Genomic DNA, 50527 nt, shown 5'->3' with positions numbered 1-50527 from the left:
GGGTAAGTTGCGGTGTTAGACACATTTTTCCAAACCATAAATGTGTTAAATTGTCAAATAAAATTCAAAATCCCAACTTCAGAAAACCGTTTGAAGAACGATCTGAACTTCAACCAGGTCAACTCGCGTATGTGACCCAAGGTCCATTTTAGTTACGAAACGAACGCTCCGAAACTGTGAATCCACGCAAATACATTTCATTGTCAGAATACGCTCATGACTTTACTTGACTTGAAGTGATAATGACTTGGTAGGTCTGTTTTACCGATATTTGTACCCCTCAGTGATGGGCAACCCAACATACTGCGGCGTTTACTTGGAAACACCCTGTACACCCCCAAATGAACAATTTCCACAAAGATTCGCTTGGTTATTTATTAATGCGGGGTAGACTTACCTAGCAACTGGATTATGTGGTTCACAAGTTTTATTCCGTACTCTTCGGAGTAAAAGAAAATACACTTTCACGTATAAGAGTACGTGCTCCTTTTTGTATTGTCGTAGAAACAATTCCTCAAGTACGAAACGCAGGCAATGAAAGACACATAAACAATGATTGCATTATAGTTAATTTTGTCACACTAAAATCACCCTCGCAAAGTTTCCATGCTGATAATAAATTTTGAAAACGAAAGGAAAAGTAAAAAGTTTAGTATAGCAATGGAAGTAAACAACCCAGGTAGCGTTTGGTACGTAATTTTAACAAAATTACTCAACCAATGCATACATTTGCAACTTTTTGGTTCTCTAAAAGATTCTCCTGCATTTCCCTCCACTTCTTACTACACGTAATTCTTATGCGGGGAACTGGCTTAGCATAATATTTAAGCATAATTGCCATAGCGTTTTAATATTTGTATGATCTTTTGAGAGGAGTTTTGAATGTTGCGTGTATAATTGCAATCCTTCCTACATCCGTTGATGACAGTTACTTTACTTTCTAATTAATCAGTCGAGCCCTGACACAACTATCCCTATTACTTTTCATCGATTCCTATTTTATCCTTTTTAATATTTGCGTAAAATAATCTACCCATAACCCATTGCTCTACCTTCTAGTTTGACCAACACGTAAATTAAATCCCTGGGTACCATACGAATAAAAAAGTGTTTAAATCCAAGGTGCTACATTTGGATCCATAGATTTAATTACATACTGCAATCCTTCAGTATTTTTATTGTAAAATATGACGAAAGATTCTAAAATTTATTCATCTGCTGTGGTAGAAAATATAGTAGGAACTTCGTCATGTCTTTAAAAATTAAAAAAACGTCAATCCATATCAGATTTTAGCCTAAAATCAACTGCAGTTCTGGACATATAATGAACATTTGTGATTAAACGTTGTTGATTCGCAATTTCACATTGACATAGTTTCGAAGTAGCAGAAACAGCAATTGGTAAAACGCAACCGAACAGAAGAGATTCAACATGAAATTGGTATCGAAAGTAAGTCATCGGGATATATTACCGTCAGAAAGTGAACCAAGCCGCAACTGCATATATCGGCATCCCTTTTTCAATTAGCCACCAATCGGCTCGGGAATCAAATTTCAGTAAATCAAAGGGTGAGCTTAAAAAACGAAACTTGACCAATCAGCGCACGAATAAAATTGATAATGTATATACCAGCTTTGACGTAATGCAAACCTTATATTACTATATCCATACATATACTGTTATACAGATTCACTCTGAGAACCTTTTTGATGATTGTTTTTACGACAACGCGGGTTAACATTTTGTGATTGTGATACTATTAGACATATTTTCAAGTCAGATAATGGATGATTCTGAAATTCAGTTTATTCGGTACGATATTAGTGCCGAATTATCAATAGATCTTGCATTCTATACAATGTCAGAACAAAACATTGCCGTAATCAATTTAATACCGTGTAGAAATATCCGTGCATTCTTTGAGTGATGTACAAGAAAATACATTGTTTAGCTAATGATAATATTAATAATAGTAATAAAAATATTGATAATATCAACACATAATTATTAAGAATCATATATGCAATCGTGATTGTAAAGTATTACACATTGTTAGACCCATTCGCAGAATACAGGTACGGAAAACCTGTTACGTTGAGTTTATTATACACGCTGTGGACCAATATTAGTAATCATTTTCTTCTTTCGTGAGGGAAACATTTCTTCGCGTGAACTCGGCGAGTAAAGAGTATTTTGATTAATTGGGCTGTTAGCGTATTCTCGAAAACATAAGAAAGAAGAGATACCGAAGATCAAGCAAACTTGAAAAAATCTGTGAAACAATAGTAGAACGGGATGGAAGTTAGATAATGGTTTACAAGTACATACGTTTTTTACAATAATTCATCTAGAAATAATTGTTTTTATTTCTTTCTCCATGTAAGATCTACAAGTGAAAAATCAAATTCATCAAGTAAGTACAGCAACGGATAAGTCATTACACTGAACCCAAGTTTACCTGGATTCTCAGTATCCCATGAATTATCATTTTTTAAATATTTATCATATTATTTCAGTGTTATAAATAGCGATATTATTACGATTATTATTAGTCATAATTGTTTTTTTTTCGCTATTAAAACGTTACATTTCTCATTTGTCAACGGCCTTACTATATATTATGTATAATCAATATAAGAATGTTATATCTAATATAATTTAGTATGCATTTAATTATAATTTATATATTTATCCACTATAATAACGTTTTATTATAACATGTGAATTCATTTGAACGCTGTATAGGGGAATAATAATAAGGGGTAAGAAAATTCCAGCGCGCTTATTAATGTCGCATATAGTTACTTTCGAAACTATCGTAACTCCCTTAAATTATGTTTTATTTATAACAGGATAAGATTTTTTTTTCTTATTTCCTTCTTCAAATATAATTCTCAATGTTCTAAGGTCAGATAAACATTTAATTTTTACGTTAGAAATTATTATACAAATAAATTCTGTGCTATAATACCTAAAGTGAAAGAGATGTATATATATATATATATATATGACATAATATATGTATATACAATCGATAAGAAATATTTCCGATCCGAACCTTTGCACGCCACAGAAAAATTTGCAATTTATGGTCTCCGCAAATATTCTGTAATAACAGAAGTGCACATATTACTAAATATTTAAATTCCATTCCAATGTGCCTAAATTTCAGAGTTTTTCTATACTTGATATTGTTTTGAGATAATCTTTTGGAATTGAAGATAGATTTTGCAGATCTGATATATTTGTGTACAAAATTGTATTCCAAATAAAAATCATTATGCTTATGAATTTCCTAGACTGACAATCATTAGTCTTTTTCCATATTGAGTTACTATTGACGAATTAATTTGTATAATTTTCGTTTTATATTAGGTAGCAAACATATAAAATTGGATTAAGGCTCTGTTTAATGTGAGAAATTGAAATAGAAAAAACAGATACGTTGGGAAAATGTAACAAAGTAAAAAAAAAAAACACACACAACATGCATACAATACTCTCACAATATTAAAGTCTAAATTATAAATATTCACACACTGATCACTTTAGTGAAATTCAACCTAGCACTAACAAAAAGAGTTTTAAAAAATGTATCATTTTACTAAAGGCAAAGTGCCTGCGTGTACATATTGAAACCCAAATTTTAATAACATACAGCAGAAATTAATTGAACAAATATGAACACTGACATATTATTTAGAAATATGTCAATACTTTAATTAAGCAAATTTGTCGGTGCCTTTGTTATATTATGATTTTATGATCAACGATGAGACCAAGAATCGAACCCAGCTGCGACAGATTCATGCTCACTTCCACATACGAGCCAAAACACTCATCTTGAACAACTTTTTCAAATTATTTGTTTCGCGTATTCAATTGTTAATAACTGCTGAGCCAGAAAACGTTGCTAAGCTTTTTTATTATGCGTGGTCACTTTGAAAAAAAAAACAGAAATCTAGTATTCGGCTGATGTTCAACTTGTTAATTCTGTTTTATTATCACCGATATTTCGACGTAGATAAAAGGCTAGTAATCAAATTCTAAAATTGGGGACTGATTCTGTGTTTCAACATTGGCTCACATTGTTTCTAACCAAAATCTTTGGTATCCAGCACCAAGGACTTGAACCAATATTTATCGATCGACTAGATAATTAAAATACATCGGGGCAGACGCCTCCTTGAATAACTTTTCCAAAGTAGTAAAGGTGAGAATATTTTTTTTTAGGATATCTCGTGAAGAGTAGATATTGATATTAATTTTCTCGAGCAACAAATATTGGGCACAATCCTTATCTAGCACTCATTTCCGATACTACTGCAACATAGTATCGTTCAATGATGACAATTCAAAATTATTATTAGTCTGAAAATGACATTACTTAATCATAATAGTATCAAATTCTTACATCATCTGGTGTTTATCAGAGTAATCTAATAATATTGCTACATTGCTCAGTGAAATTATATTATTCTTATAATATCCTGATAGTGAACTTTCGTAGCTATTGGAACATCCAAGATTTAATATTGTCATTCGATGTGTCAAAGATTGATGACCACTGTGTAAGTTTCGAAGCAGATACGATTATATTACTGAGTAGTTTGGATTTAGTGCCAAATAATTTGACTGAAATTTGATCAATTAACATGGTTACTTGTATGTATGAATGAATCTGCGGGCAAATTTTTTACTGCAGTCGTATTAAAGAAGTTATTGTTGCCAAGTAGAAAGTATTGTAGTTAGGCTTATATACAATTTGAAAAGCGAAAGAGAAACAAAAAAACCAAACAATACACAATCAACGTGTTAAATATTTTCAAAACCGCCTCGGACAGATACATACATGTATATCTTCGCGGAGTAAAAACAAAAGTTATACATTTGTGTGATATTAGTTTTATTCCTATCAGTTAAGTTGTTCCGATTGGTAAGAAAATATTTGCACGTAATTATTTAGTCAATTTGTTTATTAATCAAAGTCTGAGACTATGCTTTCGAATTTTGTACGAAAAAATTTTCTTTTCATGTGGGCCTCTTTCCTTTTACGTCAATTCTCTGGCATAACTCGACATTGAGTGATTTCATTGGTTGAATCTAACGGAATAGGCCAATGAGAAAATTGACGTACAAAAAGCGGCCGTAATCTCTGGCTAGTTGAATTTCAACAATTCATAAAAGTCATGAGGAATTTTTTTCTTATTACTGTCGTCAGTAATATCGTTTTAATCGAAAGTAAAATTTTTTGTTTTTTATCACGGAAATCTGAGGCTTCCTTAAACTATGCAACTTTTCCATCCTCAATTTTCAGAACCTGAGCAAAGATAAAATTATACTTTTGCTTGTTGGAAGTTGAGATTCATTCTTCAGCTGTTTGTTATTTGAGAATTTAGTCCAGAAAATCTTTTTGTACCTATGTATTTGTCTGCCAGTTGACATTATTCACTGAATATGATATATAATTGCCTTGTAATCAACAATTTGAGACATTCAAATAACCAGATATAAAAGGAGAGAGAAAAAGAAAGAGAGAGAAAGACATAGAGAGGGAGATAGTGAGAAAGAGTAAAAGGAAGATGTAAATACGTATATGATATACCTATATACAATAATTTTGTCACGAAACACGTTCTTTTTTTTTTTGTTTTGTTTTGTTCGTACAAGCTCTGTAGCCAAAATTTTGTCATGATATTTAAATACTGATTATGACGTATTACATTCATAAGAATGTTCAAGATAAGAATATTGAAACATTTTCTTCGCTGTACGCACGTTTATGCATACTAAAAACATTATCAGTCAAACTCATTTTACAGCCTTCGAGGTGCTAGTTATACATACGTACATTTTCCAACGGAAATAGTTTGCCAATTTTGAGTACAGTTAAACTTTGTATCGTGTATAATTATAAGTATAAGACGTTCAGTAAATTGGATATTTTACACATGAACGATTGATTTCGACAAGTCAATATTTAATTTTTAAATCCTGTTTAAAGTTCGAAGTATAGTTGTTCTTTAAACATTTCTGCTGTCACGAAACTGCGCGTAACGACGATTGAAGTTGTAACATGGTCGCTGTCTATACGCTTGCAACTTTGGACAAGTAAAATTTCCAGCATTCGTCAGTTACCAATAAGTCAGTAATTCCAATTTCAATCCCCAAGTAAAACAACTACAAGGATAACGTCTGATGTTGAATTCGAATAGATACTGAAAATTGAGATTTTAGTCCGCAAGATTGACTTCAATGTGCATATATGTGTTTGCCTGAGCTTCACTCGCGGAACCTTATATACAGAAAAAAAAATGCAAATAAATAATAATATCTTTTTTTATCGCCTCGAGCGAAAATATTTAATTTACCAAAACACGGTGATAAACAAATTTTCACGTAATATAGTCTGGCCCAGAAATAAAATTGTCGGAAATGTATTCCTATGCAGGTAGTAAGTAGTAGTGCAAGCATAAAGATTGACGATAAATAAAACTCGACTATAAATAAGCAATCAGAGTCATTCGAGGATTTACTACTACAATAATTCAACAAAATTGGAGATTGGAGATTTGTATTCACTAAACTATATTGCGACACGAGAGTTTACCAGTGTGATTCCAACAATAGTCGAAACACTGTAAATATATATCAGGCTTAATACTTTTTTTTCCTCTACTTCAATTTTTGCTCTCACAAAAGCTTTATCCAGCAGTTAATAACGGCATTAAGTAGATAATATAATAGCATCGTGAAAATACAATTGATGCAATAATTTAATAAACGACGACAACTCACACACCTTTTAATAAAGCAAGTATATGTATATGCAGACGGAAGAAATGATAAATAAATTAGCTTAAAATTATTCTCTTATTGTTAGTATTATAGTATACGATGATCATTATAAGATAATATGAAATTCATCCATTGAATATAATCTACACCACTGAATTTCGGTATGTTTTTTTTCTCTATATATTTTTGTTGTTAAACGTATGCACTAATAGAATCAATTTATAATGTACACCTAGCTTCGTTTTATCACTGCTTATTCCTTCTAATGTATATCATATATAAACTCATGACTGCGTTCAGTTACTTTTATAATCTATTCCAAGCCATTCGAATTTTATGTAATATACCTCGCGAGATTATAGATATTTTGATCTTAAATATTGTATTAATAATAACTATTACCGACGGGTTATCCAGTAATTTTACATATTAATTGACCGTCCTTAATAATACTATTTGTTCTTCAAAAAATTTTCCTGCGGTACTCACGCACGCACGCACGCATGTATGCGTATATATATATGAATCGATGTAGGTATTCTTTGATGCGTCACAGAAGAAGAACAATCAAAGGATACCTACATTAATGCATTGGATTAGTATATTTTAATAATAAGATTATTGATTACGCTGCAGAAACTAAAAATAAAATGAAAAATTTGTCAGACCATTTGGTGGCTGCAGAATCTTGTACAACCTGTTATTCAATATATATTTGTATACAAATGTATACAATTAAACTTAACTTAAACGGACGAAAAGTTCACATCGTGTTTTTTGGTACATTAAAACACGAAGACTGGATAGAAAACATTTTCCACTGAATTGCGAATTTTTCAAGCTTCAAACAAATTGGATACAAAATCGTTGCGCTTTACATTTTCTTTAAGAATTCGAGAAGTTCCAAGTAACACGATAACCCAAATCCTGAATGACAATTCAACTTTATCCCATTTCGACTTACTCCAAGGTAAATATCAAATTTCATAATAACAGATATACTAAGATACGTAATTTTTTTTTTTGCATATCTCTGAATTTCTATTCTCTAATAGTATATATTCTTGCCGTCACGAATACCGAAAGTATTATTTTACACCTTGTAAATGGTTTTAGTATTTTTCCTGCCCAAAAGAGTCGATTTAGCTATGTTGCTCTAATAAACATAATTTTACTTCGTTAGCTATTTTGTTGTTCTGATAACATGGTCAACAATAAATTTTTCTGAAACAATTCTACCAACCTTTTCGATTACTGCTTTATAAGCAATAGAATGTACAGATATGCTATTTTGTTCCTTGCTCAGTGAAAAAAAAAGACACAGTAAATAAAAAGCATGTTCGAATCTTGTATTGTGTTGAATAGCTTGGAATAGTTCGTGGAACGTTCAGATTCAAAATCGAAGTCGTAAATCATGACTTGAAAGCAAGGCGAAGAAAAAAAAATAAATAGAAATTTTTATGATATTGAAAATCACGTTATTTCAAGGCATCTAAAAACTCAGCAAGACTGAAATTTTTCATTACGCGCAGTAAGTGTTAACAGTTTAATTTGGTAACTCTCACATTATTTAAGAAAAGCTCCCGATTTCAGATGGAAGAATGTATTATATATGTATACAAATTGTATCGCTAAAATATATATGTATATAAATCTTTCTATGAGAAACTGAGACAGGACTCCATATGAATTGGCAGTAGGATAAAGCTATTATTATTTTAAGTTGAGTACAGGTTCAGAAAGTTGATAAATCACTAGAAGATTTCGGTCGAACAGTTTAAAAATCGCCGATTTTTAATGTATCAAAATACTCCGTAAGATTTCGTGATAATCGGAATCATGAAGTCTCCGTCTGTTTATGTTCCAATGTGTTCGTAAACATGTCTAGGTCATGACTAAGAAATTCAGCTCCGGTAAAAATATTTTACAACAACTAACAAGGGCGGGCAACGAACAACATTTTACTTGCCTTCGTTTTTATTAATATATTTATGAATCGTACGATGAGGATCCATGGTCGTGAGCTGGGCTGGGAGGTGTAGACGGATTTGAACTATTGTTAGAAGCTATAGAATGGCGTGGACTTCCACCGGAAGTGTGTTCCTGAAAAATGTTAAATTTTACTTTCCACTAATTCACACTCCATGAAAGATGAGTAAAGAAAAAAATCAACTTCGAAACAAGCAGAATCTAATTTTAATTGAAAGTGTTCATCAAAATCACGAAATAATCAGGGTAATTATACGATTTTACTAAGAATTATATTTATCTGATTACAGTGGTGTCGCACGACCATTTTTCATTACACATAAAAACGGCTTTATAGCGGTCATGGTTACCACATAAGGAATCCATTCTAAATCAGCTAGTCACTTTTCGATCCCAAAGTCAACTACTTTTATGACATTTGCAGCACCTAATTCAATTTCATTTTATTATCCATTCTGTTTTGTGGAATTTGTGGAGCCATTAAATCTTCAGTACACTTTAGCAGAATACGTCAGTAATAAAGTGAGCGAATAAAATCAAAATATTTCTCTAAGGAAAACAACAAAAAAAATATATGCTTTTGCAGCTCCAGCCTGATCTCACTTTGAGCACCTTGCAAAAATACTTACAAAAATTCTTTCGTGTAAAAAACTGCAAGTTTAGATGAAAACGTTAATTTCGAGATGAAAGTTGGACAATGTCGAAAAAACGGTTTTTTTTCCATGGTTTGTCGGGATTTAGCCTAAAATGGATTCCATAATCGGGAAGATAATACATTTTGAAAATCAATGTTTTCACTGTTAAAAAGTTGATCAATGCATATCTCCGAAACCGTAAGCAATAGAGGTCTGAAACTTGCAGAATTTTTGCATCTCAGAACATACTACAAGACATAAGAATTGCAGAAAAATCGAAATTTCGGCCCCGGGTCGTTTGGCGATAATTGGTGAACTTTCCCATGTATAAGTCTAAAAGACGTATGTACAAAATTACGTTGTTTCTTGAGTTGAATAATTTTTAAGTACTTATTAGGAATTTTTTCACAAACAACGAACTTATTAACCAAAAATCGATACTTTCGATTGATTTTACTGCAAGATCTTTGCACATTGTGTATTTATCAAATTATTATATTTGTTAACTACGAAGATCACTTTCAAAATACAAAAATAGAAGATATTGGATTTATAAAGAAAAACTTAGATATCGATACCTCATTGTAAATCACTGCAAAATCAATCAAAATCTAGTAAAGTCGTTCAATTTCACTCTACAGTGGTTCATTTTATGCTGAAAACCATTTTCGAAAAAATCACGGAGATTTTTTTTTTCAGTAGTAATTTCAATATTACCATTTGTTGATCATAATAATACGTGCAATGTCATGATTTTTCATATCATGTTATACATGAGTATTTCAGTGAATTTGTAGAAAATAGTTTTCTGAATAAAATGAATTATGTTAAAGTGAAATCGAATGAATATATTCGATTCTAAATGACTTTGACGCGATTTGAAATGAATTCATATCTAAAGCTACTGTTGATAATTTCATTATTTTCTATTATCTTAATTTTAAACGAATCTTCGTGGTTCACGAATGTTATAATTTGATAAATACTCAATGTACGACTATTTCGTAATAGTATTGATAAAGAAAATAACGATTTATAGCTACCCAAACTTCTTGACCGTATTTTAACGAACCGAACGCTGCAAGTTTCTCCCTTTCTTCATGTGCGGATGATGGGAAAAACAGAGCGTGATACAGATTACAAGCAATATAAAGAAATACTCACTTTATCGTGTAATGATGCGATACTGCCGAGTGACAACGGTGTGTGTGACCGAAGATGCAGTGACTCTGAATCAACTTGATCTACTGGAGTGCGTGGTAATGATGGAGGAGTCGCTGTTGGTCTGGGAGGCGCCGGACCTCTCCGAGAAGATGTAGAACCTGGTATATTGATATAAAATGTGTAAGTCGTGTTTATAATGGAATAAACAACTTGCCCTAATTAGGTTGAATAAGGATTGAATATAAGACGAATGAAGTTTTCGATGTTACCGTTATGCGGAGAATATCCAGAATTTCTAGTCATGTGTGAACTGAGACGTCGCGTGTCTGATGGTGGATGTCTTGGTGGTAGCGGCGCTGGTTTGTTTGGTGCTGATATAGCTGCACCATACAACTATAACATCAATGAGATACGTTTCAACGTTACAGAAAAAATTTTTAAGTTGTAGGAAAACTTTCAATCATTTTTCATATTTAGGTATACAAATTGAAATATTTATTGATAACTAAACTTTTAATGTTGACAAACCCTACGTGCTTATGATTTTGGGCTCATTCAAATACATATCGGAATTATTTTCATTATATTAAAAATTGATTATTCTACAAGCATGTCAAAAAAAAACAACATATTCTGATGAGAATAATGAAATATGCAGAAATTACCCGTTGTTGGCTGCCATGGAGATGTGTTCCTGATGGTGTTCCAGTATACTGTTGTTGATCAGCTGTTTCTAGTGTAGTTGGTAAGTCTAATAATCGTTGAATCTATAATAAAAAATCAAAAATCAATTCACGATTATAAAAGCAGTGTAAAAAACTGACACGAATAGAATCAATCTGTTTTAGCTTGAAGTATATTATACCTGTGAATTGTAAATTCACTTATAAAGTTACATCAAGGTGAAATTGAAAAATTATAGCATTACATTTTTGCGAAAATATAACGGTTTTCAAAGAAATTCGCATATTGAAAATATGAGAAATCTCGAAACGTTCCAACACAGACCATAATTGAATGAACTGTTCTAAAAGTTTTATTCAATTTCACTTTATGAACCATCACCTTGAATAACGATACAAAGTACATTTTTTCAGTTACTCAGGATATGCAAAAGCGTACAATTTTAGCATTATTATATGATAGATTTGCAAAGAACTATAAATATCTATTTGTAAACTCCATCTATTGAACATTTCTTAATATCACTAATCTTTAACTGGCATGATAAGTGGATTAAATATTTCTTATTGGCATTTCAACTAACACCAGTTCACACACCACAAAATATTCTTAAATTATTTCTATGCCTAATTTCTCAAGCTTTATAAGTACTCTATAAAATATTGTCAAATGATCTCAAAAATATTGCTTTTGTATAATATTTTTGAAATAATGTACATGTCTCTGAATTTACGAAAATATTTCTGCAAGCTGTTACTAAGTATTATTAGTCATATTTTTAAGAAGCCTTTGTAAATTTTATAAAACATTTTCAATTGATGCTAAATAATATTTTCGAAAATATGTTCAAAATATTTTCAACTATTTTAACGTGCCGTACGGCAAAATCTTACCTGTATGCCATTTCCTGGTCCCATGTGGCTAATATGATTAAAATTAGTTGGAGCAGAAATCATTTTAGATCGCCGATCAGTAGGACGAGCAGCTCTGTTGCCCTCACGAAGAGAAAATCTTCTTCTTGGTCTGGTCATCTGTCTACCACTAGCATCTACCGTTGCCAAATTTAGCAATTCCCCTATAATGGAAATTTCCGATTGATTAAAAGTTTCTAAACTATTGATTCAATGCTTTTTCTACAGGTTTGTAAAAGGGAGACAAATGATTGTATAACTTTGCCCAACTAACATACTAAAGAATTAAATTCGCATTTGATAAAAATTCTCTATCAATCAGATTTTTAGTAATTTTGAGAAGACTTACGTTGATGTAAATTACTCAAATAAATAACGTGTGGCATGTCGTTGATTGTACAAGAACTTAAGGATCCTGATGCATTCAGCGGACGTGCTCTCTTTACATTCAATGTCTGCAGCCAATCTCCAGTCGTACAGTCAAACGCATCGACGTGAGTTTCGCTATATACCAGAAGATATCCTTCACAGTAACCTATGAAACATACAAAATTTGGGCATTTCATTTGAAGTTGAAGTTTTTACCGCATCATTGAATAATTTACTTACGGTTCAGTCGTAAATAATTTTCGAAACCAGTAGAAAGTAAATTTATTTATTCATACTGATGTGCAATCGGTAATTGACATATTCCGTATAAAATGTTAATTAGTTGTCCGCTTATACAAATAATCTAAATGAATACTTAACGACAAATACTCACTGACTGCAATAGGGACAGCGGGATACATTATTTCTCGATCTCGACTCTTTCTTCCTTGGCTATCAACGTAAACGGCGAGAGTATGAAAAACGAGTAAAAACTCGCCGCGTGGAAGTTCTATACAACGCAATGCATCCACAGCGCTATAGGTCAAAAAACCTAATAGCGTATTCTCATTATGGACCAGTGCTGAAATAGAATATATAAATGTTTGTCTGTGAAACTGTGACGAAATTGATACGAAATACATAATTGTGGATGAAGAGAAGTTTATAAATTATCTACAAACTTCCAGAAAAATTCAAGTGGAATCCACTGGACATGTTCAAAATAATATTTAAGCTTACAAATTGGGTGCTGGTCTCCGAGAATGTTGTAGATGGAGAAGCCGGATGGATAACCAACACAGAGGCGGCCTTCCGTGAGGACTTGGAGTGTCTGAGCGTGACAGGGTAACATAACTTCACGAATTCGCTTATGCCGTGTTTTGGTACGTGTTATTTCGTAAATTATTACTTGAGAAGAATTCTGCAATGACATGAAAAAATTTTTAACAAAACATTCTTCATAGAAATCACTGACAACACATCGGTGTTGAGATTTTTCAAATCAGGTCAATATAAAGAACTATCGCTCCGTAGACTATCAATGTGTTTCTCGTGAATATCTGTAAATGAAACGTTTTTTTATGTTTGATAGAAAATTTTTCATTGATGAATTACAGCCGTTTGATTAGCCAAGCCGGTAGTATCTGATGCCTTAGAAGAAAATGTGGACAGGGCTGGCATATCGTTATTGGACCATCATGTACTCGGCAACTGTTCTGAAGGATCAGTTGCTATTGGATTGGCCAATTTGAAACGACTGTAATTCGCCAACGAAAAATTTTCTATTAAAAATGAAAAACTTGGATTTTATAGAGAAATATATTGATAGCCTATGGGGTGACGATAGTCTTCGGTGATCGTGTATATGTTTTTTCCATTTTACTCAAATAAGATCTAACCATTAGTTTTTGCCAAATTGAAATCCTCTCACAGAATAAGATTTTCGCTCAAGTCTAAAATATGCCTCATACCATTTGAATTGTTTCTATTTAAATAACCTGTAAAAAAACATACTCGTTCAATTTTTTTGCCAGGGTTTAGCAAAATAATCGCATAATATGGTTCAAGAATTAGACATACTAAAGTAAATGCAATAACATATTGATTCTTGTAAACCTTGAAAGATCAGCTACGGCGCGCCATTTTGGTTTGAGAAAGGAGAGAAAAGTCCTGATTTCAATAATACCTGGTTTCTGGTTGCTCCAACGTAAAACAAAGCTATCATGGCTCTTGAAGAGAATTTTAATTAATTAATTATCTACATAATTATATCTACATAATACCGTACACATGCCCATTTTTGAAAATTCTACAAGGAAACAAAATCGAGGGTGTTTTTACACGTTATTTAAATGGGGAAAAGACCACATTCTTTGACATATTTTTTGTACTTGAGCTTCCATCCTATACTTCGGGAGGATTTTTCGTACAGCCAAAAATCATGTTTAGATCTGCCTTCAGAAAAAAAAATCTATATGTAACTGCCATAATTTGAAATAATCCAATGAATATATTTATAATATACAAAGAAATTGCATAATTAGAAACAAAATCCGCCAATTTCGTGGTAGGAATTGATGTAAAATGATTTATATTCGATTTTTTAATCCTTTGCGGAACAGTGGCACTCAGAGGGTGCGTTCCAAAACCTAACTGTGATGAACTCTGGCCAACTCTACGCGTTCCAAAACCACAACCCTGAATGTTCGTCATGAGCTTTGAGCGTTCCGAAACTTGCGAGTTGCCAACTAGGAGTTAACTTGAGTAAATCCTGTCTAAAGCAGAGTTAGATAAAGTTAGGTTCGGAATAGTTGTACCAAAATTTAAATTCAACGGTAGTTTAGTGTGGGTAAGCTTTGATTGTTGCACATGATTGCAGAACAAATTGCTCAGGAAGTAAAAAAGTGTTTCATTTGAAGAAAAATTAACAACCTGGTCGAGCTCATTGCTGCAGGTTCACCACCAAATCGTACACTTCCGCTGCAATTTTTTCCCCAACATAACACCAATTTTTCATTTAAGTATTTGCACTTTTCCTTCACTCAGGGCTACGTTCAGTGTTCCAATACCCTAGCTGTCTCAAGAATCAGCTGATTGTACTGAACTCTAAGCTTAAGTTTTGGAACGCACCCAGTGAGTGCCACTACGTTTTATGTGGTTTTTTTTTATTTTTTCTGCAAATGGAGGAATAACTGTTGCACTTTTGAGCTTTTGAGATTTCAAGATAATTATTATCGTTTATATGTGTCGGTTTTTTTTTTTTTACAAAAATATTAATTTTGTAATCGTTAGAAACAATTGAAGTGTAAACAATGAAATTGGACCATGATCACAAAAAATTTTATATTGTCCGAAGATTTTTTTTTATATTTGTCAATATTAAACAAATATTTTTTTCATAATGGTTTTACGTAATGTTTTGGATTTTGATGAAATTTGGTATACGAGGATTTATGAAATCACTGATCACAAATCTGTCATCAGAAGTCCGATTTTATGGCTGCCAACTGTCCAAATTATCATTTTCATTTGAATTTAGATTTGAAATCGAATCTGCTGAACGGATTTCGATGAAATATGAGGTATTTTTTGGTAAGCCACTGGTATAGCAACCAAGGTGTACTGGAACAATATTGTGTGTCACATAAACTATACGTTGATTCATTTTGGTACCTATATCAGCAACTTGCGATTTTGCACTCAAATTAGGCCAAACATGGCAATTTGGACAGTTGGCAGCCATGGAATCGGAATTCTGATGACGGATTCGTGATCAGCGACCCGAGCAACCCCCTGTACCAAATTTCATTGAAATCCGTTCGGTAGATTTAATGTGCCCCTGAAAGGACTAAATCTGGCAAAACTTGAATCATTTTTCTACCGCGTGAACAAATTTTTCACTGAAAATTCGTGTATACGTGAATTATGCAATTTCTCTATTGTTTTCAAGTATAATACCTCTATTGTTTTCAAGTATAATACCACTATTGTATAAAATTACCTGTCTTTTAATAGCAACGCATAAACAATAAGTAAGTGGATTGCGATGCATAATTCCAGTTGTCAAAGTTATGCAACCCTTAGTTTCTGCTACTTTAATCCATTCAACTTCATCTCCATCCAATGCTCGTACAGGTACAAGTCTGACGTGTCTTTGCTTCCCACTAAGGACAACAATCAACTGTTCTTCTGTCACGTATTCTAGGAGATATATCTTCTTTCCTTCACCAACTCTCGCTATTTCTGCAGACAAGAAGTATTTATCATCAAAATTACCGTTATTGTCATTATTCATGTACAGATGAGGAATTATTCTGTGAATTGGCATGTTACTCACCACTACGATCTAAATCTAAACAAAATAGGCCCTCCTCAGTGCCAATGACTAGACGGTCAGGATCTATTATCGTACCCGACATAACGTTCTTTATGAGAGCCAAAGTGTTGTCCAACAACTCCTTGACCCGGAATATCTGGGATATCAAAATAAATTAATTAGGGTCCACCAAATTGAGTTACAGAAGGCTAAACAAAATGATATAGGTTACCACCTTGCTCATTATAGGAATTTGCAGAACAGAAAATTTATCTTTTTCCATGGCAAAAAAGTGATAAAAATCTTTCGTTTTTATCACAAACTTTTCAGAGGGTGAAATAAGCAAGCTGAACACCCATCAACTTTAAGTTTACAGTGAAATATCAAATGACCTAGAAATCATAACTAGAGAAAGAGAGACTATTCATTTCACAATCCAAGATAGTTTGAGAATTACCGTAGTATTTGGAAGATTGTTACGCTTCAAGATTCGATGAAGCTCACTTAATGCCACAACCCATTTAGTCTTTTCACTCTCCGTATCAGCCAGCATCAAAGTGATGTTTCTTAGACCAGGCGGTTCCATCAAAGACGTTGTTATCTGAAGCACAAGATGAATCACGTTTGTTTTGTAATTGCATAAAATTAATATAAAAAATTTGGTCAAGAATACTCACTCTAAATATACACGGAATGTCTTTTTTAGTTGCATGTATCACATCAGAATCACGCACGGAGCTGACACTGAACTCCTCGTCTCTCATATCCAACACTTGGGACACATATACAGATGGCAGGGCATTGCGATCTGGCGAAATGTCGTAGAGGAATAATTTAAAATCACAGACCACTACGAACTGTCGTATCCATCCTTTCTTTACACCACCCATTTTTGGCACTTTTACGTAACCCTCGTAGGCAGTTCCAATTCCTCTGGTGGGGTCGATGCCCAGTGGTCGTTTTGCTACGAAGTCAAGAAATATTCTTTTAATGCAGCTTTACTGGTTGCGACTAATGGTTACTAAAGTCTCTTGAATAATTGATACCAATATGGAATTGGCTGAATGACTTACTTTGATCGGGAGGCACAGGGCAAATCGAAGGAACCTTGTCACAGCAAGACATGTGACAGGCAAAACCACAAACTTCGCATACGACACCTTGCCTGGTCAGACCAACCATCAGTGACGTGCAATGATTGCATTTTGTTGGAGCAGAAAATGTACGAACTAAAAACTGATGGGATTTTGGTTTTGGTTGTAAGCTAAGCTGCCCGTGGGATAGAGATGATTTGTTCAATAGCTCATGAGATAATGGAGATGTGGGATCCTGTAATTAAATAAATGATCTATAAATTATGTTATGGAGTATTTGGTTAACAACAAAATACGAAATGTCCAACGTTTGTTCTTACTACAGATACCACGATCAGACTTGTAATGCCAAATATACTTCAATAACGTCGGTTGGCCAAAAATTGATAATTTCTATCAATATTGTTATGAGACAATCGAACATTGAATATTTATCAAATTTGGAATATTCGGAAGCTACGACGATCTCTTTAAACATAAAAATTAGAAAATATTGAAATCCTAAACAAAACTTTATTTTTAAATATCGATATTTTTTTTTTCAAATAGCTGTAAAAATGCTGTAAAATCTGATAGATTCTTTCAATCTCACTCTAAGATTGCTTATTTCATTCAGCAGACTATTGTCTACAAATTCACTGTAATATTTTTTTTTTCAGCAGCTGTTATTGCTAAATACTTGATTTTATGGCATTACACCGACATTGATTATGATCAACAAATGGTAATATTGAATTATCTAGCAATAAAAGAAAAATGAATCTCAGTGACTTTGAAGAAAATAATATTCTGAAAAAAATTAGCCATCGTAGAGTAAAACGGGTCAACTCTGCTAGGTTGTGAACCATTTCGAAGCGATTTGGAATGAAGCAGCGATATTAAATTGTAATCTATTGTTTATAATTCAAGTACCGTCTATTTAGTTTTAAAGAGATATCTGTAGCTTGTGGATATAATAATTTGAAAAAATTATCTCGTAATAAAATTAATAACAAGTATAGATTTTTGACCAACCAAGAACCTATATTACCGCACAGAGTTAAATTGAATATGAGATACTCTGGAAAATAAGTGCATAAGCAGAAATTGTAGTATGTGCAAGACGCAGTAATGGGATTAATTCTTGGCAGTATAACAAAGTTTCTTGATAAGCGGAAAAATTGTTGTTAAAATTCTCGCGGTTTAGAAGAAAAATTAAAAATTTCATGTTAGATGGATGGGGGACCTTAATTTTTCTCAACAATTTTTTATATCTCACTTTACTGTTATGACTGTTATTAATATGTTTCAATATTGATCAAAGCATGAAAAATATCAAGACTAACTACTCTGACAACTAAATATCTACAACCTCAAATTCATCAAGCAGGCCACTTCTTCAGTTAGATCCTCAGTCTATGTCTTTATATAGTCAAACGTTACTTGTAACACAGGTTTTAGTTACGTAAAACGTAACATACATATTATACTAGTATAACATCTCGAATTTTCTGGATATATTCTATATCGGTGAAATGTTTATACCAATTAAATTATGTGCCTACTTTCATTTCAATCTCAAAGATTTCAAAATATGTGTACTCCAAAATATCTACTCTATCACAGCAAAAAATAAAAGCATATTATTCGGTGAAAGTATTGAAAAAAAAACTTTTCTTTAACAGCCTCTGAGAATCAACCTCAACCCTTTGAGTCATAGTGTTAAGTGTTCCTAACCCCTATCTTATAGCTATTTTTTGTATATTTAGAGAACTTTTTGACAGATTTTTTTGTGGTTTTTTGCTATTTCTGATAATATACTAATAAATTTGCAATACCCGAGCGTAATTGTTGCAATATAATCCAAATTATTATAGAGAAACGAATTAATTGAAAAAAATTGTGGAAATTGAAGGAATAATTCATATCCAAGAAAGTTACCCCTCTACACATATACATGTTTTACATAAATTATACGTTTTTCGGGTCACTGATTACGAAACTGAAATTGAATTTTAAAAATTCAATATGGCTGATCCAATATGGCAGTCGAAAATTTAAAATTCAGTGAAACCTGGAGAAAAAACACTGTTCAGAGGTTTTTAGGGTCACTGATTACGAATCTGAAATCAAATTTTCAAAATTTAGTATGGTGAATTCAATCAGCAACCCTGAAAACTCCTGCAGTTTTTTCACAGTATTCAATAAAATTGAAATTTTCGTCCACCATATTGGATTCACCATCTTGAATTTTCAAAATCTGATTTCAGATTTGTAATCAGTGACTCCAAAAATTAGAGAATATCTTGTTACAAAAGTTGACTCAGCACAATAATGTGGCCAAATTAGTTTCAAATGGATTTTTTATTCGAAAAGATTAGATTTCTTTTATACAAAGAAATACACGTGATCATATTTTTTTCAAGGTTCCATTCAAAAGGGTGATCAAATTGAACGACATGTTTCTCATGAAGGGTAAAAAAAAAAAATTGCAGGGTTTTCATATCTTAGTACGCACTATAACATATCGAAACTAGACAATCGGCTAAAAATTTCGATTCAAATGTATAATAGTTTCAACTTTTTCTTATTCTTCACCAGCAAAGTGAATACAAACTTATTAGTTGAACGCTCTATAAGGATTATGAAATTGTAATATTTAGAGAACTTGACCAAAAAAGTGGCATACTTGACAAGTTTTGGTTCGATAAGGCTGTCAGTAAATATATGAAAATACTCACAATGCTCTGTTCGGACAAATTGCTTTTGCTGCTTGTAATGCTAGGTGCGCGGTTATCCTCTATGTCACCTTCAACACTGTCCACACTACCGTGACGTGTGCTTTCCACTGTTCCCTTGAGGAAATGCTCCAGGTACGACATTTGAGACGTGGGACGTTCTAGGACTGCAATTTACAATAAAATCAAAAGTCAATATCACCGTTTTTGTAATAATTAAAAATTCTTTTCACGTTTCTAGTAGTAAATTCAAGTGTGACTTTAAATAGCGATGAAAATGATCAAAAGTAATTGTAATGATGCATCATATTGTAATGTGCTCATGAATTGCACTGTGTAAATGAAGAAAGAATAAAATGTAACAAGACATTGATCAGTTTCGTATTCGATTGATAAAATAATATATCAAGAACGGAAATTATTTAAAAAAAAAAAAAAAAACGATGAATTATTTTGCGTTTGAGTAACACATGAGAAACACTTGTTATTCAATATAATTATTTAATTGCAAGTAATCTCAAGCTTAGATCACGGTACCAAATATTTAAGACCAAAGTGTTTCACATATTAATCACTAAAACTATTAATACGATTCAGTTCCAAAAAAACTTGTTCAATTTCAATACTTTTCTCTGTATATACTGTATGATTCTAGTAGAATTGATTAATTTTAAATAATTTGTGATGTTCAAAAAATGTTTAAATAATTTGAAATAGAGCACAAGTTGCACTGGTATGATAAAATTTCACAAAAATCTATTCATGCAGAAAAGTATTGATTTTTACACGCTTTAAATCCATAAAGCGTTGACACACACGAGCATGTTATTTCCAATTTCGTAATTTTAGCATCAAGATTACAATACGTATTTAGTTTTGAAATTTTAATGGCCAAAGTACAACGTTTATGAGGTAAGTGATAAAGAGATTAAAAGATCAGTCTTCTTTTTTTTTTTTTTTTGTGGACGACGAAGAAGTTAAAAATCATTCAATGGGGCACATCATTCATGAATTGTCTGGAAAAACAATGATCAAGAACAATTTCAAAACAGTAATGCAGCCTCCACCTGTAAAAGTACAGAACAACTTTTCATTCACATTTTTACTTTCATCTTTCCTTTGCAATAACATCGTAAGTAGCAACGAAGAACAAATGGGAGGATTCCGCCAATTTTTTTCATAAACTTATCAACTAATATTGAACAAAAATTAATCCGAACAACATGTAACAGGACAACCACCCACAGATAGGATTAACAATGGTTAGAAGAAAACCTCGAGGCACCCATCAATGGCGCTGCGAGTAATGAAATATATCAATCAACTCAAAAACAAACTCCTCAATTTATCAAACAATGCAACGACTGTTAATTTCATCACAGGCCAGCATCCGCTACTAGTGTAACTTTGATTTCTTGGTATCTGTATACCCTGCAATATATTTAAGTTACATTATCTCGCCTTAGACATACATTAGTGTAGTATTTTCGGAAGGATAAAACTACTTGACCTTCTTTCAAGAGATACAAAAGTTATGTTCAAATTACAAAAAAAGTACCAATGAGGTTAATTGACAATTGTCAATAAATTTATGTAAGAAAATGAAGCTTTTTTTTCTGTAATTTACTAAGAGAAGTTTTCTCTGTCAAAGAAGCTATTTTAGGGATGTTTTATTATTTACGGATTATTGTCAATTATTAACGTAACGCCGCCTATGAAGGAAAACTTTCATTTACAAAATTATAATTAGATTATTCCATTCCAAAAACAGTTTCTGATATATGGGAAACTTAAAAGGCTGAAAATTTTGCACTTTTGACAGATTTCGATGTGTAAATAATATTTAGATTGATTTGACGAAAAATTTCTAGGGAATTATTGATATCTAAGATCATCCTAACAAGTTTAATCTACTGTTTATTCAAAATTATTTGATAGCTTCGGTACGTATTATTGGATTAAGCTTTGAGTAGAATTAAAAACATGTATCTCCTTTAAAAATAAACTGTTACATTTCGTATTTCTATACCATCAATAAGTTTTTCCAATACTAGAAGTAGTTTTTACAATAGCGACGACAAAGTGAATTTATTATTGAAGGTAAAAGTTTGATTTAGCCATCCAGCTGCATCTAGATAACTGTTAAATCAGAAAATGTGACAAAACTGTCGGATACTCTTTTCAGAGAAAGTAAACTCATTGAAAAGAAAACATTCGCGTAGAGTGAAATTAAAGAGTGGCTCCTTTGACGAAACCATTTTATGCAGGAATTTATATCAGAAAGCAAAAAAAATAAAAATTATATCGGTACAGATCAAAGTTGCACAGTAACCGGAAACGAAAGCACTGTGGATTGAATCAAAGCAGTTTCAAAATCTTCAGCCAATCATGTAGTATTGCAAGATGTCAAATTTTTTTTTTCTTTGTTTTGCTCATAGTTTACCAGGCTTATAAACGACGGTATCGGCGGTACAAGTGACGATTGAGTTGGCACGAGGAAATCTAGTTAATAAGCAGGACGTTGTGACGCAAGAAGCACGTAAGGCCGACAGGGGCGACTTCAACTTGTGTACGATGATGCGCTGGGGTTTGGTTGAAATGACGATAGATGATGATTTGCTGGACGATTTGGTAGTTAGGAAGAAGGCTGTCACAAATACAGTTTGATGATGAGCAACACGAGGCCCCATACACAGCTGGTTATGCCAATAAACAGAGGCACTTTGTTGTCTAGAAATGAAAATAGCATTGCGTACCGGATAACGGTTTATTACGCTTCACAGGTATCCCAGTAGCGACAAAACTATTCGATTCGTTTCTGGTGACTAAATTTTTTAGTTCTCTACAAACTCAGGGTTCGTACGCTTTTTGGAATCTGAAATTCCCTTACTTTTCCAGGTATTCCAGCCTGAAAATAGGAATTTTCCAGCAACCCTTCAAAACATATGACACTGATTAATGACAACTTTTTTTTTACATATTAATACTAATACCTTCGATATTACCTAGTAACTAACTTACTGTCTGACTATCAATTGACAAACATCAGCCTGCGATTTTCCGTAAAAAAAAACGAAAGAAGGTTTGGGATTAATATACATATAGAACGCGTGATGTGATGTGACGAAACAAAATTTTCAAGTGCAATTTTTTTACTTTGTATAAGAATGAGTTTATTTTTTCGACAGAATGAAAATGCCAGTCTTATTTTCGAAATTCCCTAATTTTTCCCCAAGTTTTCTCGGTTTTCCCTGTGCGTACGAACCCTGAAACTCTTGTTCCTATGTCAAAATATCCTGGAATTCTATAATAAATACATGTATCAATATCACAGTTCTGTATTTATCATTACACATCATATATTTTGTAAAAATTCTACAAATCAACACCCAATTTTTCTGCCCTTGATTTCAATACCGTAATGCGAGATGGTTCTCAAAAATACATATAATCGTATTCCTACCAACGAATGTTAAAAGCACAATTGAATTCCAGATTCAGGGTTTCTTTCTACAAAATGCTGTATTAAGTTGTCGAAATCTTCATTCAACTGATAATTATATGTTTTAATTGATGAGATAAACGAAATTCCTTGAAGATTATCAAAGTTACACGTTGCCACATACAGTTACCTTTAGCGGGAAGATCAAATTTTGATTCTTGTATAACTATTTATTGAATAAACATTTTTACAGCTTAACAGAGTATTTGCAATACGAAATAAGACTGAAATCTGGGATTCATTTGATGTTTGTGAAAATTAATGTTGTAAAGAAGCTTTGATTCTATTCTTATCGCACCTAACAACAAAAATTATGCTATAAGCTGCTGGATTTTGGCGAAATGGATATTGAGAATTGATAATTTCAAAAATTGTATAGTTCAGGGTCTGAAAATAGTTGTTTCTATGTGAAATTGTATCTAATAAAAAAACCTCAATCTTTACATTGATGCGTTCTATCTAGAATTAAAAAAAAAAACAATCTCACAAGAAGTTTTAAATTCCTATACAATTGAATTGCGCTCAATCATATTTTGGCAAAGGCTCTGTATCTAATAAACTCAGCATGACCCAATATTTACTAATACCATTTTAATTGTAACAGCAGCTAAAATCCCGATATATCAACATACGTGACTGTGTTTCCGTTTAGTTTTAGAGCCATCCATCTTTAACGACGAATTATACTAGTATCACTTTTGTATTGTTACATTAGAACACAGATATTGAACATGTTTTATTCACCTGCACAGTTCTTTGAACACATGAATATATATATAAATACAAAAACACAACCATCAAACCAACTATTCACAATTGGCAAATTATTATTCTTCTTTCCGCACAAATAAAATAACATAATATTCAATTGGAACATATCTGACTGTTTACTTGTTGCCTGCATCGACTTCCGAATACGTTTAATGACTCTGTTTAGTACAATCTACACACAGTCTACGTTCGATCTATTCTAATATCAAATTTAAACAGGAACAAATGAATGCTAATGATTTGAATTAAACATCCCTTTGTAAGCCACCCCCTTGCCATGATATACGTATTTATGTGTGTATGTATGTAAGCATGTATAAATGTGGTAAAAGATAAGAACACAGGACTTTGGAACCTAAGTTTTCACAAGTTGTACCAAGGATTGGATCGTCTCACACATAATATGTACATTGTAACAATTTGACGGATGATCAACAAATATATAAAAAGTATTCCGTTTTCACTTCCATTTTTCTTTCCATATCTTTTTTTTCAAATTTTCAAAAGCTGTATCACAGAATTGGACCTTTAAAAGAAGCAGACCATATCCTAAATACTTGAAACACGGCTGTATACTCGGAATTGGTTACTCCGATTACTTTATATAGGCCATAGCCATACTGTTAACGAAGCTTGTTGCGCACTCATTTGCCACAGTAGTGGTACAACAGCAAGAAAATTTCATTTTACTGTGCATCGTATAACACGCCATGAATATTGTTCTATAACTATCCTTGCTCGATAATCGTAAACTAAATAAAGATAAAGGAATTAATAATAGAGCAAGTGATAAACTGTTCAAAGTGTTACAGTGCACTATGCGGAAAGTTGCGCAATAATATAGGCATTTTCTGTACTCGCGTTACTGTGCCTAAATGTGTATAAACAAGGCTTCGCTAACTGATGGTTGTGGCAGAAAAGTGACGTGATCTAGATATACGGTCGAAGCTTGAAATAATAATTATTTAAAAGGCATGTTAAGTAGTGTGAGATTTTCGCACTACACAAAACAGTATTTCTAATAGTGTGATTGCGAGTATTGTTATACATAATGCAAACAAGACATTTCAGTAATAAATTATTTAAATATCGACGTACACTGATTCATGTCCACTGTGGTTGTCAGTTGTTTGTTCCATTGGACTGGTCGATCAATAACATGTTGGATTTGTGTCAAATTGAAAATGCACCGGATGCTTGACAACCTAAAGCCGCCAGCATATCTCGAGGGTAACGCAGGGGACTCTGAACCATGCGCGTTTCAACGCTAGGCAATGGTTTAATACTTGGGTGCAAAATTTCTAATATTCAAGTCCATCGTTTTCTCCGTGGTGAAAGAATGCCTCTTAAATGTACATACCTGAGCCTATAATCAACGCAATTCATAATTACATTATGCATCACTTATTCATTATGCATTAATTAGTAGTTCGTATATCTTTCTGTAAAACAAGCGTCATGATCCAAATATTATATTTCAAAATTTCTTCCCTCCTTAAAGAGATCTTTAAAAAAAAAACTATCCAGCAAATGACGAGAAAAAAATAATTCACTGAATTATCACCACCCACTTACGACTGTGGGATTAAAATACATTATAAGCAGTTTGCAATTATGGTGAAAATTACAAAAGAGGTACATACATATGAGTATTTACACCTGAATTCTATTTGAGTAATTAGTACATGTTTTGAATGCCAGGCTTTAAAAGAAATCATACAGTCTGCATTCGAGTCGTATTACCTATTTTGAAGTAATTCACAAGCAAATTCGTTCATCTAATCCTACAGTGTCGTGAGGATGTTCCTATAGAATATAGTCTTATTCTGATATTTTAATTTTTCTACCTGCGTCTAAGAATTATGTATCAAAAGTAAATACACTTTACATATTGTATGGAATTCATCGTGAAAGCTGTATCTAACCTGAGAACATTAAGATAGTAGTTGTAGTAGTAGTAGTTGTAGTAGCGGTAGTGGTAGTAGTAGTGGTGGTGGTAGTAGTAGTAGTAGTAGTAGTAGTAGTAGTAGTAGTAGTATATATAATAACAACAATAATAATAATCACTACCAATCTTGCACAAAACTTAGTGCAATTTTTTCACGAATTATACGGCCAGGCTGTGGTAGTTATTTTTTATCAATTAACGCATTGGCTGATTTAAGTTTCTCAACTACCAAAACTCGAATCTCAAAGTTTGTTTTAAACTGGCCGAATCATCAGAGCAAACATATACCATGAGAGTTGAACCTCGTTGAAGCATATGTAGACTCCGGTAAAAAGGGATTTATGATCGCCAGTTTCAAAGTGGCTTATTGCAAACTTGAATATTAATTTATGAACCTTTATTTTGAACACTCTTAGACAGTGAATTTTTCATTTGCGATAAGTAATGATTAGCAATATGTAATTTTCAGAATAGTATGTTGTTTAATACCGTTATAACGCGTTAATTTGGATGCCCTCTCAAATTACATTCAAATATTCCAATGACATATGACAGCATTGTGCAGAATTCTAGTGAATGCATAGAATTAATAAAGATTTCGAAAAATTTTTTATCTAATACCAGTGACAATATATTCCATTATTTTTTTAGTTTGCATTATGTCTAATCTGGTCTCTCACAAAGTAACGTCTTTCTTCATATTTCTAATGATGTTTGTGTTAATGATTCAGACAGTATAAAATAGAGAATACCGCGTCTTTGCCTATTGATTAACGAAAGAAAATAAATCATCTTGGACTTCATTGGTAAATCGAAATCATAGTCATGTGAGTATTGAGAATGAATTTGAAATTTGAACAGATTTCTCAACATTCTGTAGACTAGAGTATCGTGAAAAGATTAATTACAAATTTTACATACATCATTTAAAAAAAACTCATCAGCATTGTAAAAAAATCATCTGAAAAACAAATATAATCGCTGAATATATAATATTGTTGTTGGATTTATTATGCCAAATGATTCGTCAAACATTTAGCCTCTGTTCACGGAGGCTGAAGTGTCAGTGACGAAATAAGCAATGAAAAGATAACGCCTCGCTTTCTCATCAAAAAAGCCCACTAGACGAATTGAAATGTTTATGGACAAAATAGGCAGTATGAAAAGTTACCGCTTGAATGAACAACCACAGAGAAAAACTATCTTTGGTAAACTTGAAAAATGTGACCCAAATACTTAAGGGGGTTGGAATTGCCGAATCATCGATTGAACTGTACTTACAACCATCGCCAGTATCCAGACGCCCTTGAAGTTCGTTTATCTGCATTTCTTTTCTTTTTGCCTCGTGAGCCATGGCATCCAATCTCTGCCTGAAGTCTCTCAGTTCTCTACAGAAACAACAAAAATAGGTTAATCCAACTTCAACTTTCATATAAATGTATCTTAGCAGAATTGATATTGTTTCTTTTCTAGTTGAATTTCATTTTATGTCATTAGATGAAAGTATGTGTGTTGAGAAGTCATCTAAGAAAGTAAGACAACCAAATAACGTGAACAAGAAGTGAAGCTGAAATGGCATGCAGCAAATCGTTAGGAAAAAATAGTAGCCGCCAAAATTGCGATAATCGTAATCATATATTTTTTAAGATGAAAAATCAAAGAAAAACTAAATACAATAAAATTTATGCGGTATATACAAAATTCTTCCGACAACATACTTTTGTGCAGCGATGAGGTCTGATCGTGTTTTGGTGAGTTCCTCCGAAATTGCTTGCTTGGCTTGAATTTCACTCTGCAGGGAACTCTGCAGATTCAGTAATTCCATTTTATCAAGCTTTTGTGATCTACGGTTCCTCCAGTTCTTATCGGTCATCGTAGAGCCACCAACTACTGCTCCAACTCCGCCAGAGTGTTTCAGGAATTCTAGTTCTTCTGTCATTTTGGTTGCTAATGCCTGAATTTTAAATAACACGCTACATAAATTGTTTTTCAAGACATGTAGGTTTTATTCAATCTGTATGTAAACTATTCTGTTACAAAAGAATACGATTCCCTGTAGTAAGACTGCATGTACCAGAGTAAAGGGGCCAATACACCAACTTCTGGCTGCAATTTAAGGGGTATGTAGTACTACTACCTTTACCGACCGAGCAAAGTCACTCTTTTTCTCCATATATTAAATTAACAAATGAACGGAAAATGTTACTCATATCCCGGAAATCGTCAAAAAAATGTATTGTTTTCTTGACACGTATTATAATTTCCACTCTTTATTTACGAAATTATTGTAAATCTTAGTTCACGTCCAGCGACCTGAATATTGAATGCAAACAGTCTTACAAGGACTCGTTTGACTCTTTGTTTTTTTTCCAGAATTGCACAAAGTATCTCAACTATCAAGTTTTGGCCCCTGTAATTCGGGAATTGTGGAAATTGTAACACGTGTCAAAAAACCACACATTTTTTTACTATTTTCGAGATAAGAGTAACTTTCCTGAACGCCGCTATGAAATAGGAATGAACGCCGAAATTTCAACCTTTTCTGTTAATTTGATTATTTAATATAGGAAGAAAAAGAGTGAGTTTGCTCGGTCGATAAAGGCAAGAGTACTAGATACCCTAAATACGTACTGTCTACGAGAAACTGAACAATGTTCGCACGTTTTAGAATTGTTCTCGAATTTTCAGCTTTTTCTCTTGTTTTTTAACCTTTTCAGTTCTGTATGTGCTATGACCCAAAAAATGAACCTTTTTTCGAGTGCAAAAGTAGACTTTGGAGTAGATCCTGAAATTTTTATAGTGGGTTAAAACTGTGGTCATAAATAATCCAGGAATATAGAACAATTCGAAATCCCTGTAATATTTGTAACGGATCATCATTGATTGCTCAGCGAACCAAGTGTGTCTGCACAAAAAGTTTATTCCACTTGCTGCAATTCCTGTTGCTTTTTCACTCAATATTTGCTGAGCAGAATTTTCCTGCAGCAAACGTACAGCAATAATTGTTGTATCATTTCAACGTATAGTAAGACTTGCTTGCATTTAGATGTTTTGTAAGAGCTTTTGCTTGGAATGAATTACTTTGATTTTGAAAGCACTTAAAGATACATCTTGTTCTAATATAGCCAGAAAGGCTTTGCAATCATTGCTGTGCATTTGCGCTGCAAAATTTGCAAGCATGTTACTGGATACGATACTGGGTTCAGTCCACTTAAAAATTTCAGGATTGATTTCAGTATCTCTACTTTTTTATGCAGAAAAATAAAAACGATTTATAACACAGCTCTACAAAATAAATACTTTTTTTTGTTGCTCTGATTTTTTCTGTAAATCCTGGTGTTTGAGAACGTAAAACTTATGAATATAATTATGATTATATTAGATTGGCTCTGGTTTTTATGTTATTGTAGTATTGTATTCGAGATGACTCAATGTTTAAAGGCGAATTTCTCTTGAACGGTTAAAGTTCTATATCAGTAGTTTTTTATAGAGCGTGAAATTTCCTATAAGAATCTGTTAATACAGATAGTTTATTAGATGCACGTTTAGATGGTTTATATGTCAGACGTTTATGAGATATATTTTTTCCTAAATTTTTTTACCTGTTATTTAAATGGAAAATGGAAAAAAATCAATATTAAAAGCTCGTATTTGGCTGAGATATTCTATATAAGATGCTCTACCGAAAGTTTGATGCGTGTTTGAGAGAAATTTTTTAATTTTTTTTTTTTCGGAACACCCCAATACCCCCCCTTTCGAAGAAACTTGTTGTGCCCTCTTTTTCATGGCGAGAACAACAAAGTATTATATTTCTTATATTTTTTATACTTCTGCCCGAATAAAGTAAGCATAACTAAGGTTATTGATAGTATTTTTTTGATAAACTTTAGATATTAAAAAAAAGAAATCGAATTTTTCACCTAAACATTGCTTTTTTGAGTCATATATGAAAATGTCGATAAAATAAATAACTAGAGCCAATTTCGAAAAACTACGCTTACTCCTAAGGTCGTTGACATCGAATCTTTCTAAGACGACTCAAATATCAAGAGCAACAAAACCACTGTTGGCCAGGGTAATCATTGGATTTCATATTAGGAAAGATCCGACACAAAAAAAACACGCGTTTTGTCTCATATTTTCGTACCGGCGACAGTAAGTGCTAAGAATTCTAAGATAAAGATTCAATTTGAAAATGTGATAAAAATGCATCAACGTATTTTTTGTAAACGATAAAGCTGAAGTCCTAAAAACTGGAGAATTTTCATATCTTATTGTACAGTATGACATACTCGAATTACACCCAGATGTGAAATTTTTATCCTAGATAACTGGCCGAAAGTTGGTGGATTTGCCCAAACACATTATTTTGAGACAAAAACACTGTTTTCCGACAGTGTACTGAACTATTGAAATGACAATAAATACCCAATAATACTTGACTCGAAAGTGCTACAGTGGTTGAAACTCGATACAATACCTGCAAATAACCTCTGGCATCCTTTTCATCAGAAACCCATTGAATGATTTCGGTTATTTGTGCTTCCCACTGGGCGATGGCCTCTTTTTTGTTCCTCAATTCTTCGTATTCTTCTTCCAGCTGCCTTCGCTCACCTTGAATTCTACCAACGCTGTCCGTAACAGCTCCAAGATCGAGCATGAGCTTTTTGTTCTCTTCGACTAGCATCATTTTCTCACGTTCGTACCTTCTATTCAGTTCGTTAATCGTCTCTTCACTGTCTGTGATATTTTCCAATCTGGCAGCATCTAATTTTTCTCTCGCCGACTGGACTTCCCGTTCCAGGATTTCTCTTCTGTTTTCAGCCTCGTGCAACTGGTCTTGAAGACTTCGTATCTCCGACGTATACCTACTCTGTTGCTGGTTCAGATTTTGGTTATATTGTACATCAAGCTTCTCCACCTCCGTTTTCAGCCTATGAATTTCCTGTGTCGCTAATGCCTGATTACCACTGCTGTCATTTCCCACAGGTCTCTGCCGTATCTTTTCCATTTCTTCTTGCATTTGTTTGCAGTACTCTTCACTCCGTTCCCGTAACTTCCGCTCTTTACTCGTCTCAGCCATTGCTTCCTCGACTCTGTTTTCTAGCTCTCTACGCAGCTTCTCTGCCTTCCTTATGTCGTGTCGCAGACTATCAACTTTCTGCATCGCTACTTCAAGCTCTTCTTCTTTGTCTCTTACTTGCCGCGACAGTTTCTGTTTCTGTTGCCTTAGCTCGGATAGTTTGTCTGTTACCTCAGTATATTCGGTCATTGCTAATTTCCTCTGTGTGAGCGCGTCTTTTAATTCTTTTTCTTGAAGTTTTAATTTCTCTTGAGTATCGAATTTTTCCTTTAAAGCCTCTTCTTTCTCCATCCTTAAGCTACGCACCAACTTTTCCAGCTCACGAATCTTTGTCGATTCACCACTATCCAAGGTACATAATTCTCGTGGTATCTCCATCGACTTTAACTGTGTTTCGAGCTCTGCAAAGAGTGAAAAATGTCACGTTATTTAAATAGGCTTCCGCTTTATTTTTGTCGAAATTATAGCACTAAAACTTATTGGATCTTTTCCAATAATGAGTTACAAACAATCAAGGTTTGGATTACAGAAAAACGTTATGAGTCATGGTGTGGAGACCTCAAAAAGGGTGTTTTTCTGCAATTATTTTTTGAGAGGAAGAGAAATAATGAAGCTTCTTAAAATTTTGAATGTATTTTAACACACATTTGAAAAATACAAGAACATTTTTTCATCGGTAAAAAGTTAGAAGTGACAATTTGTAAAATGAAAATTAATATGATTTCACAGTGTTTGTTGCGTTTTTTTAGTTCATCGTTAATAAAAATATATATCAATTACAAATAATCTTGGTTTTTACGTTTCAGAGAAGAATTACACACTCCATCTTTCCTGCCAATTCGAGACCTCAGCGACGAGGCGCTTCAATGCTCAGTTAATGACTCCATTGTTTTGCAACAATACGATAATAAAGAAATTTTCTTGTACGTTCCAAATGTGTGTTAAAATACACGCAAAATTTTAAGAATTTTCGTTGTTTCTCTACCTATCAAAAACAAATATTGTCGAGAATAGTCTCTTTTAGGCCTTTAATTCAGGACACTTCCTTAAAGCGAGCCATCTTTTTAATTCGTGATTCTTTGATATTTTCGATGATCCATTACTCAAAATCAAAAAGTTTAATAATAAAACGTTCCTGTATATAGTATTACATTCAAAACAATGAGTAGAAAAAAATGTTGAGTCAAATCTGAGCAAAAATTCAGAACTCTTCTCACCTGAGCACGAAATACTTGTGTACATTCTAAAAAAGAATCTTACGAAACATGTATTGATAACACCGGCACACAAAAAAAAAAAAAGTTGTTTGTACATTTGACCGGACCCACCCACGGACATGTAATTCGAACCGCTGAATCCGAATTTGAGGTCCGTTTGGCCCAGTCACCCTCCAGATTTGAGTAAAATGCATAAAACTCAAAAAAAAACGGCAGAAAATTACGAAAAACTGTAATCACAGCGATGAAACAATTTTTGTGGACTCGGATCAAGTGTGATTTTCATGTATTTCAATTCACTGAATCTAAATCTGAAGGTTAATTAGCCCATTGAGCCGTCAGTTTGAAAAAATTGCGAAAAACCGAAAAAAATTGCATAAAATCATGAAAAACCAAAACTATCGAGATGAAAAAAATGGTTTGGATTCAGATTGAGTATGATTTTTATGTATTTTGTTCCACTGAATCTGAATCTGAAGTTTTTTTGTCCCATTAACGTTTCAAAATTTAAAAAAATCTTCTCATATTTATAATTGCAATTTACCCAATTTTTTGGGTTTTTTGAGATTTTTTAAAATTTTGAAACGTTAATGGAAAATACTCATTGAAAAAATTGTTGGCAGGACTCAGACTCTGGGGAATGTGGCGTTCTGTTACATGAAAAAGTGTAAATAATATAAATTCTTCAAAAATCAAAATATAGCAAATTAGGACTTACCACAGTTTCTTTTAGTCAGCGTATTTATTTCATCCTGTAATTTTCTAGTGGCATTATTCGAGTCTGGAGATGTCGTAGGTGAGAAATGACCAACGCCAACTTGATTTCGTAAATCAGCGATGGTAAGCGTTAACTGTGCATTTTCCTCCTCCAACATTTTCATACTCTTATCCTTCTGACAGACCATAGGAAGAGAGCCCAGGTCCGATATCCGGCTATATTGAGCAAAATTTTTCGAAAAACAATTGAAAAAACTCAAGAATTCAATCTATCCTCTAATAGCTTAGACAAACAATCCTGGCAAACCTTATTCAACTACTACATAAATTGATCGTGTATGAGAATTTTTTACGTGTGATACAATAATAGAATGTTTTGTGCTTAGAAGTGATAGACAATGCAACTTATTAGAGTTGCGATAGTCTCGTGACAGAATGTCCATTAACATTCATGTTCGTCGCCCTCGAGTTTTCCAAAAGAAATACCCATTTCTCCAATTTATAGATATCGATCTTGAAAATAGTCCAATCAAGGAAATTGAATTATTTCTAGAAAACGATTATCCGATACAACCGAATAACGATAAAATAACTTGTTTGATTGATGTGCTGGTGAAAGATATTCTTTAGGCAATCAAGAACCTGAAAAAGTTTTCAAAACCTAGTAAAAATTGAATGAAATTGAGTTTATTGTAAGGGAGAACTTCAGGCGAAATTTAGAAGTATGATTTTATCAAGAGAATTTGTTTTGAAAAGAAAAAAACTTATTTGAATAACCGCTTCAAAACATTTATAGATTTGCGTTAAAAAAATGACAGAATTAGCTTGCTGGCAACAGAAAACTTGATTCCTGTGCTGATCAACATAAAAAGACCAACGAAACAGTTTTTCTAACGCACCTTCCCTGAGTGAAGCTGAATCCTACGAAAGGTAGATGCAGAGCAGAGAACGCAGAGTTAGCAGCAGGAGGTACAGCATCCGAGCTTCGAACATCTGTGTCATCGACATCAAAATTCGAGGTATCAGTTGGTGAAGACACTTCAGGTATATACGGGGCAGTGTTGTCTCTTAAAACATCCCAGTCCACACCTTCGAACCACGGATGTTTCTGTTGATGAATAAATTGGATGTAAATTACATTTTCATCCTACAAACGAAGAATTCCACCTCAATTCAACATGCTCCCAGTTTACAACTTTCTTATAATGGCTGATTTTTTTCTACTGTGTAGAAGTCGAAAAATCTCATCTGTGTTTGCTGGATTCTGGTTTTGTTGCCCCTTGGTAAAATGAAAATTTGTCTAAAATTTCACCGATTTTTATTTCGGAAATATTTTGTCCTTATTATCTGGAAATTTGTAACTTGTAATGCAAAAATTCGTAGTGCAAAATATCTCAGGATATAAGTGTACTACTGGAAAAATATTCAAGCATAATTTTTGCAGCACTTGAAATTTGTTCTGACGCCGACGACCGGTTTTTTTTTTTTTTTTTAATTTTAATCTTCAGATGTTCCAGTGACCGTAACTTCTAAGGCCATCGAGTCGACACCGAGTTTTAATTATTGTCGTAAAATTCGTGGGATTTCTGTTTGCAAAAAAAAATTCAGAATGGTCTATTACTGAAAAAAACGGTTTACGATTTTTGGCCGAATAAAAAACAAGTTTCGAGTGTCACGACAGTAACGAATAAGTACTTTTCAAGTAGGACACTTCAATTTTAAGTTTTTTTTTGCAACATAAACTTTCTTGATACGAGTAACGTAACGATTTTTAAAATACCAGCTACCAAAGCTGTTTGTAATAAAAAAAAAAAAAAAATTTCACGTCGACTTTGTGTTACAAAACTACAAACCAGGAAATACTATTTGGTTTGTTTTTTTAGCTTGTTAGATAGCAAAGGAAAAAATAGCCATATTAAAAAAGTCGAGTTGAGGTGTATTCTCTATATGTAATTTGAAACTTATTCAATATACTGAAAACTTGCGTACTTTGAAATCATCGATACCATTCTGGCCCAATCTAAACTCAGAGCTGCAAATTAATTTCCTCATCAGATCCTTAGCCTCTTCGGATACATCATACACATCTTCTATTGGAAAGTCGAAACAATTCTGAAAGATATTTAATTTATAAAAAATGTTTTTGGCAATATGGTTATAAATGTCTGGCAAAATTTGAAATTTCATTAATTTCGTACAAATGATATATTAATTCTAATGTACTTCGTCTGAGTAAAAATAATTTATTGAAAATATCACAAAATCACAATTACTGATCAACCCAAGAAGTTTGTACAATAAATCGAGTAAAGAAAATTTCAATTACAACATAGGCACAATAACGACTTCATGTGAATCTGATTCTGCTCTAACAAAATTTCAGAGCTACGACTGAGTGTATATGAGTGAATGCGAGAAAGTAGTATGAATAAGTATGTATTAATATCATTGGGACAGTTAACTTCTCAAACAGAATAATTTTTTATGGCCCAAAATGAATTCTTGAAACCATTCTTCTTTGTCTATGAACATTTATTACTGCGAATTAAATCCGTGGTTACTGATATATTTATGCTTTCTTGGTTGTCTGATGAAGAATCCGCACTTGGACAAGATTTCTGAACATGGGAAAAATAACTGAGAACCAGAATATAAAACATATTACCCAAAAGTACAAAGAACTTTATCATACTGTTAATACCTGGGAAAGAAAAAAATCAAAACCGATTGCTTCCATAGGTCGCATGACTGTGAAACCTGCAAAAGAATTTTTTACGGCACGCGCATGAAAAAGTCGCTTTTTACCGGCTATTTTCGATCAGAAAAGTGCCATTTTATACGCCACATTTGAAAACTGCACTATAAAGTCTTTAAATCTCATATTTGATGCGCAATTCGAACCACCTATTAAATCTTTCATATAAAGTACTAGTTTTCACAATGACTGATAAGTTTTTGAAAATATCCAAGGAAACACGGATATTTGATTAAATCGTCAAAAATTCTGAAATACAATAACAAGAAGAAAATTGATTTAGTGTAACAATTATTTTAATCACCTTATGGTTCATGATTTTTCCGTATGTTTCAACTAGAGATTCAGCATAAAATGGAGTTTCTCCATAGAGCATTTCGTACATGCATACTCCGAGGGACCACCAATCACATTCAGGGCCATACCTCCCTTGCCCATCTTCCATAGCCTGTAAGTGAAAAAAAATTCGCAGCAGATGAGAACCAATGCCTAGCTTAGAAGTAATAATGTGTAAAAATTTATTTACCCGTAAAATTTCAGGTGAAATGTAATCCGGAGTACCAACAGCAACGTTACTTTGAACAGTTCCATCTTCAAAGAGTCGTAAGCATGAACCAAAGTCAGCCAGTCTTATGTGTCCATTAGCGTCCAACAAAACGTTGTCTGGCTTAATATCACGATGTACGTAATGCAGATCGTGAATTGATCCGATAGCCAGCACCATTTCCGCTATGTAAAACCGCGCCATGTCTTCGGGAAGTCGATCTTCGAATTTACTCAGCAGTGTTAATAAATCACCACCGCAATAATAATCCATGACAAGGTACTGCGAATATATTACATAATAAATGAGAGTTGATTATTTGAGAGATCGTGAGAATAATTGATAAATGGAAGCAGTAAAATTCATTGTTTACGCAGCATGGAAACGTGACTTAGCCCATAATACTAAAATTCGAATTAATCGTTAGGCACTGTACGTATATGAAAGTAATTCCATGTTTCACACAGTTTTGTGTCTTATCTGAGACCTGGAAAATTTTCAGAATCACTCTAAAGGATTTGTGTTTGAATTTAAAAAATATTGAATATTTTACGAGTGTTTTAACATTTCATGAAAAATGAATGTTTTCCATGTTAAATGAATGGGAAATAAAAATTAAAAAAAGCCACCTGATAAACTTGAGCTAGAAAGCTTATATTTCGTGAAGATCTGTTTTCCACAAAACACTAGCATTTAAGGGGGTTAGAACGAGAAAAACAATTTTTTTTTTTAACCACGCCAACGTATACCTATTATGCACGCTGCGTGATACTGTTTGTAATGCCAAAAAGTTTCACTTCTGTCGCGTGTGGTTGGTTGTCGCACACGTTTTTTTCAATAGTGACATGAGAAAAATGAAGTTTTGACTTTCTTTTCCAGTTATATATTAGATCTGGTCGTGAAAGATGGTTATATCTCTTTTTCCCCTGACCATCCGTTCAACATTTTTAAAAATGACGTAAATTCGTTTGATTTCAATCTATAGTCACTCATTTTATTCACAAGACCTACAAACCACAGGACTACCAATTTTTTATCACCTTGTCATGGAAAAAGAAACAACCGACTTCCAAGGAATATGTAAAAAATTGTTTTTTGAATAAAATGAGCCATAGGGAAATCTAATGAATATACTAAATTTTGAACTATTTTGAAGCAACTTGAAATAAAGTACCAATATTCCAACTTTTGTTTGTGATTCTAGTATTTTCAACTTCTATAATTTATCCTGCAATAAAATTAATTGAAAATATCCATTTTTGGTCAACTAATCTCCTTAATCAACTATTGTGATTTGGTGGAAAAGAGAAAAGAAAAAAAAGGGAAGATCCTAGAAAAAGAAGATCTAATTATCCTTCTTCTGAAGAAGTAGACACAGGAATATATGGAAGAAAAGAAAAAAAAACAACCATCTTACCAGATTATTATCATCCTGAAAGGCGTAGTGGAGATTTGTTATCCATCTACGGTCTCCGTATACCAATACATCTCGTTCTTCCCTAAAACAAGCGGTTTCAGCACGTTTCAGCATCTCCCATTTGTTGAGTATTTTCATAGCAAAGACTTTGTCCGATCCCCGCATCCTGACCACGCAAACCTCTCCAAATGCACCTCGTCCAATTACTTTGACTATTTCAAAATCTTCTCTAGCTAATTGTAGGCTTTTTATGCATGAGGCGACTGGTTTCACTAGAAAATTGAAAAGAAAATAAAAGCTAAAGAGGGTGTAGCGAAATTGGCAATTATCAGAAACTGTATTGAATGAAACGCTCAAGGAAATAGATTTAGCTCGTCACAAAACAAGCCCAGTAGCCGGATCCAGTGCTCGACTGTTCTAATATACTTGAATTTTGGTAAAAGACGTGGAGAATTGTTGAGCGCTTGGCACTTTTTTGCTAGATTTGGACGGATCCGCAGTAATGCACTCGATCCGGTGACTGTGCTTGTTTGGCAGTAATATCTTAAACTAAGTCGTGATTGATGCTCAATTACATGCTTTTTTGAGAAAACAAAGATTCTAAAACCGATGTTTTGAGATTAAATAATTTCCAAGTTTGTTACACTCTGTATACTTTGACTTACAAATAGAATCCAATTTGGACACTGCTTCATATATATTTCAATACTGTAGTATGAAAAACAATGATAAAAACTGGCTGTGTGATTAATTGATTAGTGATGAACTTTGATTTATCAGCCTTTTCAATTATTAGTTTTTTCGATTGATAATAGTTCTTCTAATAAATGCATTGGTCATTTATTTAGAAAAATTGGAGTCTACAATTAATCAATTAATCGCACAGTGCAAGTAAAAACAGAACTATGCTTGAATTCATGTCAGCTAAAATTAAAAAATTTGTAATGTAAAAAATAGCAGAACTGAAACTTACCAAATTCGATAAAATCTGATACTGTCTTTTCTCGACGTAATGAGGAGTTGCAACACTCGTCATAGAGAACGAGTAAAACGTCGATGAGAGTTTCAATAGAAAATGTATGACCGGCTCGTCCCCCTTGCACAGGACCACCAACAAATAGTGCCTCCAATTGACGCAGCCTTCCACCAACCCCTGAATAAAACATCAGAATTAAAGTAACTACAGTGATTATATTAACGCTTAGCATCCCACCATTTTTTTTGCAGCATTTGATTTATTAAACTATTTTTTTGATTCCACATGTTCTCTGAAATATTTCTAAGTCTAAAACAAATATAGAATTTATTTCTTTATTTATTTATTGCAAAAATAATGGTCGAAATTCAAACTTATCCACGAAAAAAGCATTTTCTGCTGATCCAGCATGAAAATTCGCATGCCAATTGTTACACAATCTTAACACACACCACAGAATTTTATAGAATATTTTCTTCTTGTTGTTTTTGTTTATCCGCCATTTCAAATTTTCGAATTTCGAGTTCACATTTGACTAAACCCAAAAACCATGTAGCATAAAGTTTCACAAAAATCAAATGACTTTTCGAATTTACGTCTACCATATTGAATCAGCTGAAACGAAACTAATATTTACAGTTTTACAAAGATTATGACCATTGAAATTCTATAGAAATCATGAAAGTTTTAATTCTTTAAAAGAAGAATCTATGCCATAGTTATTTTTTACACATATCAATGGCATTCTGGTTCTGTTATTTCTATTTCAGTATTTTATTGTCTCGGGTTGCAAAATGGCAATTTTTCAAAATATTTCGTTATATTAACATTACCAACATCAAGGTTGTAGATTGCAGACATTTCACTGGAATTTTGATAATCAATTAAGTACAATGATTACAAATGTTGTTCCAATTATAGAATAAATCAGCTAAGTTCATTTACATTTATTTACATTCCATTTCAATTAATATTTTTGCAAAATTTCTGGAATATCAAGTGAGATAAATTTTTACCATGGGGGTGTTTGTTTTTTTGAAAACGAGCTAATGGTTGGATCAAATTTTTAAATAATTGTATTTGAATGATTGAAATTGGTTCAAACACTACTCATTTATTCCAATGTTTATTAAGTTTTTTCAACCAACATTTTTTCTGTTTCGAGTATTAGCTATTCCATCGGTACCAGCATCTGACTGCATCGCTAGCTATCTCGTTGTCAGTAACAGGGACGTTATCAGCTGACTGCAGCTAATTCGTCATAAAAACAGAACCTGATTCCCAATTTGACAGGAAGTGAATCTTTTTCTAAACTCTCATTTATGATCAAGTTATTGGTAGCGGAATTAAATTTTTTTATTACCATCCAAACAAAATGACGACTGTATAAAGATAAAATTCAATTTTTCATGAAAAATGTGGGACTCTTTTATTCAATAAAGAAAAAAAAATATGATACCGGTGAAGAAGTGATATGTTGGTAAAAACGAAGAACCACCGAAGAATATTGTCTGCCAATGTGAACAGAATCAGTTGACCGTTTTCAACATAGCGTGAGCACTACAAGACATATCACCAAGCTGAACAGTCAACGTTATTGACCATAATAATGTTTCCGATCAACTAATGCTAAAGAAAAAAATAGTTTTATACAAAATAAACCCCAACTGAATTGATGAATCCGTTTTCAGGATACAAATTCCCATAATTCACCCCCTTAAACAGATGAGGCTGAAGTTAGTAACTTTATCGCACCGAAACACCAGAGAAAATATGAGTATTGCGCAGATTTAGAATGACTTTTGTGGAGTAGCTTTTGCAAACTATGAGTATATTTTTTCTAAACCCGCATCATTACAGTAACTTTACTAATTCCAACCTCATTTAAAAAGTATATTTCGACTAGAATCTCGAAGACTATTGTTTATATTACTTTTGCGTACTCTGTTTAAAATTGCTAGAAAGAGAATTAATCACCATGGGTTCCACGGGTAGTACTGCAATTCACGACACTGAACTTAGTTTACAGACACCACAAGTTTAAGCCGCTAAGTGTATGACGAAATTTATAAAGCTTTCTAGCGTACAGTAGAACTTTGCTAAATCTAGCTAATGTCGACCCTCCTTAGTTCAGGTAATTGAAAAACTGAGATAAGAGGGAATAAAGATATGACAGTATATTTTCGACTGAAAATTAACGAGTACGAATTAGATTTTCTGCTATTAACTGACTTATGTGCGGCATTAACTCAAATATGTTAAACTAGAAATATAATCAAAAATGATGCTTCTGATACCAAATGTAACGATCTAGGCGTTACAGATTAAATTAAACAGGTTTGTGAGCTTATGAAGCGAATTAACAGACATCAGATAAGAAAGAATGCTTTTATTGAGAAACTGCTGTTACCAGTTTAAAGTTTGAAACAAGACTGTTTTTACAATAATACAGGTTCGCGCAGCAGCCTTACTCATTTTGAGACATATGAAAGCTCTTATATATCTTTTATCTATGACAACTACTAAATCAGAAAAGAAGGGCAAGCCGGGTGATTTCATCTTTTGTAATACTTATGTATTAGGAGTTAAAACAAAGCAAATGTGGCAGAAAGAGAGAAACTTGACTAATCGTAATGTTGGATGAGACATGCTCAGATAAGCGAGACTTTACTGTACTATCGCTTCCTAAATAGAGGTGCAAGTATCGCAGAATGTAAAATTGAATTAGAGATAATAAAAAAAATTAAGCATATCGCACAGGGTCTTTTTTCATGATCATGTGTTCTTGGCTGAAATCTGCAACAAACTTCGGCACTGTACACAATTTCATCACCTGAAGGGGAAACAATTTACAAAACACTTGAATAACCTGTAACTCTTCACGCAGAATCGACTTCTAGCATTAAACCAGGGTGGTCCCGTAGGAATCATCATGTTTATAAACAAATACTGATAATCGAATGGGCATAGCAAGCGAAAGAAGAATTCGACAAACATTGGAATAGACATAGTGGACGAGCAAAAAAATTGATGAACAGCCAGGTTGAATTATTAGTAATAATTGGAAAACTTCGAGAATCCTTGGAACGTCGTAATTCGCTGAATTTGCCGGAATTTCACAAAGTCGAAGTTAGTAATGTTATCGCAATGAAACATTTGGGAAAAAATGATTATTTTCTTAATATTACAATGATTTTGAAGGAACTAAGATTTGGAAATATGAGTGTGTTTTGTTTTAATACAGTTTGGCGAATTCAATCAATTCCAAAATCGCGAAATAACAGTTTTTCCTCGGCATGAATCGTTACTATAACGTTACTAGCTTCAATATGATGTAATTCCCTAACCCACATACAAAACTCCCTAACATTTCCCGGTTGTTAAGGTATTCCAGACAAATCGCCACCTTCTAAAGTACAATCCTGCAAATAATAAATATGTATATTTTGAAAAAAGAACCAATGTTGACAAAATATACTATTACGAATATAGTTTTTGGTACAATATGTAATATATGCATTATATTTTAGAAACTTGAAACAGATGGTGGGCAGTGAGCCATAACTGGTGAAAATTAGTGGGCTGCTGACTCTGTCTTCAGCCACTAGAATATAAGTTTTAAAATGAAGGTGAAGTTCCTAATGTTAATGTAATGAAAGGTTTATAAGAGAATCACTATTTCCAGATATCAGGATTGTCCAAACTGCAGTAAAACTTGAATTATAGTACAACTAAAGTGAAGTGTGTTAATTTTATGACTGCAGCCTCGACAAAACTAATTATATTGTTACAAAATACTCATTTATTTCAACGTTTCACTCTGGTAACGTTACTAACTTTAACAGGTTAGCCACAAATTTTTATTTTTTTTTGGACCTAAGACCCAGTTTTCCCTGACATTTTCCCAGTTCTAATAAGTTACTAAAACCTAAATTAATCAGCTTATCAACTCTATAATTGGTTCCAATTCAATGTGAATTGAAAAAAACTATAATGTACTAAAAAGTCAGTTCAAACCAATTTTTTTTCTCAATGTAAAAAAGGAAATTTGTCACCTAAAAAAATCATTTCCAATTCCCATGATAGAAAATTGATATTTTCAGTTTTTGCCATGACGAAAATGAAAATTCCCTGAGAATTAGAAAGCCAAACGATGTAGTTTTATATTAAGACATTGTTACCATTAATAGCAAGTCCTTTGGGCATCATTTCGGACGTCGCAAGGTTGTAGTGATGCTGTTGTAGGTCGGACATGGTCGCTCTTTGCCGTGACAATTGCTTACCACGTTCGTTGGATGTTATTTCTGTCATTGCTGAAGCTGGTTACCAATTGTGTGCTACACCACCGCATTACTGAAATATGGGTGCACTGAAAAATAATCAACATTTGATTGTGTTAAAAGTGATCTCACATCTGGAAAGGACAAGAACAAAGTTTCCGATCAGCTATTGCCAGTACAGATTTTTGTTCAAATGAAAGTAAATTTCCAAATGACGCAGTATGAAAACAAATTTAGTTACTTTAACCATCGAAGGTGTAAGAAAAGCTAAATAAAATAATCTATGATTCTAAAATAACTTTATACCAATTCTTTATCGCCATCCGATAAGCCTTGTACATAATTGTTATACTAACGTTGCAGTTTTGCCTCTTATTTAAATCTGGATGAGGAATAGGAGTAAGACATTTAAAAAAAAAAAAAACCAAAGTACCAGAATTACTTCAAATTCTGCAAAATCAAATTTGCAGTATCTATAGTAAATATTATACTTTTTTCCAAATAATTTGACAATCGTCCGATACTATATATGTTTATAAACTTTACAATATGATACAAAACTGTTTTCAAGATTAAAAGATACTTCAAATCAGGCTTTAATGTACAAATAATATTTTCATTTACAACGTAATTATAGTATGAATACAGAAGCTAGAAATCTATGGGATTGTTTCAAAATTATCATCAAGTCATTAATTATAATACTCAATGAGAACTGGATGAAACCGAAGGACAAAGTAAATGCGTTAGATTCTTCATACTTGGAAGTTTCAGTAATGTAAATTATTTACCTGTTAAGCACTGACTTTACTTAGGATGAGAAGAAAACAGTATATTTTACATTAATCATAACACTGAATTTTCCTAGTAAAAAATCCCAGTTCTATAGGTTTTCAATAAGCTTGTTTCATACAATTGAACCTGTGAATTATCCTATAAAAGTGAAGAAACGTGCTGTCCATCCATGTTACATGTTATTTTTTTTTTTTTTTGCATCGGTAATTTGAAAAAAACTTAATAGGTTATCAATTTCTATCCAACGAAATTTTAGTATGAAAAATATTAGTCATATTTTTTTCCAGTTTCCTCATCTGATTCACAAACATAAGATTGGTGTTGGGCAAAAAAAAACATGAGTAAGTCGTCAAGATTGTAACCTGAATGTCACAGTTTCGGTGACGAAAGGAGAAAAATATGAAACAAAAACAGTGTGAAAAAAAAAAAGAAGAAAGGAAGCAATTTTTATTATTCCACCAGAAGCAGCAGGAAATACCAAGCCACCTACCTGCTCACGTTTTTAATCGGAAATGTCAATCATCTGTTAGATGTAAAGACATATATGGGTATGCATAGCTTTCATTCAGAATCAGCTGTAAGGTCTTGAAGTTGTTCGGAAATTACGTAACCAAGCGAAGTGAGAGAAGTGGGTTTGTTACAAAAAAAAAAAATTAAGAAAAAATCGTTCAAAACATAATCGATCCAAAATAATGAGTCGATAATTGGACAGGATTATTTTGACCTTTATACGTTTAAGATAATATGTCAATATGATCTACAAACTCGAAAAACGCAAGTATGTGCGAATGATAGTCAATGGGGTAGGGCAGGTCGGTAATTTTCGTACGTTTGCCTTTCGGATATAGGTGTAATGTTATACATTGTATGTACGCATGTATGTATGTACACATACCTATTTGGATAAAACAGACCTAAAACCGATTTATTCTTTCTTTTCAAGAACGGAGACAGATGCGATAGATTGATAGATATTTTTTAGATATATATGCATGAGTGTGCGTATGTGTGTGTTAAGTATACATGCATGTGTATAAAGAGAGAGAAAGAGAGGAATAGAGGGACACCGAGAGAGAAAGTTACGTCGTACGACAGCGAAATGTTAATGAACCGAAATCATTCGCGGTGCACGAAGCTCAGTTTTTAATTATACATATATATCATGACTAGCTCAAATGATACCGTGCATCGCGTTAGCGAGAAGTTACGATTCTTTTTTTTTAGACGAACGGCGAGAATAAAAAAATAATGCACTCATGGAGTCATGGGCGAGATGTTTAAACGTAGTGCATACAGAGGTATGCACATACAATAATATGAAAATTTGCAAGGCTAGGTAGGTAGCTGAGGACGGTAGGGGAGTTTGGAATGGCACATATCAAGCGGGTTTGACGTATCCATGTATAAAAATCTGTTCACCTGCCACGCAGCAGCAGTTTTCGTTTAAATATATTCAATTGTTTATTACGCACACAGTTGTTCATTTAATTACGATTATGGAGATCATACATTTCCTATCGCCACTTCAACTGCCACTTCCACTTCCACTTCCACTTCCACTTCTACTTCCACCTCCACTTCTCTGGTATCAGCCAGTTCGGTATGCTTGGACCCCCTGGTCAGTACCCGTATTCCCCCGTACTGCCCGTACTGATCTCGTGTTCCCGTGTCCCGTGTTTCCGGAGGCCATACGCAGCTCCCTTTTCGCCATACAAAAATATGGCAGCTTTTCGGCCCAATGTCATTGACTAACAAATTTATAGACGCTCCAACGAGGACCCGTTGGGTGAAAACTTGACGGAATAATTTGAAGGCTGGCAATACCACTGGGCAACTTTCCGTGACCAATACTCGGCGGGTAAGTGGGCCTGAGTGGTCCTGTGGCCATAAGAATCCCTGTCAGCGATCCGGTAACCTCTTTACCAGCAGGAGTCATTCAACACCATGGAGCTAGGAATAGAATGGCAGAGCTCATTACCGCGGGGTTGCACAGAAGTCGTCAAAAGGTATGAGGCGACATAAAACTCTCTGATTGGTTGCGCCGTCTTGTAATGTTACCTGGCGGCAACTGCTATCGTCCCTGATCTAGCACATCACTGATGTAGTCAATGGCATACAATTGGTGTAGACTATGTATTTTCATGTTCAACCCATTGAAATAGAGGTATACTGGGACGCAGCCCCTTGACACTCACCACTACTCGTATACTAAAAAATTGTACGCGTTTTGTCCCCGTTTTTTAGTTCCTCTACGTGGCGCTAGTAGACTTCTGACACGCTCACTGCCATGGAGACTAGAGTAAAGGATTCCGAACCACGGTCTTACATACGGGTCTGACAACGAAGGTAGTGAGGGTGGTTCATTTCACGTCCGGTTATTTATCTCACTTTGTGGCCGCCAAGCCGGCGTTGTGATCGAGGGATGGATAATCAACGCGTGCGCAATGCAGCGCCAATGTAATAATAATATTATTATTGGCACATTTTCATCCCTACCATCCCTACCCCACGCACATCCCTAGATAGCAGCGCCGCGATATGGCTATTTCAAACACTAAAAACCACGGACAGCAAGAGAACCACGCCGCTCTGTCGAAAATTGGCTTCGTTGCCAGACCTGTATGTAAGACCGTGGTCACGGTCTTACATACAGGTCTTGCGACTCAATAGAATTCCAATGGTAGAGAGTGGCTCCTCTGTTGAAGAAAAATCCAGATGGAGCTGCGATCGAGGGATACATCAACATAACCTACAATGTTTGAATAAGCCTTTGACGTTAGGATTCCACGCCCATGTGACGCGCGAGCGCGACTATCGTCATCCTTGTTGCACCGGGCATCCCTCGATCGCAGCGACGCTAGCGGCTTGACACGTTAAGAGGCCCACGTCGAAACTCAGAGTCGCAAGACCTGTATGTAAGACCGTGACCGTGGTCCACACGCATATGGCGGAATCGTCGAAGAGTGGTTCGCGATAGTGATGGAAGATCTTGTAGTTCGGAATATATCCGCAAGCGATACTAGCGCCTGGTTACGAATAGGATACATACGTCTCTGCATACGTGAAGATCGACGATTCAAAATCACCGCGCTGACGGAGCTCGCAGTGGTAGCGCTGCCAGGCGGTTACAATCCGCGGATCGTTCATCACTTTCATCGACCATTTGGCTAGCATTGCGTTCGGACTCCTTACCTCTAGTCTCCATGCTCGCTGCCCTCGCTGACTGCGCGCAAGATTGTCAGCATAGCGATATAAGAATAGAGTACGTGAGTCAGCCGAAACGTCCAGCACGCAATAGAATGACAGAGGGAAATTAGGGAGTCTGGTTGTCTTTGTCTAATCACGCATGCGCAGCAGGCGAGTCTCGGCCGCACTCGATACGAAAACATATATGAAAAAATAATGTAATCAGTAGTAAGACTATGAATAGTAGATTAGTATAATTTGAATAAACTAATATACAATATAAGTGAAATCAATTTATGTCTGTGGTCACACGAAAGATCTTGTTATAAAGAATGTTTACCATCATCTAATATCGTGTTTGGTAATATTTACAGAGTTTCCGAGACAACTCTATCCATAATATTTGAAGAAAATGTTAAGTGTCGATTTTGACGTAAAATTTTTTCAGCACTAATACAAATAAAGTTTACGTCGTCAGATGCAAAGTGCACGCCTCCACGATTTTTTAGTTTAGTTAATTTGGAATTGTTGCTGTTATCAGTATTCCTTTATATCATAGCAACGCACTGTTTACAATGAATTTTATTCTTCAATGAAAATACTATAGAACCGCTAATATGTTTGACTACTTCATCGATATATTCTGTGGAACACCAACCTCTTTTTTTGGTATAATCATGTTCAAATAGAGTATGAAGCGGGTTAAGTTTGTGTCAACAACCTTCGGGACGCCAGCGCATGCGTGATTAGACAAAGACAACCAGACTCCCTAGTTGCTCTCTCTCTTTCGATCGCGTGCTGGTTTTCACTTATGTGCGCTCCTGTGGCTCACGCACTCTATTTTTATATCTCTATGATTGTCAGACATGTACTAGCACCACTAGTGGTGGAGATTGGTGGCAGAATCGAGGGACATTTTGCGAACCAGTTTTAGCAGCGTGTGTCAGGGGGCTGCTGGGACGCTTTATTAAGCTAAGACTCCATGTATGCGTTGAGCTACGGCAAACGCATGCGGAAGGCGACTCCAGGCACGCGGCAGACTTTAGCGCTACGCCACGTACGGAAATCGAAGATGCGTGGTAAAAATGTATACAAACGATAGCTACATAACCTAAAAGAAAGGAATACTCTATCTCATAATTCCGGGCGGTTTCTCACATAATGAATTACAAGTTCATTCACGTCATCACAATTATACTCCATAGTGGAATCTTTTGTTGATGTTATTGTGGTTTGTTTTCATAGACTATTTTATACGACATAATCTACGTCGCATCGTAGATATATTTCTTACGCCCGTGGTGCATATGGTATGTGAATGTTGCCATAATGTTGCACGATTTTAAGCGGCCTCTACACGGTGCGAGAAGACGAGTATCCTCTGTTGCGCTATCTCTTCTTCTACGGGCTTTTTACTGCTCATGAAATAGCACCCTAAGTCTTAGGCCCAGTTCCACAACTTCTTGAATAGTGCTTTCCGATCTGAGTCGCACCACTTTTGTTTGGCGCGCCATTTCTGTCGCGCAAACGAAAAAGCGGGATTAAGTAAAGTTGGCTGGCGTTTAAGTTATAAAAAGAATTTTTCAACATTAGAAAAGTGATGACTTAATTTCGGCAATGGATGTGAAAAAATAATCTAAGTAATTTTACTGTGAGTGAAAAATTGAATCTGATAGCTAAATTACAACTGAAAGAAAATCACTTCACTATTGAAAACAAGAAAACCGATGCGGTGACGTCAAGAAAGAAGGGGGAATGCTGGAAAAAAATGGTCCAATTGTGAATTCGTCTTCTTCTTTATCTTTTCTTTCTCTTTTACTTTTCCGTATCATTATTTCCCGGTTTCTATATTTCAAAATTAATATATATTTTACGCGATCCGTCAAACAAGACATAACATTGACGACAATGGTGTCTGCTCTTGCAGCTTGGTAGCATAACAGTATAAACCTCGTTTAAGAACGGAACCCCCCAAAATCCAGCGTCTAATTTAAAATCCGTTCAGCGAAGCTTAACTGGAGATTTTGGTATTGTGGAACACAAAGTAATAGTCGACTTTTGTTAAACCAAGTTTATGCGGTAAACTCGGTTTAATGTTCAGGTAGTGTCGAGTAGCCAACTTGGCGGGTGAACGCCTAACTCACGTTTTTCCAGCTGCGAAGCGGTAACGGATACGCTGAGAATGAACAAACTCTCGGAAGTAGCGTCTGATTACAATCGGTTTGGTTTTTTTTTATTTTATTCCAGAGCAGGGGGAGGGAGATTTTTGTTCCAAGTTTCACAGATGATTAGGAGATTATTAAAGGTCGGAGAAGTGTGTATAAAGACCTACGATCCACCTACAGATGATCCCGCACAAGCAGAACTCAATTCGATCGCGAATTGTAGGTGTTGGCGGGGCAGACGTCACGCGAACTCCCTAGATGAATTTGTTTTATCAATAACGACCGAACTATTGACTTACAAACGACGCAAAGTCACTCACAATCATGTACACATGACCCACAATTGATCCCGTACAAGCAGAACTGAATTCGATCGCAAATTGAAACTACGAGGGGGTAACACCACGTGAATTCCCTAGCTAAATTTTTTTCATTGACGGGAAATCACTTACAAACATCCACAAACGACCTACAAACGATTAAGAAAAGAATCAACTCATTCAGTTGTTAATGAGGGGCTAAGTACATGGAGCTGCATAGCACATTCCTGCGTAGCCGACGTAGCCATACGAACAGAGAAGTGTCTGCATACCATCTTGATTTTAAATTGAATCTTAGAGCATATACTACTGGAGGTAGTTACCCGTGCCGTCAACCTCGCGAAAACTGTGGCCGTAGTGGTAAGCACTCTGGATACTCCGTCTCTCTCACTTTGCATTGTATAGGTTGAAAGGAAACGTATCAGCCAACCACGTTGTAAAGCAAGAGAGATAGGTTGTACGTGGCATAAGTGCTCCATCTCACTCCTCTGCCACACATTCTGTACACGCTAGACTACCTCGAGTAGTTTATGCTCCAAGGGTTAAATAGCAATTGTGCCCCCCAACTTGGAACTGCAATTATGCCTCCCAACCTGGAAACAAAAAAATATCCGTAGAAAATCTAATCAAACGATTGGTAGATCAGAATTGGTTAACACTCTGTAAATAATT

General features: G+C 34.0%; 1 protein-coding gene across 6 annotated transcripts; it reads right to left on the bottom strand.

Moving 5' to 3' along the window:
- Positions 1-2343: 2343 nt before the first annotated feature.
- On the bottom strand, positions 2344-45909 carry LOC107222918 (serine/threonine-protein kinase Genghis Khan). Of its 6 annotated transcripts, none has more exons than XM_046745750.1 (27): positions 45604-45909; positions 43291-43478; positions 39107-39286; positions 38134-38405; positions 36699-36998; positions 36477-36620; positions 35407-35529; positions 34317-34525; positions 33419-33633; positions 30881-31884; positions 28119-28354; positions 27682-27788; positions 22623-22826; positions 20183-20346; positions 17442-17697; positions 17046-17332; positions 16826-16969; positions 16390-16525; positions 16054-16295; positions 13293-13473; positions 12946-13134; positions 12532-12717; positions 12165-12346; positions 11253-11354; positions 10857-10980; positions 10588-10745; positions 2344-8902 (listed from the first exon to the last, which is right to left on the bottom strand). In XM_046745750.1, exons 2-27 carry the CDS (start codon positions 43418-43420, stop codon positions 8789-8791), a joined length of 5589 nt encoding a protein of 1862 aa, XP_046601706.1. In that variant the 5' UTR covers positions 43421-43478; positions 45604-45909; the 3' UTR covers positions 2344-8788. The 6 variants fall into 6 exon arrangements, with proteins under 6 accessions (XP_046601706.1, XP_046601709.1, XP_046601710.1 ...); XM_046745753.1 differs by having other exon boundaries at positions 45657-45909; XM_046745754.1 differs by having other exon boundaries at positions 45694-45909.
- Between the last annotated feature and the right edge of the window lie 4618 nt (positions 45910-50527).

This window comes from Neodiprion lecontei, chromosome 7 (genome assembly GCF_021901455.1).
Source record: "Neodiprion lecontei isolate iyNeoLeco1 chromosome 7, iyNeoLeco1.1, whole genome shotgun sequence".
Taxonomy (NCBI): Eukaryota; Metazoa; Arthropoda; class Insecta; order Hymenoptera; family Diprionidae; genus Neodiprion; species Neodiprion lecontei.
Note: the sequence above shows the minus strand (reverse complement) of the source record. Positions and strands in the feature narration are given on the sequence as shown.

Excerpts from the sequence above, each read along its gene's own strand:
- LOC107222918 (XM_046745750.1), bottom strand. The coding sequence starts at position 43,420 with ATGACAGAAATAACATCCAACGAACGTGGTAAGCAATTGTCACGGCAA. Across the intron at positions 16,296-16,389 it reads TTTAGATTTAGATCGTAGTG|AAATAGCGAGAGTTGGTGAA; the intron begins GTGAGTAACATG and ends TCTTGTCTGCAG. Across the intron at positions 11,355-12,164 it reads GACCAGGAAATGGCATACAG|ATTCAACGATTATTAGACTT; the intron begins GTAAGATTTTGC and ends TTTTTATTATAG.